The sequence below is a fragment of the Zingiber officinale genome, chromosome 4A (assembly GCF_018446385.1).
Source record: "Zingiber officinale cultivar Zhangliang chromosome 4A, Zo_v1.1, whole genome shotgun sequence".
Taxonomy (NCBI): domain Eukaryota; kingdom Viridiplantae; phylum Streptophyta; class Magnoliopsida; order Zingiberales; family Zingiberaceae; genus Zingiber; species Zingiber officinale.
Window position 1 is genome coordinate 95596212 of NC_055992.1, and position 71648 is coordinate 95667859.

At 37.8% G+C, this 71648-nt stretch overlaps 5 protein-coding genes and 2 pseudogenes across 16 annotated transcripts in view; 5 read left to right on the top strand and 2 right to left on the bottom strand.

Annotated features, from left to right (window-relative positions):
- LOC121970250 (pentatricopeptide repeat-containing protein At3g22670, mitochondrial-like) overlaps nt 1-2135 on the top strand; it is a 5611-nt gene extending 3476 nt beyond the window's left edge. For 2 of the 9 annotated variants that reach the window (XR_006108878.1, XM_042520830.1), the window contains 2 exons: nt 890-961; nt 1741-2135. The gene's annotated coding sequence lies outside the window, so the exon portion shown is untranslated. Of the gene's footprint in view, nt 1-53; nt 412-889; nt 1047-1124 lie in introns of those variants that run through there. The other 7 variants (XR_006108876.1, XM_042520837.1, XM_042520832.1 and 4 more) reach the window with 6 other exon arrangements.
- A 9276-nt stretch (nt 2136-11411) lies between these two features.
- Nucleotides 11412-12548, top strand: LOC121972517 (annotated as a pseudogene).
- A 4614-nt stretch (nt 12549-17162) lies between these two features.
- On the top strand, nt 17163-18869 carry LOC121972519 (annotated as a pseudogene).
- A 4764-nt stretch (nt 18870-23633) lies between these two features.
- On the top strand, nt 23634-25551 carry LOC121972520 (pentatricopeptide repeat-containing protein At3g22670, mitochondrial-like). Its single transcript, XM_042524177.1, has 2 exons — nt 23634-24390; nt 25469-25551. Exons 1-2 carry the CDS (start codon nt 23634-23636, stop codon nt 25549-25551), a joined length of 840 nt encoding a protein of 279 aa, XP_042380111.1.
- Nucleotides 25552-30498: 4947 nt separating this feature from the next.
- Nucleotides 30499-38089, top strand: LOC121970251. Of its 2 annotated transcripts, XM_042520839.1 has the most exons (5): nt 30499-30629; nt 30707-30878; nt 32251-32508; nt 36373-36617; nt 37521-38089. In XM_042520839.1, the coding sequence occupies exons 3-5, from the start codon at nt 32259-32261 to the stop codon at nt 37875-37877; spliced, it is 852 nt and encodes a 283-aa protein (XP_042376773.1). In that variant the 5' UTR covers nt 30499-30629; nt 30707-30878; nt 32251-32258; the 3' UTR covers nt 37878-38089. The 2 variants fall into 2 exon arrangements, with proteins under 2 accessions (XP_042376773.1, XP_042376772.1); XM_042520838.1 differs by having other exon boundaries at nt 30499-30878.
- A 1480-nt stretch (nt 38090-39569) lies between these two features.
- LOC121970252 (myosin-binding protein 3-like) lies at nt 39570-44036 on the bottom strand. Of its 3 annotated transcripts, none has more exons than XM_042520841.1 (4): nt 42545-44036; nt 42258-42404; nt 40840-42133; nt 39570-39763 (listed from the first exon to the last, which is right to left on the bottom strand). In XM_042520841.1, exons 1-3 carry the CDS (start codon nt 43788-43790, stop codon nt 40857-40859), a joined length of 2670 nt encoding a protein of 889 aa, XP_042376775.1. In that variant the 5' UTR covers nt 43791-44036; the 3' UTR covers nt 39570-39763; nt 40840-40856. The 3 variants fall into 3 exon arrangements, with proteins under 3 accessions (XP_042376775.1, XP_042376777.1, XP_042376774.1); XM_042520843.1 differs by lacking the exon at nt 39570-39763 and adding an exon at nt 40325-40538 and having other exon boundaries at nt 40840-42127; XM_042520840.1 differs by lacking the exon at nt 39570-39763 and adding an exon at nt 40325-40538.
- A 2922-nt stretch (nt 44037-46958) lies between these two features.
- LOC121973458 (receptor-like serine/threonine-protein kinase At1g78530) lies at nt 46959-48689 on the bottom strand. Its single transcript, XM_042524882.1, has 5 exons — nt 48404-48689; nt 47989-48327; nt 47657-47911; nt 47446-47579; nt 46959-47372 (listed from the first exon to the last, which is right to left on the bottom strand). The coding sequence occupies exons 1-5, from the start codon at nt 48537-48539 to the stop codon at nt 47169-47171; spliced, it is 1068 nt and encodes a 355-aa protein (XP_042380816.1). The 5' UTR covers nt 48540-48689; the 3' UTR covers nt 46959-47168.
- Between the last annotated feature and the right edge of the window lie 22959 nt (nt 48690-71648).

Below are 71648 nucleotides of genomic sequence, written 5' to 3' on the forward strand. Positions count from 1 at the left end.
TCATTTGTGGTTTACGAGGTAATTGTTGTGATTTAAGCTTGTTCTTTTTCTAGTCTGGATTTATTGCTTTCTTCAGGGTGTTTTATTGATTTCTATTAGTCCCCACCGACTGTCTATGCCATTGGGAGGGAGTAAATCAGGTATTGAGCAGACCTCATGTGGGAGGACATTTTTCACCGGCTTTGCTGGGATTCAACCCTTGCTCCATACTACAAATCTGTCATATTGTTACCGGCTCAGCTACGCCTTGTGGGCATTTCAGTTCTAATTTAGTTATGAGGCGAATCTGTTAAGCAATTATGCAATGCTTGCGGAGACTCTTTAAGAGGACTAATACGTTGATGAGTTACAACTGTGTGTGAACATTAATTGTCATATCTACATATCCAAGGTGCAGAGTGTTTTTGATTCTATGTATTGATGATCTAGATGTCAATCTCTCTTTCCTACATAATAACAGTCTGTTTGAACTTGCATCATTGGAATGAACTGAAGGAGCTACATCTTGTGTTTGATGGAATCAGTGATTCTTTGGCTATTAGTTGGAATAAATATTACAATAAGCACATGAAATGATTTATCGGGTTAAACCAATTTAGAAGCATGAGTAAAAATACTAACAAAAAATTATCCATTAGTACAATAAGCAAGTAAAGTATGAGCTAATCTAATAGATTGAATCCCAATAAGAATATCTCTGATCTAGAGTCCCGCAATAGTTCTCGGTCGTGAAAGTGGAATGAAATATCAAACCACAATAGTCCTCCCATGGATGATTGTGTTTCTTCTGTAACATGAGCCACTAGTGTTGTTTATGGACTTGATCTCTATCATTTCTGACAAAATTGTTGTCTCTTTTAACATCTATTTAATTTTTTTTTTTTTTTAGTTTTTGTTTTTGCAGACACTAGCTATTGTCAAGGAAGAAAACAATTGAGATCCCAATTCCACATCAATTCATGTATGTTCTATGTGGAACACCCTGATTGTTAACTCTGTTTCATGTTGTTGATGATAAGAAATTTCCTGTTCAATTTGGACGTGAGGTAATTTGTACAATGTCACATTTACCTTGTATTGGTTTTCCCCCTTGTCTTTGTTTAACAATAACATAACACATGTAGGGTCATAGGACTTTTTTGTTTGATAATCCACGAGTCAGGGCCTTGGACTCAACTAATCCTGGAGGTGGGTGTCCTTCCTCTTGGTTCGCCCACCGGGTAAATCCGGAAGCACAAGCGGTTCTACGCTCAACATCCAACTTACTAGATTTTTCACCCCATTGCAGGAAAATGCCCTACAGTGTGCCGTAGTTAGGATTCGAACCATGGGTGTTTGAGAGTATGTTGAATGCTTTTACCGTTACACCATAGGGAATATTTGATTTGGTGCTTTAGATGCTCAAAATGTTTTGATTACTTAGTTTGTCATCATAGTCGATCGTGCACCATATTTGTCTTAATTATTTGAGATTGAACACAAACTTTTACCTCCATCGAGAATTCATGATTATTGATTTATACAATATTGGCTGACAATGGTCGTCTATGCTTAACTCAATTCATAGCCTTTTTTTCATTCGGACTTGGAACTATCATTGACTGTCGTTTTCATGGCTCAGTTATTTTGCCAAATTATTATATTATGTATATTTTTTCTATCAATTCTTCATAATTTACCTAGAAACTGCGAGACTATAGTTTGTTATTGATGACGATAAGAGCTGGTAAAGTGTTGCAGGTGATGGCAGGCATGTTAAATATGGCAGATCGAGCTGATTGGAGAAATTGTAAGCTTAGCAAGCAAGAAGAACAAATGGCAAGAGAATTCAAGGAGGGATTTGATGCTTTTGATCCTGTAGATTGATTTACTAGAACCCTTCTTCTGGTAATTACTCGTTTAACCAAGATCTCCAACAAGGATTTCTGATACCTAGACATCTTCAAAGTTCTTGCACAGAATTTTGAGATAAATATGACTTTCCCATTTTATTCACCATCATTTGGTTTTAGATGTCATTGGTTGGTTGTTGACTAAATGTTTGAGCCAAAGTCGATTTATGTATTCCATCATCATTTAACACGGGCCGTGCAGTTTATCATAAAGTTAAATTAGTGGTGCCTATTATTGTTAAATTTTGATATCGAGTAGAGTATTCATTATTCGAATCCTAATGTTCTTAAATTTTAAAACTAATTTTTATTTAACATCTCTCGAGTTTCAATAAATAATATATTTTTTATTGTAAAAAATGTGATATTTTTTTTAACAGATTTTAATAACTAGTGCTGTACTACTGTGTAATCTATCGATTCATTTATACATTTGTCGAATTTCTTTTATGGGATAATAACTCTGAGAATTGTTTGGATGGCTTTCTCAAGCAATTTATTCCGTCGGCCCGATCAACATCCAGATTCGAATATTGAATTATAAAAAAAAATAATTTCAATTTTTTCTATCTCCCTCGCTTGATTTCTCCCCGATCGACTCTCGATTTGTTGTCGCACCCGTCGTTGCCTGTCGCCCATCTCTCCACTCTCTGCGTAATATCATGAGCTTTCTCTCCGAATCTCGGTCCCGCTGCCCACTGCATACTGGCTCAATTGCCGCGTTCGCTGCGCTTCAAGGTACGTTTCTTTGTTTCTTCTCTCTCTATTTTCCATGCGAGTCGTTGCTCCGGTGCCGGTGCCGAAGCGTTTTGGTGCAAGTCGGCGGGCGGAACGATAAGGTCCACCCTCGTTGACCGGCACCTCTCGGGCACCTTAATCCTTCAACCATCGACTTTTCTCTTCAAGATAATATTTGATGCATCTCTACTCACTTGTTCTTCATTTGTCCTCCGACTGAACAGTGCATGGAATGCTTGACGAGATTGTGAAGGTTTAGTTTATCTATGCTCTAAACATTGAGTTGTTTCTTTTATCAGATTCTCATTTTATTGTTGTGAAATCTGATTTATAAACTTGTAACTTGTGAACTTGCTGAATGATTCGAAAAGTGATACAAATGGGTTTATTTCTTATATGTCAGGTCTGGTCAGTGTAAAATATCAGACAAATATCAGTTTTTTTTGTCTGTTTGAGGAGGAAAAGCTGTCTACAATTCGTTGCTCGGTTTGGATTTCAGATGTCTGTGTGATGGCTCGATGTGGTCGGTTTTTCTTGATTTTTTCATTTACTGTGCGACAACGAATTTCATTACCTTGTAGTCTTTATCGGAACTTAACTGATTCACCAGAGCTCCCTGATTGGTTTAGGCATCCACATGACTGTTAGGGTCAATATGTAGCTAGAGGGGGGTGAATAGCTCATCGCGCTCGTCGTTACTTGTTTCTTGGTGATGATACGCAGCGGCAAGAACAAGAAACACAAATACTACGCTAACACTAGGATTTACTTGGTATCCACCTCAAGAAGAGATGACTAATCCAAGGATCCACACACGACACACACTCTACTAGTAAAAACACACCTTTACGGTAACTATCGAAGACGGAGAAGCTTTGTACAAACTCACACAACAACAAGAAGAAAAGATGAAGTAAATACAAGTAAATCTTACAAGATTTTATACAATGAACCCTAGCTAGCTTCTCCTTTTTGTTTGGAACGCCTCTTGACCTTGGAAGTGCAAAAACACTTTGCTCCAAGAAGTTTCAAGAACTGGCGGTGAGCTCTGGAAATGTCGCAGTGAAGTGTCGAGAAGGATCGGGTGAAGTAGTGCTGAAGAAAACGCTCGCAACAGCTATATTCAGCGCCAACGGTCGGATGCTAATCGATTGAATTGCTCTCAATCGATTGGGGAAACTTTGGATCGATCGGTTGATCGATCCAGAGCACCTCTGTGCTCTTGGAAATTGCTTGAATCGATTGCCCAATTGATTCAACATGTCTCGAGTGATTTCCAAGGCTATCGTGCGATTTTCCAGCCTCCCAATCGATTGCCCGATCGATTGGAGGTTTCAATCGATCAACTGATCGATACAGAAGCTCACTGTTCGCTCAGAAACTCTCCCAATCGATTGGGGAAGTGTTGATCGATTACCCAATCGATCCAGACCTTTTCTGTACAAAATCACGACAACCAATCGATTGAACCCCCAATCGATTTGCATGCAGAAAACTATGTAGAGCTCGAAATTAGCTTCGTTTCGCATCCGAAATCACCTCATTCCGATATCCGAGTCAAAAGTTATGGCCTTCGGAAGTTTACTACGTCCGAACTTTCTAATTCCATGCCAACTCCCTATTAGACTGGTCGCTAAGAGTTTGGTCAACTTTTGACCCATTTGGACTTTCTCTTTGCCAAATTCTCGTTGGACTTCTGACCACTAAGTGCGGTCCTCCTTGACCCACTTAGATATACCATCTCGTGCCAAGTGTTCGGTCCTCCGTGACTCACTTGGGCTTTCTTCCACCAGATGTCCGATCACCCTTAACCTATCTGGATTTTCTTGTGCCAAGTATCCGGTCAATCCTTTGACCTACTTGGACTTCTCAATACCAGGTGTCCGGTCAACTTTTGACCCATCTGGATTTCCACGTGTCTGGCTTCACTCACCAGGTCTTTCAATCTGCCTGACTTCATTCACCAGGACCTTCACCTAGCTTCACTTACTAGGATTTTCATACTGCCTAGCTTCACCCACTAGGTCTTTCACATGACTTCACTCACCAGGATTTTCATACTACCTGACTTCACTCACCAAGACTTCTCCTCCGCCTAGCTTCACTCAATAAGTCTTTCACTTGGCTTCACTCACTAGGATTTTCCTTCTGCCTGGCTTCACCAGGACTTCTCCTTTGCCTAGCTTTACTCAATGGTCTTCTCCTCTGCCTAGCTTCACTCACAAGGTCTTTCACCTAGATTCACTCACCAGGATCTCTCAACTGTCTGACTTTACTCACCAGGACTTCCCATCTGCCTGGGTTCACTCACCAGGACTTTCCAGTCGAGTATCCGTTCAACCTTGACCTATTTGACTATTCTTCACACCTAACTGGTCAACCTTGACCAGAGGAGAATTGTACCAACAATCTCCCCAAATGAACGATTGCACCTGCAATCTTCATGTATTGTGAAACATCGAAACCCAAACATCAAGACTCAAGATTGAGCCATCTCAAGCGTAGTCAACCAGGTCAACCTTGACCTAGGGAATATTGCACCAACAATCTCCCCTTTTTTGATGTTTGACAATACTTTTAAGTTATACTAATCCCATAGCCTCAACTTCCTTTCCTACCAAAGTATGAATGAGGGTTTCCTTCATTCTCCCACATTCCTAGAGGGCAAACTTCCTCTTTAGGTAATGAAGGCCTAACTTAACCCTACATTCTTCCCCTATTGACACACATAAAAAAGAACTCTCCCCCTGAAGAGTTACTCACCGTTGTTCACAACTTCACTCGTTGTTCATAACACCATAATGAATGTCTCATACCCTTCATTATCTTCAACGCTCACCCTTGAGCGTCAACCAATCCAACAATAAAGGTCCCATATCCTTCAGTACTGTATTAAATGATCACCTTGGAGCATTATTCCACATTATGATGCTCATCCTAGAGCATCCACAACCCCTCAATGAAGATATTCACTCTCTATCATTTTTCAACGCTCAACCTTAAGCATTATTTTTCTAAACGAAGGTTTAACCACCTTCAATGGTTTTAGAAAATAAGTTTCATGTCCTTAAAAAGTAACTCCCCCTAAAGACATGCTTCAAACTTCTGTTATTATATCAACAATAATTTGGAATCTCCAAATATTTAGGAAACTTAAATTTAGAAGTTTTGAGGTTCAAAAATTCAATAATAAAACTAAACCTCAAACTAAACTTTTACTTAGTCTTCTTTAACCAATCCCTCCTTGTTGTCATCATGAAAACTCCCCTTAAATATATACAAATAAGTTTTGAGGGGTTAGGAATGATTACCTAGGCTAAAAATGGTCTAAAATGCCGAAATTTAACTTTCCTAGCCGAAATCAGCACTTCAATCGATTAAGGTGGGGTCTCAATCGATTGAACCGGATTCAATCGATCACTGGATTGATTCAGTCTGTGTGGATCGATCGGAGGATCGATCCAGCGAGCTTCTGCTCGCGACAACATGCCTTCTCAATCAATCACCCGATAGATTAAGGCACTCCAATCGATCGGGTGATCGATTGGAGCACTGAAAATCTGAAATTCAATTCAGTGAATTTCAGAAACTCTCCAAAAATTTTACAAAATTCTAAAAATTATGAAAATTCGTGTAGACATTACTTAGGGTATACACTATAAAGGAAAAATAGTTTTCTATGAAAATACTTCCTATTTTCAAAGATTGACATAAACTTGAAAACTTGTAAAAACTTGAGTATTTTCTTCAAGTTTGTACCTAACTTTTCAATGATGATTACTACCAAAAGATAGTCTTCATCAAGATTTTCCAAAAGCATTTTAAAATGATTTTCAAAACCAATATCCAACCATGTTCTTTGAGTTCAATGCACATGACTTGTACATTAGCTTTCTCAATGATTGGAAAACACATAACTATGTGTTTTGATGAACCTAAAACTCAAAATAATGCACAAAATCAACATCTTGAGTTTTGTTCATCATCCTAACATCTCACTTGTATATAATGTGCACTAAAATACATACAAGTCACCTTATAGGTCTTTGTGAGATGTAAAGTTTGGTTTTGCCCTAAACAAGAGATCATACAAATCTATCTAGACATTTTAGATTATGAACATCCACCTAGGATGTTACTTGTTAGTAAATGTCATTATCCTTAATTGCAAGGAATTAAAAATAATGCATGATGAGTTATGACATACATCAAAATAAATAATTTTCAAAATAAAATTTTGCTATAACTACATGATGTATGTATGACATGACATGATATTTTTGTATTTTTTATAATAAGGCATGAATGCAAAAATGATGTCATGACATGTGATGAGCAAACAAAGCATGACAATTAACTTAAATAAAATACTTAGATTTTCTATCTAAGTATCCTTAAATCCTTAGCTAAACCTAAGAATAATTTTAGATTGCTCATATCTTCTTAAGAAAATGCCCAAGCCCAACTTTGGCATTTCCTTTACTCTTAATTTATTATGCCAATTAAAATTACACATAATTCCTCAAGGTTTGGCACACTTTACTCTTTCAAAGAGTAATCAATTTTTTAAATTAAGGTCTAGCTTGCCCTTAACATTCTAAGAAAACACCAAAACCCAACTTGGTATTTCTTACACTTCTCCCAATTTTGCCAATTTAAATTGGATTTCAATTTCTCAAGTTTTGGCACTTTTTACTCTTCCAAAGAGTAAACAAATTTATAAAAAGGCTTAAATTTGCCCTTAATTCCTTAAGTTAATGCCAAAAATCTCAACTTGGCATTTCTTGTGCTCTTTTTATTTGTGTCAATCAAAATTAAATTAAATTCCTCAAAGCTTGGCACATTTCACTCTTCCAAAGAGTAAACAAGTAATCTATTTCATTTTCAAAGGTTAATAAAAACCTTGAAAATACTCCTCGAGTGTCAACTTCATCAAGGTTGGATTAACTATCTTTCCAATTAGAGTTGACACTCTCTAACCCATCTAAGGGGTAGAGAAAATGTTCCTAGGGACCCAAAATCTATTGGTGCTCCTTGGATGCTCTAGGTACTCACTAGGGATAACTTCCCTAGTTACCTTCCTAATGACCTTGTTAGGCTTCTTAGAAGCCTTGATCACCTTCTCTAGCTCCACTCTAGGGATTACTTCCCTTGTGACCTTCTTAGTGACTTTGTTAGACTTCTTAGAAGTCTTAGTCACTTTTGTCATAGAAAAGATACTCCTAGGGATAACTTTCCTTATATCCTTGACTTGACTGCTAGACCTATGGTTGGTTCCATAGCTATATGGAACCCTATGATAAGAAGACACATTCTTCTTGGTTTTAGGTTTGTATCCCAAACCTCTATGACCATTGGATGACCCATGTTGTTTTCCTAGACCTAGGTTTTGATTCTTGGGCCCTTGTGTTTCATTTGTGATTCTTCTAAGGGTCCTCTCCAAGTTATCAAGTCTTGACCTCAAGACTTGATTTTCTCTCCATAACACCTTAACCTTAAATTTTTCACTAACACCTTGATTTTTTTTTTCTTAGGCAAATACCTAGAATTCTTAGAGTTATTGCCTAAATTATTTTCTACCCTACTAACCTTAGGTTGAGTGATTTTAGCATCTTAGGCTACATAATTTTCCTTAATTCTATCATGCTTCCTATCTTTATGGTAAATGACATTAAAATGAAATAAATTAGAGCTAACATGCTTTTTACCATTATTTAAAGAGGTAGGTTCAATAAATGATACCTTGGGTTTTACCTTAGAAGCTCCCCCTTGACTTGTGCTTCCTCTTTTTGGCTTGACCGACTTCTTCCCCTTTGAACATTAGCTCTAGTAATGTCCTTTTTGGTTGCAAGAAAAGCACACAATGTGCTCCTTGCTTTTCTTTATTGTGGTGGCGGTCTCCTTGGGCTTCTTCTTGCCCTTAAGAGTCACTTGGCCTTTATTCTTAGCCAATTTTGGGCACTTACTATTGTAGTGCTCTTTTTCCCTACACTAATAGTATATAATCTGATTTTTATTATTAATTGAAATAATTATACCTTCACGTGTAGGAATGACACTTGACCCTCCATTTGACTTTTCTTGATTTGTGGAGGTGGCACCATCTTTTTCTTCTTCGCTTGGCCCGAAAGTAGAAGCTTCTCCTTCTTCTTGCTCTGGTGTCATCGAATGTTGCCCCCCCCCCCCCCCCTCAATCCTAGAGGTGGATGCTTCATCATCTTCATCCTCTTGCACATGAAACAAAGAGTATGCTCCCTCTTTGTTCTTTTGATTGCACTTCTTTAAGGGTGAAGCGTCTTGGACTTTTTCTTCGGAAGTTGAGCTTCTTTCAACTTCGATTTCCTCTTCCTCTGGGTCCTGCTCCTATGAGTTACCCTCTTTGGATTCTTCTTGATTTGGTATAGTGGAGGGTTCTTCATGAAGCTCGGCCAATTTGTTCCACAATTCTTTTTGCATCTCCAAATTCTCTAATTTTGCATAAAATTAGACTTGGCAATAAACTAACCAATAATTTGGTTACCTTGTCATTTGCCTCGTACTTTTGGATTTGCTCTTGACTCCATTTGCTCTTTTTGAGAATCTTGCCTTTTGAATTCTTTGGAGCTTCGAAGCCTTCCATTAGAGCAAACCATTGCTCTATCTCCATCATAAAAAAAATTTCGATCTTTGAATTCCAAAAATCGAAGCTCGTCATTGTAAATGATGGAGGCACCCTTGTGCCAAATCCGAGTCCATCTCGGAATTCCATCTTGAAGTTGAGCTCTAGATAAATTCTTTGACTTGATGAATTTTGCTCGAACTTCTTCACCCTCTAGCTTTGTTGCCCCTTCCGGCGATGATTCCAGTGAAGAGCGACCTCGCTCTGATACCACTTGTTAGGGTCGATATGTAGCTAGAGGGGGTGAATAGCTCGTCGCACTCGTCGTTGCTTGTTTCTTGGTGATGATACGCATCGGAAAGAACAAGAAACACAAATACAATGCTAACACTAGGATTTACATGGTATCCACCTCAAGAAGAGGTGACTAATTCAAGGATACACACGCGACACACACTCCACTAGTAAAAACACTCTTTTACGGTAACTACCGAAGGCGGAGAAGCCTTGTACAAACTCACACAACAACAACAAGAAAATAAGAAGCAAATACAAGTAAACCTTACAAGATTTTATATAATGAACCCTAGCTAGCTTCTCCTTCTTGTTTGGAACGCCTCTTGACCTTGGAAGTGCAAAAACACCTTGCTCCAAGAAGTTTCAAGAACTGGCGGTGAACTCTGGAAATGTCGCAGTGAAGTGTCGAGAAGGATCGGGCGAAGTAGTGCTGAAGAAAACGCTCGCAACGGCTTTATTTAGCGTCAACGGTTGGATGCCAATCGATTGAATTGTTCTCAATCGATTGGGGAGGCTTTGGATCGATCGGTTGATCGATCCAGAGCACCTCTGTGCTCTTGGAAATTGCATGAATTGATTGTCCAATTGATTCAACATGTCTCGCGTGATTTCTAGGGCTATCGTGCGATTTTCCAACCTCCCAATCGATTGCCCGATCGATTGGAGGTTTCAATCGATCAACTGATCGATACAGAAGCTCACTGTTCGCTCAGAATCTCTCCCAATCGATTGGGGAAGTGTTGATCGATTACCCAATCGATCTAGACCTTTTCTGCACAAAATCGTGACAACCAATCGATTGAACCCCCCAATTGATTGTCCAATCAATTGGCAAGAAGAAAACTGTGTAGAGCTTGAAATTAGCTTCGTTTCGCATCCGAGATCACCTCATTCCGATATCCGAGTCAAAAGTTAACACCTTTGGAAGTTTACTACGTCCGAACTTCCTAGTTCCATGCCAACTCCCTATTAGACTTACGACCGCTAACAGTTTGGTCAACTTTTGACCCATCTGGACTTTCTCTTTGCCAACTTCTCATTGGACTTCTGATCACTAAGTGCGGTCCTCCTTGACCCACTTAGATATATCATCTCGTACCAAGTGTTCGGTCCTCCGTGACCCACTTGGACTTCCTTCCACCAGATGTCCGATCACCCTTGACTCATCTGGATTTCCTTGTGCCAAGTATCCGGTCAATCCTTTGACCTACTTGGACTTCTCAATACCAAGTGTTCGATCAACCTTTGACCCATCTGGATTTCCACGTGCCTGACTTTACTCACCATGTCTTTCAATCTGCCTGGCTTCACTCACTAGGATTTTCATATTACCTAGCTGCACTCACTAGGTCTTTCACCTGGCTTCACTCACCAGGATTTTCATACTGTCTGGCTTCATTCACCAGGACTTCTCCTCTACCTAGCTTCACTCACTAGGTCTTTATTTTTGCTTCACTTACCAGGATTTTCCTTCTGTCTAGCTTCACCGGGACTTGTCCTTTGCCTAGCTTCACTCAATGGTCTTCTCCTCTGCCTAGCTTCACTCACAAGGTCTTTCACCTAGATTCACTCACCAGGATCTCTCAACTGTCTGACTTTACTCACCAGGACTTCCCATCTGCCTGGGTTCACTCACCAGGACTTTCCAGTCGAGTATCCGTTCAACCTTGACCTATTTGACTATTCTTCACACCTAACTGGTCAACCTTGACCAGAGGAGAATTGTACCAACAATCTCCCCAAATGAACGATTGCACCTGCAATCTTCATGTATTGTGAAACATCGAAACCCAAACATCAAGACTCAAGATTGAGCCATCTCAAGCGTAGTCAACCAGGTCAACCTTGACCTAAGGAATATTGCACCAACTCGATGTTTGACTTCGATGTTCGGTTTTTTCTTCATTTGTTGTGCGACAACGAAGTTCATTGCCTTGCACCTTTATTGGACCTTAACTGATTCACCAGAGCTCCCTGATTGGTTTAGGCATCCACATGACCAGCATAATTATGTGGACGCCGATGACTTTGTGCTCCAAACTAAGTTGGAACTTTTGGAAGCTAGTGATTCCAAAAGGAAAACCACCGACTCTAGGTTTGATTATGGAAAGGAGCCTTGCAATATAGACAATAATGATGTTGATAAGATATGTAAAGTTTTAAGGTGAACTTCACGTCTTTGAAGATCTCTTCCAAGCTTTTGTTGGTTGCAATGTAGACATTTCGAGGTTTTAATCAATACGGTGTTGAAGAGATTTAGTAATGATCGTTTCAGCCTTTGGCTTCTTTAGGTGGGCTGGTGCTCTAGCAAGTTTCAAACACTCTCCTATTTCTTATGATATGTTGGTTGATATTTTAGGGAAATCGAAACAATTTGATGTGATGTGGAGTTTGATCAATGAGATGGTTTGTCTTGGAGGCTTAGTGTCACTAACTACCATGACCAAGGTGATGAGAAGGCTTGCTTGAGCCGGTAGGTGGGGTGATTCCATAAAGACTTTCAAAAGCATTGAGAGCTTTGGTGTTAGGAAAGATACCATTGCTATTAATGCACTATTAGATACCTTGTGTAAGGAGAAGAGTGTTAAGCATGCAAGAGATGCATTTTTGGAATTGAGGGATGAAGTACAACCTAATGCTAGTAGTTTTAATATTTTGATTCATGGATGGAGCAAAGCACGGAAAATAGAAGAGGTTATAAGAACGATTGAGGAAATGAGAGAATTTGGTTATACCCCTTGTGTGATTACATTCACTTCTCTGATTGAAGGTTATTGCTTGGAAAATAACTTAGAATGGTCAGTGCAATTCTTAATGAGATGTGTGGGCATGGGTGTCAACCCAATGTTGTCAAATATACTATAATAATACATTCTTTGGCTAAGGCCAAAGAAATTCAAGAAGCCTTGTTGGTATTTGAGATGATGAAGGATGATGGTTGTGCTCCGGATACCTCATTCTGTAATTCTTTGATTTTTAAGATGCAACCATGTATGAAGTTGATATGGAGTCTCCATGCCTAGGAGGCAAACATGTAGACATTACTTAGGGTATACACTATAAAGGAAAATAGTTTTCTATGAAAATACTTCCTATTTTCAAAGATTGACATAAACTTGAAAACTTGTAAAACTTGAGTATTTTCTTCAAGTTTGTACCTAACTTTTCAATGATGATTTACCAAAGATAGTCTTCATCAAGATTTTCCAAAACATTTAAAATGATTTTCAAAACCAATATCAACCATGTTCTTTGAGTTCAATTGTACATTAGCTTTCTCAATGATTGGAAAACACATAACTATGTGTTTTGATGAACCTAAAAAACAAAATAATGCACAAAATCAACATCTTGAGTTTTGTTCATCCTAACATCTCACTTGTATATAATGTGCACTAAAATACATAAGTCACCTTATAGGTCTTTGTGAGATGTAAATTTGCCCTAAGTAGAGATCATACAAATCTTTTAGATTATGAACATGACCACCTAGGATGTTACTTGTTAGTAAATGTCATTATCCTTAATTGCATTAAAATAATGCATGATGAGTTATGACATTCAAAATAAATAATTTTCAAAATAAAATTTTGCTATAACTACATGATGTATGTATGACATGATATTTTTGTATTTATAATAAGGCATGAATGCAAAAATGATGTCATGACATGTGATGAGCAAACAAAGCATGACAATTAACTTAAATAAAATACTTAGATTTTCTATCTAAGTATCCTTAAATTAGCTAAACCTAAGAATAATTTTAGATTGCTCATATCTTTAAGAAAATGCCCAAGCCCAACTTTGGCATTTCCTTTACTCTTAATTTATTATGCCAATTAAAATTACACATAATTCCTCAAGGTTTGGCACACTTTACTTTCAAAGAGTAATCAATTTTTAAATTAAGGTCTAACATAACATAAGAAAACACCAAAACCCAACTTATTCCAATTTTGCATGGATTTCAATTTCTCAAGTTTTGGCACTTTTTACTCTTCCAAAGAGTAACAAATTTATAAAAGCTTAATTTGCCCTTAATTCCTTAAGTTAATGAAATCTCAACTTGGCATTTCTTGTGCTTTTTTTATTTGTGTCAATCAAATCCTCAAAGCTTGGCACATTTCACTCTTCCAAAGAGTAAACAAGTAATTTCATTTTCAAAGGTTAATAAGAAAATACTCTCGAGTGTCAACTTCATCAAGGTTGGATTAACTATCTTTCCAATTAGAGTTGACACTCTAACCCATCTAAGGGTAGAGAAAATGTTCCTAGGATCTATTGGTGCTCCTTGGATGCTCTAGGTACTCACTAGGGATAACTTCCTAGTTACCTTCCTAATGACCTTGTTAGGCTTCTTAGAGCCTTGATCACCTCTCTAGCTCCACTCTGGGATTACTCTCTTAGTGACTGACTTCTTAGAAGTCTTAGTCACTTTGAAAAGATACTCCTAGGGATAACTTTCCTTATATCCTTGACTTGACCCTATGATAAGAAGACACATTCTTCTTGGTTTTAGGTTTGTATCCCAAACCTCTATGACCATTGGATGACCCATGTGTTTTCCTAGACCTAGGTTTTGATTCTTGGGCCCTTGTGTTTCATTTGTGATTCTTCTAAGGGTCCTTCTCAAGTCTTGACCTCAAGACTTGATTTTCTCTCCATAACACCTTAACCTTAAATTTTCACTAACACCTTGATTTTTTTTTTAGGCAAATACCTAGAATTCTTAGAGTTATTGCCTAAATTATTTTCTACCCTACTAACCTTAGGTTGAGTGATTTTAGCATCTTAGGCTACATAATTTTCCTTAATTCTATCATGCTTCCTATCTTTATGGTAAATGACATTAAAATGAAATAAATTAGAGCTAACATGCTTTTTACCATTATTTAAAGAGGTAGGTTCAATAAATGTTTTGGCTTGACCGACTTCTTCCCCTTTGAACATTAGCTCTAGTAATGTCCTTTTTGGTTGCAAGAAAAGCACACAATGTGCTCCTTGCTTTTCTTTATTGTGGTGGCGGTCTCCTTGGGCTTCTTCTTGCCCTTAAGAGTCACTTGGCCTTTATTCTTAGCCAATTTTGGGCACTTACTATTGTAGTGCTCTTTTTCCCTACACTAATAGTATATAATCTGATTTTTATTATTAATTGAAATAATTATACCTTCACGTGTAGGAATGACACTTGACCCTCCATTTGACTTTTCTTGATTTGTGGAGGTGGCACCATCTTTTTCTTCTTCGCTTGGCCCGAAAGTAGAAGCTTCTCCTTCTTCTTGCTCTGGTGTCATCGAATGTTGCCCCCTCAATCCTAGAGGTGGATGCTTCATCATCTTCATCCTCTTGCACATGAAACAAAGAGTATGCTCCCTCTTTGTTCTTTTGATTGCACTTCTTTAAGGGTGAAGCGTCTTGGACTTTTTCTTCGGAAGTTGAGCTTCTTTCAACTTCGATTTCCTCTTCCTCTGGGTCCTGCTCCTATGAGTTACCCTCTTTGGATTCTTCTTGATTTGGTATAGTGGAGGGTTCTTCATGAAGCTCGGCCAATTTGTTCCACAATTCTTTTTGCATCTCCAAATTCTCTAATTTTGCATAAAATTAGACTTGGCAATAAACTAACCAATAATTTGGTTACCTTGTCATTTGCCTCGTACTTTTGGATTTGCTCTTGACTCCATTTGCTCTTTTTGAGAATCTTGCCTTTTGAATTCTTTGGAGCTTCGAAGCCTTCCATTAGAGCAAACCATTGCTCTATCTCCATCATAAGAAAAATTTCGATCTTTGAATTCCAAAAATCGAAGCTCGTCATTGTAAATGATGGAGGCACCCTTGTGCCAAATCCGAGTCCATCTCGGAATTCCATCTTGAAGTTGAGCTCTAGATAAATTCTTTGACTTGATGAATTTTGCTCGAACTTCTTCACCCTCTAGCTTTGTTGCCCCTTCCGGCGATGATTCCAGTGAAGAGCGACCTCGCTCTGATACCACTTGTTAGGGTCGATATGTAGCTAGAGGGGGTGAATAGCTCGTCGCACTCGTCGTTGCTTGTTTCTTGGTGATGATACGCATCGGAAAGAACAAGAAACACAAATACAATGCTAACACTAGGATTTACATGGTATCCACCTCAAGAAGAGGTGACTAATTCAAGGATACACACGCGACACACACTCCACTAGTAAAAACACTCTTTTACGGTAACTACCGAAGGCGGAGAAGCCTTGTACAAACTCACACAACAACAACAAGAAAATAAGAAGCAAATACAAGTAAACCTTACAAGATTTTATATAATGAACCCTAGCTAGCTTCTCCTTCTTGTTTGGAACGCCTCTTGACCTTGGAAGTGCAAAAACACCTTGCTCCAAGAAGTTTCAAGAACTGGCGGTGAACTCTGGAAATGTCGCAGTGAAGTGTCGAGAAGGATCGGGCGAAGTAGTGCTGAAGAAAACGCTCGCAACGGCTTTATTCAACGTCAACGGTTGCGTGATTTCTAGGGCTATCGTGCGATTTTCCAACCTCCCAATCGATTGCCGATCGATTGGAGGTTTCAATCGATCAACCGATCGATACAGGCTCACTGTTCGCTCGAATCTCTCCCAATCGATGATTGGGGAAGTGTTGATCGATTACCCAATCGATCTAGACCTTTTCGCACAAAATCGTGACAACCAATCGATTGAACCCCCAATTGATTGTCCAATCAATTGGCAAGAAGAAAACTGTGTAGAGCTTGAAATTAGCTTCGTTTCGCATCCGAGATCACCTCATTCCGATATCCGAGTCAAAGTTAACACCTTTGGAAGTTTACTACGTCCGAACTTCCTAGTTCCATGCCAACCCCTATTAGACTTACGACCGCTATGAGTTTGGTCAACTTTTGACCCATCTGGACTTTCTCTTTGCCAACTTCTCATTGGACTTCTGATCACTAAGTGCGGTCCTCCTTGACCCACTTAGATATATCGTCTCGTGCCCCTTGACCCACTTGGACTTCCTCACCAGATGTCCGATCACCCTTGACTCATCTGGATTCTCCTTGTGCCAAGTATCCGGTCAACCTTGACCTACTTGGACTTCTCAATACCAAGTGTTCGATCAACCTTGACCCATCTGGATTTCCCGTGCCTCGCTTTACTCACCAGGTCTTTAACTTCTGCCTGGCTTCACTCACTAGGATTTCCCATCTGTCTGGCTTCACTCACCAGGACTTTCATCTAGCTTCACTCACTAGGATTTTCATACTGCCTAGCTTCACTCACTAGGTCTTCTCCTCTGCCTAGCTTCACTCACTAGGTCTTTCACCTGGTTTCACTCACCAGGATCTCCCAACTGCCTGACTTTACTCACCAGAACTTCCTATCTGCCTGGGTTCACTCACCAGGACTTCCCAGTCGAGTATCCGTTCAACCTTGACTTACTTGACTCTTATTCATACATAACTGGTCAACCTTGACCAAAGGAGAATTATACCAACAATCTCTCCAAATGAACGATTACACCTACAATCTCCATGTATTGTCAAACATTGAAATCCAAATTTCAAGACTCAAGCTTGAGCTATCTCAAGCGTAGTCAACCAGGTCAACCTTGACCAAGGGAATATTGCATAGATGTCTGTGTGACGGCTCGATGTGGTCGGTTTTTCTTGATTTCTTCATTTGTTGTGCGACAACGAAGTTCATTGCCTTGCAGCCTTTATTGGACCTTAACTGATTCACCTGAGCTCCCTGATTGGTTTAGGCATCCACATGACCAGCATAATTATGTGGACGCCGATGACTTTGTGCTCCAAACTAAGTTGGAACTTTTGGAAGCTAGTGATTCCAAAAGGAAAACCACCGACTCTAGGTTTGATTATGGAAAGGAGCCTTGCAATATAGACAATAATGATGTTGATAAGATATGTAAAGTTTTAAGGTTGAACTTCACGTCTTTTGAAGATCTCTTCCAAGCTTTTGTCGGTTGCAATGTAGACATTTCTGAGGTTTTAATCAATACGGTGTTGAAGAGATTTAGTAATGACTGGTTTCCAGCCTTTGGCTTCTTTAGGTGGGCTGGTGCTCTAGCAAGTTTCAAACACTCTCCTATTTCTTATGATATGTTGGTTGATATTTTAGGGAAATCGAAACAATTTGATGTGATGTGGAGTTTGATCAATGAGATGGTTTGTCTTGGAGGCTTAGTGTCACTAACTACCATGACCAAGGTGATGAGAAGGCTTGCTTGAGCCGGTAGGTGGGGTGATTCCATAAAGACTTTCAAAAGCATTGAGAGCTTTGGTGTTAGGAAAGATACCATTGCTATTAATGCACTATTAGATACCTTGTGTAAGGAGCAGCGTGTTAAGCATGAAAGAGATGCATTTTTGGAATTGAGGGATGAAGTACAACCTAATGCTAGTAGTTTTAATATTTTGATTCATGGATGGAGCAAAGCACGGAAAATAGAAGAGGTTATAAGAACGATTGAGGAAATGAGAGAATTTGGTTATACCCCTTGTGTGATTACATTCACTTCTCTGATTGAAGGTTATTGCTTGGAAAATAACTTTAGAATGGTCAGTGCAATTCTTAATGAGATGTGTGGGCATGGGTGTCAACCCAATGTTGTCAAATATACTATAATAATACATTCTTTGGCTAAGGCCAAAGAAATTCAAGAAGCCTTGTTGGTATTTGAGATGATGAAGGATGATGGTTGTGCTCCAGATACCTCATTCTGTAATTCTTTGATTGTTTTGATGGGGAAGTCAGGGAAATTGCGAGATGCACATCACATATTTGAGCAAATGTTTAAAAACGACATCTTACCAGATGTGACCACATTCAATACCTTAATTTCAGCTTCTTGTGATTACTCTGAGGCAGAGAATGCTCTAAAGCTAGTCTTCTCAATGCAAGAATTTGATTGCAAGCCTGACATCAAAACTTACACACCCTTATTGAAACTTTGTTGTAAATGGAAATGGGTGAGAGTCCTTTTGTATTTACTTGGACACATGTTTAAGAAAGATATTAGCCTTGACTCTAGTGCACATAATCTGTTGGTGCTTAGACTTTGCCGAAATGGAAAAATAGAACAATCTTGTTTATTTTTTGAGAAAATGTTCATAACGGGGTTCACACCTAAACAAAACACATACTGTATTCTAATCAAGGAACTGGAAAAAAAGAATATGGATAGAGTAAAGTTAAAGATACAACAATGCATGTTGCAGGCTGGGACAATGAAACTAGGTGGTTTTCAGCAATTGTATAAGCATCATAATGAATGAAGGCCAAGTGGTTGCTGATGGAAGTCATCTTTGAGTAATCTCATTTGTGGTTTACGAGGTAATTGTTGTGATTTAAACTTGTTCTTTTTCCAGTCTGGATTTATTGTTTTATTCAGGGTGTTTTATTGATTTCTATTAGTCCCCACCGACTGTCCACGCCATTGGGAGGGAGTAAATTAGGTATTGAGCAGACCTCATGTGGGGGCATTTTTCACCGGCTTTGCCGGGATTCAACCCTTGCTCCATACTGCAAACCTGCCATATTGTTACCGGCTCAGCCACACCTTGTGGGCATTTCAGTTCTAATTTAGTTATGAGGCGAATCTGTTAAGCAATTGTGCAATGCTTGCGGAAACTCTTTAAGAGGACTAATACGTTGATGAGTTACAACTGTGTGTGAACTTTAATCGTCATATCTACATATCCAAGGTTCAGAGTGTTTTTGATTCTACGTATTGATGATCTAGATGTCAATCTCTCCTTCCTACATAATAACAGTCTGTTTGAACTTGCATCATTGGAATGAACTGAAGGAGCTACATCTTGTGTTTGATGGAATCAGTGATACTTTGGCTATTAGTTGGAATAAATATTACAATAAGCACATGAAATGATTTATCGGGTTAAATCAATTTAGAAGCATGAGTAAAAATACTAACAAAAAATTATCCATTAGTACAATAAGCAAGTAAAGTATGAGCTAGTCTAATAGATTGAATCCCAATAAGAATATCTCTGATCTAGAGTCCCACAATAGTCCTCGGTCATGAAAGTGGAATGAAATATCAAACCACAATAGTCCTCCCTTGGATGATTGTGTTTCTTCTGTAACATGAGCCACTAGTGTTGTTTGTGGACCTGATCTCTATCATTTCTGACAAAATTGTTGTCTCTTTTAACATCTATTTCAATTTTTTTTTGTTTTTTTATTTTTGCAGACACTAGATATTGTGAAGGTAGAAAACAGTTGAGATCTCAATTCCACAGCAATTCATGTATGTTCTATGTGGAACTCCCTGATTGTTCAACTCTGTTTCATGTTGTTGATGACAAGAAGTTTCCTGTTCAATTTGGACATGAGGTAATTTGTACAATGTCACATTTACCTTGTATTGGTTTTTCCCCTTGTCTTTGTTTAACAATAACATAACACATGTAGGGTCATAGGACTTTTTTTTTTATAATCCACGAGTCAGTGCCTTGGACTCAACTAATCCTGGAGGTGGGTGTCCTTCCTCTTGGTTCGCCCACCGGGTAAATCCGGAAGCACAAGCGGGACTTCTTCCCCTTTGAACATTAGCTCCGGTAATGTCCTTTTTGGTTGCAAGAAAAGCATGCAATGTGCTCCTTGCTTTTCTTTGTTGTGGGAGCGGTCTCCTTGGGCTTCTTCTTGCCCTTAAGTGCCACTTGTCATTTATTCTTGGCCAATTTTGGACAGTTACTTTTGTAGTGCCCTTTTCCCCTACACTCAAAGCATATAATATGATTTTTATTATTAATTGAAATAATTATATCTTCACGTGTAGAAATGACACTTGACCCTCCACTTGACTTTTCTTGATTTGTGGAGGTGGCACCATCTTTTTCTTCTTCGCTTGACCTCGAAGTAGAAGCTTCTCCTTCTTCTTGGTCCGGTGTCATCGAATGTCGCTCCCCCTCAATCCTAGAGGTGGAGGCTTCATCATCTTCATCCTCTTGCACATGAAACAAAGAGTATGCTCTCTTTTTATTCTTTTGATTGCACTCCTTTGAGGATGAAGCGTCTTGGACTTCTTCTTCGGAAGTTGAGCATCTTTCAACTTCGATGTCCTCTTCCTCTTGGTCTTGATCCAAGGAGTTGTCCTCTTTGGATTCTTCTTGATTTGGTACAGTGGAGGGTTCTTCATGAAGCTTGACCAATTTGTTTCACAATTCTTTTTGCATCTCCAAATTCTCTAATTTTGCATAGAAATGGACTTGGAAATAAACTAATCAATAATTTGGTTACCTTATCATTTGCCTCGCACTTTTGGATTTGCTCTTGACTCCATTTGCTATTCTTGAGGATCTTGCCTTTTGAATTCTTTGGAGTTTCAAAGCCTTCCATTAGAGTAAACCATTGCTCTATCTCCATCATAAGAAAATTTTTGATCCTTGATTTCCAAGAATCGAAGCTCATCATTGTAAATGATGGAGGTACCCTTATATCGAATCCGAGTCCATCTCAGAATTCCATCTTGAAGTTGAGCTCTTGATGAATTATTTGACTTGATGAATTTTGTTCCAACTTCTTCACCCTCTAGCTTTGTTGCCCTTTCCGGCGATGATTCCGGTGAAAAGCGACATCGCTCTGATACCACTTGTTAAGGTCGATAAGTAGCTAGAGGGGGTGAATAGCTCGTCGCGCTCGTCGTTGCTTGTTTCTTGGTGATGATACGCAATGGAAAGAACAAGAAACACAAATACAACGCTAACACTAGGATTTACTTGGTATCCACCTCAAGAAGAGGTGACTAATCCAAGGATCCACACGCGACACACACTCCACTAGTAAAAACACTCCTTTACGGTAACTACCAAAGGTGGAGAAACCTTGTACAAACTCACACAACAACAAGAAGAAAAGAAGAAGCAAATACTAGTAAATCTTATAAGATTTTATACAATGAACCCTAGCTAGCTTCTCTTTCTTATTTGGAACGTCTCTTGACCTTGGAAGTGTAAAAACACCTTGCTCCAAGAAGCTTCAAGAACTGGCGGTGAGCTCTGGAAATGTCGCAGTGAAGTGTCGAGAAGGATCGGGCGAAGTAGTGCTGAAAAAAACACTCGCAACGGCTTTATTCAAAGCCAACGGTCAGATGTCAATCGATTAAATTGCTCTCAATCGATTGGGGAGGCTTTGGTTCGATCGGTTGATCGATCCAGAGCGCCTCTGTGCTCTTTGAAATTGCTTGAATCGATTGCCCAATCAATTCAACATGTCTCGTGTGATTTCCAGGGTTATCATGCGATTTTCCAGCCTCCCAATCGATTGCCCGATCAATTGGAGGTTTCAATCGATCAACTGATCAATTTAGAAGCTCACTGTTTGCTCAGGAACTCTCCCAATCGATTGATCAATCGATTGAGGAAGTTTTGATCGATTACTCAATCGATTCAGACCTTTTCTGCACAAAATCACGTCAACTAATCAATTTATCAATCGATTGAACCCCCCAATCGATTGGAAAGCAGAAAACTGTGTGGAGCTTGAAATTAGCTTCGTTTCCCATCCGAGATCACCTCATTCCGATATCCAAGTCAAAAGTTATGACTTTCGGAAGTTTACTACGTCCGAACTTCCTAGTTCCATGCCAACTTCCTATTAGACTTACGACCACTAAGAGTTTGGTCAACTTGACCCATCTGGACTTTCTCTTTATCAACTTCTCGCTGGACTTCTGAACACTAAGTGTGGTTCTCCTTAACCCACTTAGATATACCGTCTCGTGCCAAGTGTCCGGTCCTCCGTGACCCACTTGGACTTCCTTCCACCAGATGTCCGATCACCCTTGAGCCATCTGGTTTCCTTGTGCCAAGTATCAGGTCAATCCTTTGACCAACTTGAACTTTTCAATACCAGGTGTCCGGTCAACCTTTGACCCATCTGGATTTCCACATGTCTGGCTTCACTCACCAGGTCTTTCAATCTGTTTGGCTTCACTCACCAGGACCTTCACTTAGCTTCACTCACTAGGTTTTTCACCTGGCTTCACTCACCAGGATTTTTATACTGCCTGGCTTCACTCACCAAGACTTCTCCTCCGCCTAGCTTCACTCACTAAGTCTTTCACCTGGTTTCACTCACTAGGATTTTCCTTCTGCCTGACTTCACTCACCAGGACTTCTCCTTTGCCTAGCTTTACTCAATAGGTCTTCTCCTCTGCCTAGCTTCACTCACAAGGTCTTTCACCTGGCTTCACTCACCAGGATCTCCCAACTGTTTGACTTTACTCACCAGGACTTCCCATCTGCCTGGGTTAACTCACCAGGACTTCCCAGTCGAGTATCCGTTCAACCTTGACCTACTTGACTCTTCTTCACACCTAACTGGTCAACGTTGACCAAAGGAGAATTGTACCAACAATCTCTCCAAATGAACGATTACAGCTGTAATTTTCATGTATTATCAAACATCGAAACCCAAACATTAAGACTCAAGCTTGAGCAATCTCAAGCGTAGTTAACCAGGTCAACCTTGACTTAGGAAATATTGCACAAATGTCTGTGTGATGGCTCGATGTGGTCAATTTTTCTTGATTTCTTCATTTGCTGTGCGACAATGAATTTCATTGCCTTGCAGTTTTTATCGGAACTTAACTGATTCACCAGAGCTCCCTGATTGGTTTAGGGATCTACATGACTAGCATAATTATGTGGACGTCGATGATTTTGTGCTCCAGACTAAGTTGGAATTTTTGGAAGCTAGTGATTCCAAAAGGAAAACCACCGACTCTAGGTTAGATTATGGAAAGGAGCCTTGCAATATAGACGATAATGATGTTGATAAGATATGTAAAGTTTTAAGGTTGAACTTCACGTCTTTTGAAGATCTCTTCCAAGCTTTTGTTGGTTGTAATGTAGAAATTTCTAGGGCTTTGATCAATATGATAATGAAGAGATTTAGCAATGACTAGTTTCCAGCCTTTGGCTTCTTTAGGTGGGCTATTGCTCGAGCAAGTTTCAAACACTCTTCTATTTCTTATGATATGATGGTTGACATTCTAGGGAAATCGAAACAATTTGATGTGATATGGAGTTTGATCAATGAGATGGTTTGTCTTGGAGGCTTAGTGTCACTAACTACCATGACCAAGGTGATGAGAAGGCTTGCTGGATTTGGTAGGTGGGGTGATGCCATAAAGATTTTCAAAAGCATTGAGAGCTTTGGTGTTAGGAAAGATACCATTGCTATGAATGCACTATTAGATACCTTGTGTAAGGAGAAGAGTGTTAAGCATGCAAGAGATGCATTTTTGGAATTGAGGGATGAAGTACAACCTAATGCTAGTAGTTTTAATATTTTGATTCATGGATGGAGCAAAGCACGAAAAATAGAAGAGACTATAAGAATGATTGAGGAAATGAGAGAATTTGGTTATACCCCTTGTGTGATTACATTCACTTCTCTGATTGAAGGCTATTGCTTGGAAAAGAATTTTAGAATGGCTAGTGCAATTCTTAATGAGATGCGTGGGCATGGGTGTCAACCCAATGTTGTCACATATACTATAATAATGCATTCTTTAGCTAAGGCCAAAGAAATTCAAGAAGCCTTGCTGGTATTTGAGATGATGAAGGATGATGGTTGTGCTCCAGATACCTCATTCTATAATTCTTTGATTTTTTTGATGGGGAAGTCAGGGAAATTGCGAGATGCACATCACATATTTGAGCAAATGTGCAAAAACGACATCTTACCAGATGTGACCACATTCAATACCTTAATTTCAACTTCTTGTGATTACTCTAAGGCAGAGAATGCTCTAAAGCTAGTCTTCTCAATGCAAGAATTTGATTGCAAGCCTGACATCAAAACTTATACACCCTTATTGAAACTTTGTTGTAAATGGAAATGAGTGAGAGTCCTTTTGTATTTACTTGGGCACATGTTTAAGAAAGATATTAGCCTTGACTCTAGTGCATATAATCTGTTGGTGCTTGGACTTTGTTGAAATGGCAAAATAGGATAATCTTGTTTATTTTTTGAGAAAATGGTCATGACGGGGTTCATATCTAAACAAAACACATACTGTAATCTAATTAAGGAACTAGAAAGAAAGAATATGGATAGAGTAAAGATAAAGATACATCAATGCATGTTGCAGGCTGGGACAAAGAAACTAGGTGGTTTTCTGTAATTGTATATGCATCATAATTGTGGAAAAAAGGCGAATACGCTCAATCTCAGCGCCCCCGCCAACCCGTCCGAAGGCCAACACGGAGGAGGTAAATCACTGGCGACTACTAGCCTTTGGAATAGTGACTAGCACATAAGGGAGGTATTTTCCTCGTCTTTACCGAGATTCGAACCCCAGACCTCATTGTGGCAACACCTCATGCGCTAGCCACTAGACTCATCCGAGGGGATGTATATGCATCATAATGAATGAAGGCCAAGTGGTTGCTGATGGAAGTCATCTTTGAGTAATCTTATTTGTGGGTTACGAGGTAATTATTGTGATTTAAGTTTGTTTTTTTCCAGTCTAGATTTATTGCTTTCTTCAGGGTGTTTTATTGATTTCTATTAGTCCCCATCGACTGTCCACGTCATTGGGAGGGAATAAATCAGATATTGAGCAAACCCCATGTGGGAGGACATTTTTCACCGCCTTCGCCGGGATTCGACCCTTGCTCCATATTGCAAATCTGCTATATTGTTACTTACTCAGCTACGCCTCGTCGGCATTTCTGTTTTGCATTTGAATCATAGGTTTTTCTTCTTTTTCTTTGCAGATCTCTTATGATTTGGCTTTTGATCTTGGTTTTAGATGCTTGCTTGTTCTGTTGAACACCTGACCTGACCTTGCTCTGATATTGGATATTTGATGTGTCAACTCATATATTTTTATGATTATTTTTTTTCTTTTATGCTCTGCATATTCCCATTTTTAGTTGTTGAAGTTACTTATTTTTGTTGTAGGTTTCATTGTGAAAGTTCTATTTGTTGGAACTGGATCACCAATCTTTGTCCTTGTTAATGTTCTGGCAATCTGTAATATCTAATTTGTTTCTGTTTGGATAATCATCAAGATCAGAGGACAAAACCACTCTAGGGTATGTTGATCTGTTTTACTTTGTTGTTTTTTCTTTTAAGTTATTGTATTAGAATTTTCATTTTGCATGGATTGGTCTTGTTAGATCACATTCTGATTTCATTTTTGATAAGTGGTCTTTTGTTAAGCCACTTAAGTCATGAGTGAAGAGTTTGGTACTTAAGATGTGAAAATATATTTTAAAACAGTTTTGTGTATATATATTATGAAAAAATGTCATAAAAGGTTCCATTTAGGAAGAATTTGGCAAATGATTTGCTTTTTAACCGTGATGTATCTTGTTATCTTCTATTATATGTTACTATATTTTCTAGCTTAAACTTGAAAGGACTTGCTTCACACTGTTGATCAATTTAAGTTCTCCACTTCCATGCTTTCACCAGATCGGCATAACATATTAACATAGCTAGTGACATATAAATCCTATATATGCATGTCAAATGAAATTGAATTCAAACTAAAATAAAAACATACAAAAAAAAAATCACATCAGCATGTTGTCGACCACTTTCATTGAAAATTCTACCATATGTAAAATACACCATTCCGTTTTAAGTCAGATAACGTAATTCATCAACCAATAATTCAGAAACAAGAATTGAGCTTGTTTTAAAAGCACACCAGCAGAATTTTCAAGTCACTGGATTTTCAATTAAGCCCATGAGCCATCTCTTTCTGCCTCAATGTTACTTGCATAAATAGTGTAGAGTACACATCTGATAGGTTAGATTCAGATTGAGAATATCGGTGGTAGACAAAGAAATCAATTGTGAATAAAGGGTCTTGAGTGATTGAAACAAGAACCATCCAGAACAAATGTACTTCACAATACTATTTGCTTTCTTAAAATCCATGTCTTTCAAATTAAACATAGTCAAGTTGATGATGTTCAAATCTTTCTTAGGCCTGCCTAGGTGCAGTGAATTTATCAGTTATGACTTAGCTTAAACATGAATGAATATAGAGGAACCATCAAAACACTTTTACACCAAAGAATCCACCAAAAGCTGGTGCATTCAGTCCTTGGTACTCTAAAAAAGGTAGATCCGCTACCTTAATGACCCCCTAGAGCCGGTCCACGGATATGGAGGGAGGTTCATGCAGGTATATAGGCGTTGAACGTATGGTGGGATCGACCATGTCAGCCATCACCCCGGAGGATCGACCCATGACCATTACGCCAGAGTTGTCATGCGTCCACCGTTTGTGCTACGCCCTGGGGGTCAGTCCTTGGTACTCTAACTTAGCTTAAGCACAAAAGAAAATAGAGGAACCATCAAAACACTTAAACACCAAGGAATCCACCAAAAGCTTTTCTTACTAGCATTTTACATGTCATAAAAGGATTATAAACATTATAGCTACTGAATTGTATTGACATTTTCTGTTTCATATCACTTTGTAATTATTCTCTAACAAATTTGATATCACCTTCATACAATCCAGTAATGGTTGCTACTCCTTTAATTGACACTTGATAATAAATTACTCAGGTGCAACACCCCCTCATTTATCTTGTAGGTTTTCTGCTTTTGTCATAAAAGACCATCATGTCATAATCTATTCCACAGTACTAGAAAAGATTAGTGCATATGATTAGAAAATATTTTTACAACAAACTGTAAAACAGAGTGGTCATCCATGTCTTGGGTACATGTTTAAGAAAGGATTTGCCTTGACTCTAGCACCTTTAGTCTTTTGGTGCATGGTCTTTTTTCCAAAATGGCAAAATAGAATACCTTATTATCTACTTTTTGACAAAATGATAATGCCGGGCTTCACACGTAAACAACATGTATAATATTCTAACCAAGGAATTGGAGAGAAAAAAATATGCACGGAGCAAGGTTAAGGATTCAACAATTATACTACAGTTCGGGCAGTGAAACTATCTAGGTAGAATAACATCATACTGTATGAAGCCCAAGTGGTGGTCCTGGATGTATGCATTTAGTTTATATCTAATATGAAGAAACGGTCACTCTTTTCTCCCTTTCTTTTACAGTGTTTTATGTTTTCTAATTAAATTACACATGGCCAGATAATTTATCTGGATTTAATTTAACGTCGATTGATATGTTGAGCCCATGATCAATAACTACCACCCACCGCATCCTCTATTTTTGTATTATATTAAACTTCATTAAGGGAAGATTGAAGTCAGTGATGTATGCCCAACACTGGATCCTCAATTGTTCACTTATTTGGTTTATGCTTAATAAGACTGTAAGCCCGGGCCAGAGCTTGTGTCCACTGCCCCATCCGCCGCATTACTTTTGTCGACTGTATCTCATTATCAATGTACCAGTAGTACCTTACACCTATTGCACCGAAAATCATCAGTGCAAATTACAAGAATCACACTGGTCTATGATTGCTTATTTCAAACCTCTTGCCTGTTTTTCCGACTGCACGCCACACCCAACACATTGCTAGCTTCTCATTGTCGATTCATATTCTCAAGCTTGTTTGCATTGGCTGCGCTACTTCAGTGGCGTGATGCATCTCATTGTCAGCTTTACCAGCATCATGATCACTGTTAATATCCACATATTATTTTGTTGCCAAAATCTGAATTGTGGTCGAGTCCATTGAAAGTAGTTACCATTGACGGTAGAAAACCCGGTGTTGCCAACGAATAGATGACAAAAGGCAGTGGGATTGATCTACACTTTCCACTACTGGAAGTGATTTCATCTATCTCCCCCCTTTTTTCAGATTGAGGAATTTTGTTGCCTATATTGCTTTTTGTACATGCATGTGGTCAAATTTGATTTTTTTTCTTTGTCGTAGGATTCTTCTTCATTCGAAGTATTCTTTCATTTTGCATGATGTTAATTGATTATGAATGAGTCTTGTGCAAATTACTTCTATGAAATTTTTTTTCTTATCTTTGAGAGTCATATTGTAAGAACGGACTCAATATAGATTACTGTTCATAGATTCAATCATTTCAAGAGATCATTTATGAAGATTAAGAAAACTCACCTTAAGATTGAATTAAAGGGACAACCTCAATGTAAGTGTGTATAAAGTCCATTATATGTTTGAATGATTCAGATTATTGTTAGAAGGTTATCAATCTCATCCAAATACATGTTTTTCTAATGTATGCTAGGGGGTTCTTTATCAACTAGTGGAAGTATTTTTGAAGCATAGGTACATTTACATGAATAAATTATGTGTTTAACAATTATTTCTAGATCTTAATTCATGTCATTTCCTTTAGACGATGGGAGATTCATATTCATACACTGACCAAGCAAAAATAGGTGGAATGACTGAAATCTGCGTGCTTGAAATTAATATTTGATCTGGATCTTGAGACTTGGTAGATGACCATTGCCTTCGACCACTTTGGTGAAGGACTAATTCAACGAATGCCTAGGTAAATTCCGATCGTCACTTTTTCTTTGTCGATAAATTGACATTTGGTATTGTTGTTTTCCAATGTGACAACCTAAAAGGTTCAGGTACAATTATTTTGAAGTAGTGAATAATGACTACACTCATTGGGAGATGTGATTTGAGGAAGTGCAAATCCAACTACAAACACTAAGGAAACTGATAATTAGCACCCACAAATCTCGCCGCCAAGGAGGAAAAACATAAGTTGTTTCATCAAAATATCCATGGCAAGTTAGATATTGCAAAGAACTAAAAAAATGTGATGGTTTCATTTCCAGATTACCAAGAGAGAGTTTCAAGTAAAAGCATCGTTGGATTATACACGTGATTGTCAGATTTTTTTTCCCTTTCCTCTTCACATTCATGGACATGCAATTTGTATTTCCAGATTACCAAGAGAGAGTTTCAAGTAAAAGCAATTTGAAGTATACATGATTTAGAAAGATCTTGCTTATCTACAGCTGGGTTCGTTCTTGGGTAGATTCATCTGCTTGGATGGGCTGTGTAGACCGATTGAACTAGAAGGATTCGACAAGTCGAATGTGTTGAACGATTTAATGGTTTGTCTAGTTGAAATGGACAAACAAGCTTAGTTGAGCAGTTAGATAAATTAGTTTAACTAATCGAACTAATCAAACAAAATGAATTGAAATCAAACATGTCGAACAAACTTATAAGAAGGTAGAAACATGTCATACAAGTCACTTGAGCTGGTGCAACCAAATGGGATGGTTGAGCTGATCGGCTTGGGGGGTCAACTGGGTTCAGGCTTGATAGTTTTGGTCTCATTTTTGAAATTAAAAAGACCTCTCAAATTGTATAAATCATAAAAGGTACATTTTGTTCTTATAAAAAAGCTAAAAGATGTTTCCCTAATGATTTTATAACAAAAATATCCATTATTTTAGCATTGTAGTAGAAGTTATTTAACAATTATTACAATGTATTTATGATGAAAGTATAGTTCAGTCTGATTTAAGTGTGAAATAGACAATTTTTTACATTATACTTAAATTCTAAATTCTAAAATTTTAAACTTTCAATTTTAAATTTTTGATAATCTTATATCAAAACACACTTGATTAACAATATTTAAGGTTTTTAAAATTATTTTAAATTAATCAAATCACTATAAAACTATTGTAGAAGCAACTAAGTAACTACTATAATACTATAACAATATTGTATTAGGTGTTACGAATTGTAACAATTAAATAATAACTTTTATATATTCTATTACTATAATAATATTGGAAATAAAAAATAATATTGTAGATAAACATTGTACAAATTGTATACGTTAAGATAAAAATACTTTAGGGATAAATCCTTTTGATTTTTGACTAATTTTGAATTAACTAATTTGATTGAGCTTAGTTGGAGTAGATTAACACTGATTTTTTATTCTGTTTTATTTTTTATTTCTTGTATTTTTTTAAAAAGGAGTTAAATTTTGGGTTGGGGTATTTTTAGACCATAAACCATATCATATCATGCGTCTCCCACGTGCGAGGTATCGCTCCCGAACCCCGCCCTCCTCCGCCTCCGTCACGCGTTTGATCTCGTCGGAGGTGCTCTAATATCACCGGAGATGCGATCGATGGCTGGAAAGCGCTTGTGGTGGCTAGCTCGTCCCTAGCCCTCTCTTCCTCTTTCTCTCATAGTGGCATTCCCTCTTACACCATCTTCTTCTCTAGCCCTAGACGCCGGAACCTTGGTGTTCGTCTTGTACCCGCCGCCGACTATCTCTTTTCTCAACCTGGTCATCGCCTTCCGGAAGGGGAGGCACGAGGGTTTCCTTCGAGGTTGATTTTGACAGCAACATCTTCAAGGAGTGACATAACTACAGCAAGGCTTATTTTGACCTAGGTAAATTCCTTTTTTTTTCCCGGTATTTATTTTTATGGGATTATTGATCCAAAGGGAAATTGCACTCCAACATGAAGTTTATAGAGTTTTGAAGGTTGTTTATAGTGTTTTTATGTGCTTATTTCAGCACATTTGGATTTGAGGTTGAGTCATCCTATTGTGTTTAATTGGTGAAGAAGTTCTTGAGACAGTACTGATCTAGGGGGGTACTGTTTGCTCTTGGTCAATACTATATAGTGTCTCTTGATCAACAGTAATTGAAAAAAGAGATGGATGAGGTGCTTGGCCTACTTAGTGGTAAATCAGAATGCTATTAATCACATGCAATAGCATGGTTGTGCTACTGATGCCACAATAAATCTTAGGCAATGAGGAGGTAGAGTTGGCTCGAGTAATTGAGTTTGTCAAAATAAATTTTTTTGACCAAATGTTAACCTATTAAATCCATTTTTTAATGATTCAATGAACTTTCAATCAATTTAATTTATTTTCTTGGTGTTAATTTGCTTATTTCTAGGTAATTTCTCGGAGCCTCTACTTTTTCTATACTTCTCCATCAATCTAAATGAGATAGCTGACTTCTCAGAAAATATTGGATTGGCTTTTGCTTATACCGACCTAACTTGGGTGATCCATATTGATATGAACTGATTTTGATAACTGTGGCTTAGCTAATATGAATACTGTAATATGGAGCTGATGCCTTTATTTTTGTAATGAACAATTTCCATATTGCTATACCCTTATATGTGTATAACATTCTTTAAATCTTTTTGTCAAGATTTTTATTTAGACTTCCAAGCGTATCCTGAGTCATAACTATTTTTTCTGTAATAGTTTTCTTCAGGAGCTTTCTAGAAAGTAAGAATTACTTACTAAAAAATTCAATTAAAGTATCTACTAATTGTATTATGCAAGGATTGCACACCTTATGGCTTTGCTAAAGTAAAACTGGAATAGTTAATAAATTGGTGATGTTATACTAACCTGAAAGCATTACTGAACATATGTCCATGTTCTTCGGCGCCATAATGTTGTCTAGTGTATAGTGTATACATTTTCAATTTAGTACATGCAGAATCAGCTAATTATCAGTCTGATGATGCATGTATTGCATGCAAGACAAGCTCTGCTCTTTCAGAATATAGTGCTGTATATACAGCTAAGTTTCATTTCTTTGCAGAAAAAGCTCCCCTTTTTTCTGTTTTTTACTTATATTTCATTATGGGAAGCACAGGTTCTGTTTATATATATCTTCTCTTGGCTGCATGATTCTACCCATGTATTATAGGATGTGGTTCCAATTATTTTGTATATCATTTTTGTCTTTATTATATTCTTTGTATCAGCAACTAATTTGTGGGTTTTCCAGTAAAAAAAATGAGGCGGCAAGCACAATATACTGATTCAGGCATCAATCCTATGATAACTGCTCAGATGCAGCAGCGGTTGTCAGAACAGAGATTACTGCACAACTCTGGTGCAAGAAATTATCCAGGTGGGTCTAGTAGTTTCCAGCCAGGTGAAGAGCGTCAACATATGTATTCTAAAGCAGAAGGACAATGGCAGTGGGATAGGGATGGGATAAAGTCAGGTTTAAATCAGCTTCCATCTCAAATGTATAAAGAAGGTAGGCACTTCTTTGATTTGACATAGAATTTCTTTCACTACTGTTCATGGTTTATTTTCCTTCATAGTCCAGTAAACTTTGTTCTAGTTTTCTTCTCTTCTTTAAGTACTTCAGCTCATAGTGAATTTGCTCTCAACCTGGCAATTGCCTTTCATCTTCTGGATGGATGACATTACTAGAAGATAAAATAAATAAATTTTACTATTCAAAAGCAATTATATATAGCTCTGCTTTGATATATGATAAAGATGATCTTGAAATACTAAAAGATGGCCAATTGATTTTATACTCATTATGGGTAAAATCACAATAGATAGATAAATTGCTAAAATTCTGGAGCCCAATGTAGATTTTGATTCCAAGGGATTAACTAAAGGAGGATTGGGGTGATTAGAGTTCAATTGAGGTGGTAAAGTTGAATTTGGTTTGCTCGAAGTGGAATAAATTGGGTAAAGGTGATGTTTGGGTTAAGGTGGAGGTTCATATTCATTTGGATTCCTAGGTTGGTTTCTTAGCTTTTTTGAGGTGAGGTCAATGCTCTTTATTGTTATTGTAATTGATCAACCTTTCCGACGTAGGGGAAGAAGCTCCGGGTGCGACGTTCGAATTAAATGTTTGCAAAGAAAGACATAGGAAGATAATTCGTAATCAAAGAGAAGTCGCCTTTAGATTTAAACGAAAATAAACTTTATTCAAATCAAAGCCAAAATCAATATCAACCCCCTTCTTTCAAGAGCCCTAACCCTTGTTTAAATAATATAAGAACTAAGAAAAAGTTGCAATAGAAAAAAGAAAAAATAAAAGAAAATTCATCCTTAAAAAAAGAGAGAAAATCTAAACTAGTTTTTAGAAAAGAAAACTAATCCTTAAAAAAAAAAGAAAAAGACTCCTAATTAATTCTAAAATCCCTAAACAGACTTAAAATACAAAAAATATAAAAAAAAACAAAAATTACCAATAATACCCAAATTACCTAAAATACCAAAAACCCTATAATAATAATAATAATAATAATAATAATAATAACAACTAGTATCATCAGGTGGTAACCCCGGAGGAAGTTCTCCTGGCACCAAATTGACAAAATCTACTAGTAGCTTCTGAACTTTGGGAACCGTGATCCAAATGTAACTTTTTCCAAACTTGTGAAGTTGAAAATTAATTTCGAACACATCAATTCCATCAGTTGATATCTGAATGGTAGAGAGTATCCTTCATGTAGTGGAATATGTATTTGAAGAGACCATACACGAAATTTTGACCAAGTTTGTTTCCCCATCTTGTGAATTTCCTTCCATAACAAATCCCTTTGTTCAATGTTCTCGTAAAGACAGCCCTCAACAACAAACACATCTAAAGAGTAGCTAGCATTTGTTGAGAATACATGTGCTTCTTGAATATTAAAGCCAAGCAATGAAGTCAGTAAACTCAAAAGCTGTGGTACGTCATTAGTTGAAAGGTGATCTCGTGCATTGACGTAGATAAGGGTGCAGAGTTTGCATTACTATCATCATCTTTGATGGTGATTCTAGCAGCTACCGGTGGCTTCATTGAAGAGTAATGTTCACACAAGTCATATGCATAACAGGATGGTATGTCAATTTCAAGAAAAGGGTCTGGTCGGCAAATCGAACAAATGGAATCTTCCAGCATGTAATTCATTACTACCACGTGTTTGAAAAATAAGCAAGTCTTTTGTGCTTCTTGGATTAAAATTGTTTTTTTGCGATATAAAAGGATCATTGTTGTGGCTTGCTGCATTTTGCATCTTCAAAGTGATTTCTATTTCTTCATAAGCTTGAGATATCTTCATTTGAAGCCAGTAAGCATCAATGTCCTGGACATTAATAGTTAAACCCTCATTAATTTCATCCATGATGTCGTCATCAATCTTGTTTCAGCAGCAAATCATCTGTTTAACTCCAAGAGTGCAAGCAAGTAGAGCATTCTCATGGATCCAACCGTTCTTGGAGATATCGCCTTCGATGCCATCCGTGGTGGAATCGATGATGAGAATAGCGCAATCAGCCTCATCATCTATTGGCTCACTAGTTGACTTGATCTCGTCATCGTCTTAAATTGGATCAACAGCTATTTCAATTTTGTCGTCCATATCTTTCTCAAGAAATATTTTATTCAAATTAAAATAAAATAATTTACGACCTTTAAGATCTTGGGTACTATGATCACTATGTGAGATTTCCTCAGCCAGGCACACTCCCTTAGCCAGAACCTGCCTGTCACAACCTCGACCATGTACCTCACAATCTTCTAAATCTTGTGTCGCTAGACGCTGGGATAACTCCGTAACTTATTTATGTAGATCTTCGATGAGCTCATAGGATATGCTTCCATTCTGGTGCAAGACTTCCTCAGCCGGAACTTGTCTTTCACGACCACGACCTTGACCTTGACCTTGATTACGGTGATCATCCATGGATCTAAGGCTCTGATACCAACTAACACAGGGAAGAAAATTCGGATGAGACGTTCGAATTAGAGGTTTGCAGAGAAAGATATAGGAAGATAATTCGTAAACAAAGAGAAGTCGTCTCTAGGTTTAAATGAAAATAAACTTTATTCAAATCAAAACCAAAATCAATAACAACCCTTTCTTATAAGAGCCCTAACTCTTGTTTAAATAACCTAAGAAATAAGAAAAAGTCGCAACAGGAAAAAGAAAAAGTGAAAAACAAACTCATCCTAAAAAAGAGATAAAATCTACAATAATTTTTAGAAAAAAAACTAATCCTTAAAAAAAGGAAAAAGACTCCTAATTAATTCTAAAATCTCTAAACAGAGTTAAAATACAAAAAAAAATATAAAAGGACAGAAATTGCCAATAATACTCAAATTACCAAAATTACCCAAAATACCAAAAACCATATAATAATAATAATAATAATAATAATAATAATAATAATAATAATAATAATAATAATAATAATAATAATAATCCGTGGATCCTCTTTCTTGATCGTCCTATCTATGTATTATTGGGCTTTTATTGGCCTTTTGAGTGAATGTCTGGATGCCACTTGCCACAGAATTCTGAGTGTAAACAGCTTGTTCCTCATGATGATCTTTCTAGGTTGACGAGACATAATGTCAAGCTCCCTTTGACTAAAATTGTTACACATAGATTAGGCCCTATTTTTCTGTTTACTTATACCTATGGACAGCGATCTATGCTATTAGATGGCAATATTTATTCGCTGAGAATTTGATGTGCTATGTTTCTTAAACATTTTGCATTAATAACAGCATTAAGTTTTAACCTTCCATATCACTGCCTTACTTTGAACCGACACCTCCATGTATCACCTTTTATCATAATTTAACTTAATTCAAGTAATTAATCTTTATATCTATTTGTGCAATGCATGGCTGCAACTTGTAAAAAAATAAAGTTAGGATCCATCCTCACAGGTTGATTTATACATTATTATGGTCGCTATCAAGATCTATTGCAACCCTCTACCTTTTATGTACCAAGGGAGAATGCAAGCCAAGTTTTCTTTATAGTTTATTGTAGGGACAGAAATGTCATTAAGGCAGAAAGATTTGTATTTTGCTGTTGACTTAGGCATTACCACACATTCTGTATCTCTTCCAGAAATAAAGATTTTCAGGACTTCACTAAATGAAAGACCAAAAGATTCTAAATTTTCTAATTCTTCTCTCCCGAGTTGACGCACTATATCAAATCAAGTTACAAACAAGGTGTTTTCATTTTTTTGTAGCCTCATGTTTTTTATTATCTGCATAAGCATTATGTTTGTGCTCAAAATAGCTAAGTTTTCTTTCATTGAAATAGTTACTTAACTCTATCTTTGAACTAAATAAATGTTAATTTTTGCGCAGGTCAAGTAACTGATATTTCTCACACTTTGTTTGAGGAACAAGTATCTGATTCAAAATTAGGTATGGAGATGCTGGCCAGTAAGGATCCTAGAGCACAAGCTCGCCAAGATGAGTTGGAGACGAGATTTGATAGTAATTTTCCTCAAACATTTGAAGGACTTGAACAGAAATTTTTTAATGATATCATAAGCTTGAGTAAAGAGCAACAACAAGCAGAGGACAGAGAAAATGCTAGGCACAGAGAGGTAACACAAAAGATGCTATTTCTTTTCATTTTTGGTTGATAAAGAAGCTATTTCTTTTCGTCTTCTTTCTATTTTGGGAGGGGGGAGGGCTTGGTAAAAGAAACTATTTTCTTTTGTTTGGTCAATAATAAAGATGTTATTTCTAAATCATTGGGTTGTTGATGTCTTTTCGTGCATGTATTCTCTTAGTTGCCCCTTATTTACTACCATAGTGAGCTTCTATCACGCTTAGTCCTCTTACGCTTTGAGCCATATGCATGGAGCTATTTATGTAAATGACAATTATGTTACTGCTACTGCTACTACTAAGCCATTTCTGTGTTAATATTTCTTTGGATTGCATGACCATACCATAAAAGCTTAATCGACATTTTTCTATATGGGTGATGACAAGGCCATCCCCTTTGGAGAAATGTGTGAATGGCAATGGTAATCACAGAATAAGATTGCCTTTTCTAAAAAATGGTTGCTAACCTGGGGCATATTGACATTCCTATCCAATGGAAGCATTTGATGATCTGTTTATAAAGAAAAATTCATTTTTTTAAAAAATATTAGTATTTTTTATGTCATAAAATAATTATTTAGTGCCTTTAGTTAATTTCACATTTTATAAAATTAAGATTTTTAAGAATATATAATGATTTTTTTATGTTATCTCATACACTTTGTATTAATTCAAATGACAATCCATTCATAACAAGATTAATGAGATGACACAAGTTGGCACCCCTTAGAAAGTCCACTAAAGAGTGTTCAAGACTAGCTGAATAATATAATTGCTGGGCTACCGCCTTTTACCATCTATTTCCTTCTCATTTTTTGTATTTCTACTCTTTTGTGCAATTTCCAGTATGCAAGCATTTCAAATGACACTATCAAATTTTTTTTGTATTATCTTAGAGGTTAGATGAAATCAGTGCCAAATATCAAGAAAAACTGCTGGCTGTACGAGTTCGTCAAGCTACTCACAGGGAAGAGTTCCTACAAAAAGAGTCACAGGTGCGCCATCAGCAATATCAACAAGCTAATGTTAACAGCTACCAGAGTAATACTTATCAGAGTAATGCTGGAGCTAGAGAAGCTCGTGGCTTTGGCTCGCCGGCCAATGCCATCAGTGCATTTGGTGATGCGCATGGATATGTTTCAGGTCACTACGACTCTTTCGGGGAGCGAGCTGAATTTTCTGGAGGCAGGGGTCGCGGTTACGGTGGTCGGGGTCATTATCCTGGTGGTCGAGCTTATAATTCTAGAGGTTGACCTTTTTGAACACATCAAATGAATGTGAAATGGAGTCTGTTTCTCGTGTTTTTTATTGTATTTGTAGATTTGATTTTATTTGGAATCCAGTTGCACACTTGTTTTAACCAGCTGTTGCAGAGGACTTTATGGAATGTTCATTATGCAAGAATATGATCATGTAGCAGCTTCCTATCTTCCTAGAAGTTATTCCAGCATGGCATTGTTTCTTATGTTATAAGTTTGAGCTTATTAAGTTTGACAGTTCAGTTTAAAATTTTGAATTTATTTGATTAATTATTAAGTTAGATGATATACGCTGGTTTATTTTAAAAGTTTATTTATTCATCATATTAATGTTAATATTAATAATCAAAGTTTTATTAATAAATATGATTACTTTTATACTTTTACGTTTATTTTATTAATTGACATTAAGTGTTTAGTTTACTTCGACTAATCATGGGGTGATTGATTTGATTTTACAAAAAAAATTATTTCATCCTCCTAGAATAAATCAGGAAGCGTTTACGCATATTAAGAAAAATTTATTTATTAATTTATATTAAGAAAAATTTATCTATTAATTTATCAATCCTTAAATATTTGAGAAATTAAGAAGGTGTCATATGCACTTTGTTCATTGAAGCAAAAGGTAAAATTATTACCTTAGTGACTCCTCCATAACAGTCAATCATGAGAGACATTTGTCTTAACGTAACGACCCTTTGTATGTAAAAGTTAGACACCCAACGAGATATTTTGCATCTATTAAAAATTGATCCAGAATTATTGGAGCAACCATCCATGCAAGAACCAATTGTGTCAACTCACGGAGACTTGCACACTTTGTCCATTGGAGTAAAAGGTAATATCACTCATCCCAAATGACTCAGTATTGTTGGCCCCATGACAAGATATAGGTAGGTAAATTATAGAGAGCATTTTACCTTAGCGTAACGACTCTTTGTATGGGGAGGTCAGACACTCAATGAGACATTTTACATCCATTAGAAATTGATCTCAAGATCTATTGAAATAAACACTAGATATCAACTGTGCCAACTCATGGGGGCTTGCGCACTTTGTTCATTGTAGCAAAAAGGTTATTATGTTCACCCCAGTTGTCCCTCACAGCATGTCCTCATGTTATGTGAAGGGAGATAAATAACGGGATTAGCTTATAGCTGACCTCCAAGTGGTTAGGGGATTTGCACACTTTGTTCATTGTAGTAAAAAATGATTAAACTTTATCCCAGACGCTCCTCATAGCCCGTCCCAGATTATGTGAAGGGAGGTAAATTACAGGGTCAGCTTATAGTCAACCACCAAGTGACTAAGGGGTTTTTCCGAGGACATGTGCCCATCCGAAATTGATCCGAGCCTCTTTTTGCACACTTTGTTCATTTTAACAAAAGATGATTACATTCACTAGACATCTTTCACAATTTATCTTATGAAATCAAATTATAACGGTTCATAACTTATAACGTGCCATGAACTTTTGACTAAAAAGTAGGAGGAATTATTTTTTAGACATACAAGTATCTCGAGAATAGATTCCTTACCCATTTGCACACTCTATTCATTAACATTGAAGCTGATTAATTTAATTAACTTTCTATGTACTGAAGGAACTTAAATTAAATTTTAATAAATCAAAAACCAAATTTGTTCATAAATATTTAATTCATTTCCCATTTTATTCTTAAAGTGGAAGTAAAAATGTGAACAAGATTTAAAATTTTCTCTCCACAAAACAAAAAGAATAATTACTTATCCTCCCCTTAGGCGATTAAATCCTTGAAAGTGAGTTCCATGTGCAGGCCTTGAAAGCTTTCATTATAAACACTTCGCGATGTCCCCCACGCCTTAAGATTAGGTGTAATTACCCAGCTGGCTCTGTCCTGATACAAACAAGCAACCAGCCAACAGTGTAAAGTATCAGTAAAATCAATTTACATTTAGGACGAGTTTCCGGTTGCTCTTTGAACGGATAATTACGAGCACTTTTCAATTTACTCTGTGGATATAATACGAGACTAAACCATTTATCCTAAGATTAGTTGGACTGTAAGATCTTATACATGAATATGAATATAAATATAGAGAGAGAGGGTGGAGAAAACTTAATAAACAAATTCAAATCATACTTTTGATCATCATTCAACTACCACTTCCTTTGTACATGGAAAAGAAGTGGAAGAAAATTAAGGGCCTCCACTCACCCTGCTTTCTCTTTTCAATCTAAACAACTGTGTAATTTGTGTCTGGACTTGGCACTGGAATATATGACATAATACACAGCTTGCAAAGTTGCAAGCCATGACTCTTCTACCACAACCAGACTGAGAAGTGGCTAAGCAGCCACCCTCCCTCCTTGACTCACCCCTCTTGCCCCTCAGGAGAAGTGATGGACCATCAACAATAACAAATTTAAGGAAATAAATTAAAAAAAAAAAAAAAAAAAAAAAAAAAAAAAAAAAAAAAAAATAAAATGAAGACCCCACAAAAAAACTTGGGCCCAGGAAGCCATTAGTAGACTGCTTCTACACCCTTTAAGCAACCACCGAAATACTGAACCAGGAACCCATTTTCGCCTGGTATGAGTATTGACCTACTCATTGCTTATGACCGTCATAAGCAAATTTGAAAAATTCAACTCCAGCATATAGCCTCCATCTGTTCAAATGCATAACTGAATTAGTAATGAGATGGATCTCGAAGTTTCTGCAGTTGTTTAGTTTGACCAAATCAGAAAGTGTATGTGTACATGCAGATGTTTGACACAGTTTGTACATTCCTCTTGAGATGAATAGAGTGAATAGAATGAATATGGTGGTCATTGTATGTAGAGGACAGAAAATATAGGACAAACATACAGGAAGTTTAAATCCTAGAAAATGAGGCACATGACAGCAAAGGGGGTTCTTCCTATTCCCAACAACATGCAATTAAAAGATATAAGCATTATTGGCATTACCTTCGATTTTATGCACATTAAGTTGACAACGAAGCGAGAGCAACAGATGAGTTCCTCGTTCGAAGTTCCACATTCCGCAGATCATGAAGACTTTCTAAAATTTCTTGAAGAAGATGAATTCCTTTGTCTCCTTTCTTCAAGGAATTGATGCAGAGCTTGACAAACTCTCTGTCGCCCTCAAGAGCATCTAGCCTCTCATAAAGGTTGTCGACATCTTCCATGATTGCAAGCTTCTGTGGATCTTCTACAATATTAGGAGGTGTTTCTGGAGCAGCATCAACTGCACCATCTGCGTGTTCATCACCTGCTGCATCAAAGAGAGGAAGAAGCCTCTTTCCTTTAATACCCAGACTCCTCGGTTCACCATTCAGCTTCCTGTCTTCTGGATTGTCTGAAAAACCATTCTCATAATCATGTAGGACACCATCCGTATCATGCCCTATGGATTTTGAATCTTGAGGATCTTCCTCATCTTCCATTGTAATAAGCTTTGCTTCCAACACCTTAAGTTGCTCAAGAATGGACAGCCTCTCTTCCTCGAAATCAGCCAATGATTCCTTAAGGGCGTTTAGGTGCTTTTCAGTTCCTTGGTCTGTCCCTGGACTTGGAACATCACCGGCAGGAAATCTTTGATGGTTTCCTTCAGGGTTATCAGCACACTCATTCTTCTCATGGGATTCAATCGAGAAGTCAACAATTATGTCTTCAGCACTTGAAGATGCAGAAGGTGTTTGACACCTGCCATTCACCTTATTGGACTCCATTTGTCTCCTCTTCTTGGCTTCAATACGCAGCAGTTTCTTTCTATACATTTCAAGATCCTTCTCTAACTCTTGGTTTTCCTTCTCCTTCTTGATCATGAGCTCATTGAGAAGCTGTAAAGCTTCCTGGTCATATTCTGATTGTTCCTCCATCATTCGCTGATATTGCAATGCTTCCATCTGCATAGCAGCTTTCTCTTCTTGAAGCCTGGTTATCATAGCCATAGTTTGGTTAGCAGCGATGGCAGCGGCACTTCTCTCTTCCTCAAGTTCAGCATACAATGCACTCAGGGCCTTTCGTTCTGCTTGTAGAGCAGCTTTAAGCTCATCCATATTCAATGTATCACAGCCTTCAAACTCACTGGCAACACTCCCATCAAGGGACTCTGTCACGGATTCTCTTCTGCCAATCAGGAACCTCTTACTCATACCTTGAATACCATCAGTATAATTTGGTGTCTCAGGTGCTCTATCCTCTTCAATCTCATGGTTCTCAGAAAATTCAGATATATGGTTCTCAGAAAATGCTGTTTCTTAAATAAACAAATGTGAATCTAGTTAGGCCATATGTTAGGCGCAGACAGTTGAAGATATATAGTTTTTAAAAAAAGTGAATATCTAGAACATCAAGCCAAAAGAATGATCATGAATTGTTACCTTGGTCCACGGTAGCCTTTTCATTATTCTCCACTGAGCCTTGATCTTGTGTGCTTTCTGAAACTAAAGTTGGCTTGTGAGTATCAGAACCTTCGATGTGTTCCTTGTCACATATCTCACTCCCTATTGATATATCAGAATTACTATCTGCACCGATAATAATATCCCTTCTCAGATTAATTAGAAAAATCCATGTGAGGAAGCAATATTTATTGAAGTTGATAAACGTGAATAAGGAACTTAACAAAATTGATAAAAGTTGCTTTCTTAAGAATGAACCATGCTACCTTTTGATTCAGGAAGATCTTTCTCACTCGGCCCTTCAAGTGTGATACCTGTTGTAGCCCGAGGAGCAATGACTTGTTGATCAGAAATGGGCTCTGAATAATGAGCAACCACAGAATTCTCGAGATGTATATCATCTGTTTCAGTCCTCATGCCTTGAGTCATAGAACATTCATGATCTTCAATACCTTCATCCATTTTTCCGGAAGATATTATTGTTTTCTCCTCCTCTGAAATGCTTTGTATATCTAGGGTCATAGTAGATTGTTGAGCTCTTTGTACCGCAGAAGAATACAATTCCTTCTCAATATTGCTCTTAGCATCATTAGGCCCTGCAGTTTGCTTCACTTCATTGAGTTCAGGAACCAACACAATCGGGATCTCGGTCATAGAGTCAATCAGCTCAATTGGGACCAATCGATCCTCCTCGGTGGCGCATATGTAACTTGGAGTGGAAGTGAGGACTTCAATGGATGCATCCTGCACCAAATGGCAAGCATCAGAGATAAGGGAAGATTCTTCTTCTTCCTCCAAAATAGCAGCGGTAGCGTGCTGCCCTTCGTTCTCATCCTCTTCATTCTTCTGCTCCTCTTCTTCTCCTGGAAATATCTCAGCTCTGTGGGAATCAACCACTTCCTCTTCTTCCAACTTTTCCTTGCCCATGGTGGCGGATTTTTCAAGTACTTCTTGATCGTCGACTTCCACTTGATCGACCAAGTTCTCTGTCTGCACGTACTCCGCTAGGCCCCAAGACTGCTTGGCTAGGAAGTAGGACGAGTAGAACCCACTCTCCAGAACGACACCACAGCACGAGCATCGCAGATCCTTCTCCCCCTCCTCGCTCCTCTTCATCCACGACAGCAAGGCCGGCGCGCCAGCCGGCCTCGACGTCGTCGGGCAGCAATCCTCGCACATCTCCCCGACCTCCGCCAGCCTCCGGTGGCGGTCGCAATACCCCAACCCGGAAACCTCAGCGGCGTGGTCCGCGCACACGAGGTCGCGGCAGGCGCTGCCCAGTCTCCGGCGGCGGCCGCCGCCGTCGCTCTCGAAGATATGATCCACCCGCGAGCAGAAGACGCAGGGCGGCTGGAGGCCGAAGTAGGCGGCGAATCGGGCGATGAGGTAGGCGAATAACCCATTGAGGAGCAGAAGCGCGATCAGCGTCCATTCCAGAACGGCGTACACCAGTATGACCGCCAGCTTGTGGGTGTTCCGGTGCAAGTAAGTCGCGAACTTGTTGGCCGCCATGGACGTATAGATAATAGATCTATCTCCCGGCCCCTCCCTCTCTCACACTGCCTGATGCTACGGTCTGGCTGTGCTCATCAAAAGCTTGCTTCGACAGAGCCCCCGATCGAACACCAAGAAGAAGGCAAACAACAAAAAGGACGAGGAAGAGATCGAAAGGAGAAGAAGAAGCAAACCTTCGTGAATTCTTCAATTCGGCGAGAGGAGGAAGAGGAGGAGCCGAAGCGGACGAAAAGGGAAAGGAACTCAATGAGAAGGGATCAAATAAGCGGAACGGTCGAATAAGTTATGCTATTTACATATTGCCCCTTGTATTGTAATATAATTACATATTTACATAAATATTTGTTGTGCTGATTATAATTTATTTATTTTTTAATAATTCAGATTTTCCATTGTTACTGTCTGGCTATTCCTATGATTAGTTGGTTACCGATCCAATCCCACGTAAGCTTTCAACTGATATCCGAAGGCACTATAGCATTACATAGAGAGCTTATCTTTGTAGTAGCCGCCGCCCTTGTAAAATTGTTCAAATGCTGTTGAGTACTCGTAAAGACAAAATTTATGAAATTTTTTAAATTTTTTTTACACATGGGTAACTCGAGTTTTCCATCAAATTCGATTCAATCCGAGATACTCTTAAGTATTCCCGCTAGTCTTACCATTTATCATACTAGGGTGTAATTTATTTATTTATTTATTTATTTTTACCGATTAAGGATAAGAATGTGATTTTTTTTATTTTTATTAGTGCAAAACAAAATCATTTTGAAGCAATAAAATAAGTAAAAAAATATTATTTTTTCCAATAAAGCAATGAAAATTTAGCACCTTGGCTTCACATAACAAAATTGAACCATCTTTTGACTGGAAATATTAATTCATAATTCACATTGTAACTGGAAAATATTACAACTATTTTTTAAAATATTGCTTTTAAAAAAGGAAACCGTCAGATTTACTTTATTGCTATTAAATCAGCTTTGAATTGCGGCACACGTCAGGATCCCGTGCCTGCGCATTAGAAAACTAGATTTTACAATTTCGATCTGACGATGCTGGAGACCTCATCGTGGCTAATAATTCGGTCTTCGTGTGATGGCTCACGGATTTTAAGCTATTTGGCAGAGCAGACTCTGCAGAGGATCCCAGTCCTGTTTATTATTATTATTATTTTTAAAAAAATTGTCTAAAAGCTGCGGACAACAAGTAATATAATTTTACCTTTGAAAAAGTCTTTTTATGTTTATTAAATATAATTTTAATTGAATTAATTAATTTGTCGCATTGAAATTATCTCCAAATAAGACCCCACGGGTACTCTGTATCTTATAATTGTCAATGTTTTTATAAATAATAATTATAGTGCATCTCTTTTAATTTCTTAAACATTTATCTCTTATTTTTTTATATTATTTTAATAAAAAAATAAGATAAAAAAGGTAACAAAAATTGATATTATCCGATCTTATAAAATTTAACTATATCCTCTTTGCCATTTTTTAAAAATAAGACTAAAAAAATAATTTTACAATAAACTTCATATAACTTTCTTCCAATTGAAGATAAAAAGATATCGAGTAAATATTTTTTTTAGAAAAAAAAAGGAATGTTAACGTTATAGGTTAATCATTTCTTGTGGATTGATTCCGAAAATATTATCAATTAATTACATGGATTACTTAAAGGACGGTGTTGGGATTAAAATATAGAGAGACATGGATTCCACTCACACCTAGAAAGACGAGCAAAGAATGAAACTGGAATATTCTATTCTACCAACAAAAGCGTGCTCCTCTTCATCATCGTCATGCTCTTCTTATTCCACATCATTTAAAATAAATTAAAACATAGTTAAGATTGACACTCGGACTCGTGAGAGCTGTTTATAAATAGAATGGGTAGGATATATATATATAATTCTGTTCGGAATTTGAGTCGGATGAAGGTCGGGTGAATTATTATTGTCGTTGACAGAGGGACAGCTGAGATACCTTACTTATATGCACTTTCAAAAATAGACTCCCACGTGGCGTTGACAGACGGCAATAACTGAGCTGACGGTACCTGAGCTCTGCGCACACTCAGGTGAGCACACAAGCGTCAGAGGCTAAAAATCAGGAAAAAAGTCCTCGGAGTAGGCCCTCCGACGCTCAAGTCAGGTACTTTTTTCCCAGAAAAACAGCGTATGAAAGAAAAAGGAAGTAGAAGATAAGTGCAGATGTGCGAGAGAATGTACCTACGAAAGGAAGAGGATCTCCCTTTTTATATGACAGTGTGTACTTTCTAGAGTTCGACTGGTGTCAGAGAATATCGAGAGTCAGGATTTGTCGGGTGCTGGAAGACACGTGGCCTCCTCCTGTAGCTTGAAGGAAGGTTTCATTCGCAGATGATTGCAGACCGTTGGAATATTCTCTGACACAAAATAATTATTCTTTGACAGACGGTTACGATTCCCTGACCTTGTTGTCCTATAGTGTCTCCTGTCCTGACCGAGTATGAATAGAGCAGCTCGGGATGATCAATTGGGTATAATACTTGGCCTAAACCTTGGGGCCCCGAGAGTTGTAGAGAGATTGTCTAAGAGTCGACCGGTACTTGACTGACCGAGCGTTATCTTTACTGAGAGAACTCAGCTTAGATATAACCAGGCCATGAGCCTCGACTAGCCTGATCCAAATCAAGTATCACCCCAACCGTCTGCCCGGTCGTAGATCAGGGTATCTCAGATCTGGAGTTTTGGTTCGTGAGAACCCGTCCGGGAATCATGTTGCTGACATCATCATCCGGTCCTACTTCCTCTCTCCAGACCTATTGACTTCCATATCCCCTCGACTTCTGACTTTCACGTCCCATTGACTTCTAACTGTCACGTCCTCTTGATTTCTGATTATCACGTCTCCTTAACTTCTGACTACCATGTTATCAGACCACACCTTTATGCACCGTATCAATATATATTTATACTTGTTTATTTAACATTAAACATAAATAAACTCTTTCAATATTTGATTCATTACATAGTCTTACTTTTCTCTCAATAAAGAAGTCTGCAGTCTGCTGCACAAGTTTTGATTGCGAAAAGAATGACTTGGTAAAGTAATTAATAGCGTCATTGTTAGATAAGTATAGTCAAAATATTTTTTTAATCAAGATTAAGATGCGATTAAGATTGAACTGGTGGACAAGTATCGCTTGCAGGCATGCTATGTAACAATACAAAACATGCATCAAAAAGTTTCAGGTCTACAGAAAACAATGAAGAAGCTTGTGACAGAGTAACTCGCAAGCAAAAATTCATCGTCGGAGACTAACAGATAGATCATCGGATCTAGAACAAGGTAACATGTAGATTGTGTTCAGAGGTGCACCTAATTAGGAACAGTCAGGGTGTCTGTCTGATGTGCTAACTTGCTCCAGCATTTTGTGTACCTCAGCCATTGTTGGTCTTTCTGATGGATCTGATTCTAGACACTTCTCTGCTATATCGAATACTCGCTTTACTTCTTCGATCGGATACCATTCCAAAGCTCGATCGATCGCGTGTTGTTCTTTGTTCACTTCGATTATTCCTTTTACCTACACAAAGCATGCATCACAAGGGAAGAACATGCCTATAAGAAACAACTCAATTCACATCAATTTTACCCACCCAGGTCACTAGTTTTGTTCCTTCTTCGATAAATGATTCATCTGATGGCCTTTTCCCAGTTAAAAGCTCGAGCAAAACCACACCAAAGCTGTAAACATCTCCTTTAGTAGTTGCTCGGCCAGTGTCAAAGTATTCTGAAATAAACACAAGACAATGAACCCAATCTCTTGTTATGAATCTGAAGCATAAAGCTGGTCTATGATCATCTCACCAGGAGCAAGGTAACCAAAGGTTCCTGCAACAATTGTGGAAACATGGCTCTGGTTTGGCTCGAGCAGCGCGGCTAAACCGAAATCCGAAACCCTTGCTTCCATGTTATGATCCAGCAAGATGTTGCTAGATTTGATATCTCTGTGGATTATGTGAGGAATACAGTCATGGTGGAGGTATGATAGGCCCCTTGCTGCCCCAACAGCTACTCTGTGTCTCGTAGGCCAATCGAGCGGTTTCGCTTTGCCCCAACTCCCTGCATCAGAATTGCACGCATGAAACTGCAAATTGATGGAATTCATTCCGAGCTGTTAGAGAGATCAGTTTCGATACCATGAAGCAATGCATCTAAGCTTCCATTTGGCATCAACTCGTACACAAGGAAGTTGAAGGCAGGTGAAGCATAATAGCCATGAAGCATAACAATGTTTCTGTGCTTTATATCGCCCATGGCATCGAGCTCTCTTTCGAATCCACGGTTGGCATCAGAATTCCCTTTGTTCAGTCTCTTCACAGCGAAGGCAGTGGTATCGTTGATTGTCAGTTTGTAGACAGTTCCATGGCCACCGGAACCGATGATGTCCTTGTTCGACAACTTCATGGTCTTCTGAATGAACAACCTCGAGCTCAAAGAGTGCGTCGATGCAGACCGAAAGAGGACGAATTTTCCACCTGTCACCATGCAAGTCAGCAATGAACCTATTGCGCCATGGATGGCTAAAGCTTGTGCTGTTAGGAGGTAGGTAACCTGACAAAGTGTCTTGGATGCTGCTACGCTTGCGCGTCCATCGTCGGTAGAGGAGACAAGAAACGATGATCTTCGATGCGACAAAGGCGAGACAAGAGATAGCAATGTAAAGTGCTAGTGCAGTAGATTCAGCCATGTCTTGTTCATCCAGCCTAAGACTTAAGTTGGTGTCAAACTCTCAATCTGTAGCAAAGAGAGGAAGATCTGGATTTGATGGTGGAAATTAAGAGAGAATCCTTGATAACTGGTTAGGTAGCGAGAGGATTAGAGTCAATAAATACAGATTGGTGCAGCATGTGAAAGCATGACAAGATGCATGTCCTTTAGTGTTGGCTGACACAAATCATCAGCAGCAGCCAAAATGATTGGTAAAAGTTGACAAATGTTGATCCTGATTATGAACATTACAGAATGAAGGTTGTCAAAGAAAGCTTTAATTTCTAAAGTGCCAAAACTGCAACTATTTTCTATAGAACCATCTTCTTCTTTGATCTGTACCTTCAAATGACTTGGGAGTTCATTGAATTTGTTCATGTGATTCACTTGCGTAAGTGTATTCTTCTTCCATCTTAGAATTAAATAAATGGCATATTAAAGATACACGAATTTTGTTTCATTGTTGTTAGTTAGAAAAATAGATACAAATAATGGTCCTGTATTCAATTTTTTAGAAACCTCATGATGTAAAATATCTTTAAATCGATTTTAGATTGGGAAATGAGCTATTTGAGTTTCGTCCACTTTTGAAAAAGTGTGCAAATTTTCTTTAAAATAGTATTTACTTTTTAATAACTACCAAATAATTCTAAAAATTAATTTTATATATATATATATATATATATAAAAGAAACTATCAGATATTAAAGTTCAGCAATTGCAGTAACACAGTTTTCAATTGGATTGAAAAAAAGAACATTTTCCTGGACCTACAATGGACTCTCACAATGCAGCTTCCCTTGGTCTGCCAGACACCAGCAAAATTCTTTCAGCCTAAAAACAGGAGAGAAATTAGCTCATATATATCATCATGTTTTTAGATTCATATGTTGACAAGAGATAGCCACAAATCCCTGCATGAACACACAGAAATCAATAACTGGTAATATTAAGTCATGAATTTGAGCAGGAAAAAAGATTTATTTAGCTACATTCTGAACAACTATAGGCACTCAGAATATGCATGAAGTTGAATATTTTAGTTTATGCTAAATGATTACGAAATCATTGTAAACATATTAGGAAGCTAAGTCATCTTATCTCATTAAAATAATAACTATATCTCTGTGAGGGCACAAACAGATTGGATAATAATAGTGTTTTGGTACCATTAACTGAAATAAATATATCTTTAAAATGCCTTGGTCTGTTTAGAGCATAGTTCTTGAACTTGTTTCATGGTCTAATTCCATTTTACAAGATTGAGTTCAGTTAAGGGGAATATCCTTCACACATTCCTGACCAACAACTATTATAACAAAACAACTATTTTGGGTTGGCTTTATGGACTTTGTTCCTCCATTTCTATAGCAAAGCAGTACCGGAAGTAATATTCAAATCAATTGAATTGTGTTCGTTACATTAACATTGGCTAAAAGTTCTCTTTTGTCAACATATATATCTTATTCAACTTTTCTAGTTATAGTCCACACAACCTTCCACTGTTCTATCTTGAAAGTCACGAGGTCCAAATCCATAGTAGATTCCGGCGATTTTTCGACGATCCGAGGCCGATTTCATCATCCCGTCCATCATCCAAGCAAGGATATCTTCCTAAAAACTCCGATTCCCCTTGCTAAGCTCTCTTCTCTCTTCATCTAGATTTGGGTTGTACCTTGCTTTCTTTGATGTCTTTCGGTTCTATTTCCCTTAGTATGAAGTAAATCTTTGAATTCTAGGATGTAGGGAGTAATTGTGATATGATGTTGATGTAAACATTATGGATTTGTCAATTTCCTATTGTGATGACATATTTATGCCTTGTTCTTGTTTAATTGAATGTGTGTGTGTGAAGGATGGTTGATAAATTGAGTGTTTGATTGAATGGGATGTAAAGGATTGGTCAACACGTAGGGGAGATGCTTTAAATCGTATGACCGGGGACCCTTAGTGATAAATGATATCCCTTTAACCGGACCTTATAGTATATTTCCTTGAAATGAAGGTCAAGTCTCTACTAGGGATTATCTACTTAAAGCTTAATGAATTTTTACCAATTTCATATCAGGAAGTAATTTGTGTAATTTAGATTGTATGAACGAGAGTCCTCATGTAATAGGGGATATCCTTTTAACCGGAATTTCTACGTTACATTTTCTACTTAATAGCATTGAAATCCAAAGGGGTAAACACTCTAGTGCAACCGTTGCGGGGTCGGACCGGTATTTAGTTAGACTCTTTACAAGAGCATAAACATAAAGGATCGAAAATAAACAATTCATAGTACATCAATTACCATTACGATAAAATCGAAATCCTAGAATTGTTTTCTAAACCAATTTCCCCTACTCACTTGTATCTTGTCTGGACCTCATGCTTTCCTACTCTCTCTAGCTCGTTCTAGTTCTCAGACATCTGAATTTTGATAGTCTAGATAACTTGCTTCACAGACTCAGCTAGTGTTTAATCCGCATCCTTGTGGGATCGATATTTTATTACTTGGCGATATAACCATGCACTTGCGGTCACACAACAAGTTTTTCCCGTCTTTGGTCTAGAGAGAAGCTGATACAACATGATTAGGAGATACTGCATGATACAACAACTTCGTGCATAACATGTTTCTTTAAACATGTCATGTCTCTCCCCTTTGGTCTAGAGAGAGAAGTGTTGGCGTAGCGGGGCCGGCAAGAGGGGGGTGAATTACCTGAAATAGAAAAATAAAACCCCTTCTCAATCCTTGGACTTAGACTAGAAACACAATTAAAAACAGAATTAACAACTTAAAGAAATAAGTAAAAAGCTACTATTTACTTGGTTACAATCTAGTTGGTTGTTAATCCAAGATGATTGAAAAACTCACTAAGAATCTCCTTCTCTAAAGGCGGAGAAGCCTTTTACACACACTGAAAGCTCAGAAATAACTAGGAAAGTGATTACAGAAGTTGTTATTCTATTTCCTAGCTCCAGGGGTCTTTTTATAGCTCCTGAAAATCCTATCCGTAACTTGAGGGCACCTCCAGCAAGCCGCCAAGGGATAGAGTTTTATCCCTTGGCAACGGTCAGTTTTCATGGTCGAAGGTGCCTTCCATGCTTACGGAGGGTGCCTTCTATGCTCATGGGAGGCGCCTTCCGCCTGAAGGTGGCAGAGGCGCGCGGGCACCTTGGAGGCGTCTTCAACTCCTGTTGAGGGCGCCTTTAGCAGTTTTCATCAACTTCTTTCGCTCTTCTGCTACTTTGATCGTCTGGGTGATTGCGACTAACCAAAATAGGGCTCACTCGAACCCAATTTTCGGCCTTCTCCTCGAACAAGCTTTTGCTCCGGCTTCTCATCCCTTTAATGTCACGTACGTTCTTCTCATTCATCGGTGTATTCTTTAGCAGCACCTCGTCCCTCGGATGCACCGAGCCCGTCGGCTCCCTTCCCATGTCATCCTTCTCACTAGCTGCGTCTTCCGCTCGACTTCCTGTACTCCTAAGCTCCTGCACACTTAGACACAAGGATCAAACCAAAACAGGACCTAACTTAACTTGGTTAATCACACCAAAATAACCACGAGATCCAACAATCTCTCTCTTTTTTATGTGCATCAACCCAAGTTCAAGTTAGGATAATAACGAATAAGATGCAATCAAAAAATTTGTAAAACAAACATTTTAAGCATAAAGTTACAAATAAAAGAAATTGCAACATCTAATAAAATATAGTTAGTTGAATTCAAAAAATTCTAACTCCCCCTAAACTTAAAAATTCTAACTCCCCTAAACTTGTACCTATTCCTCCCCCTTTGATCACATCAAAAAAGGGTACAATAAGAAAATAACTAAAATTTAAAACAATTTCTAAGTTGAAGTTTTTAAATAATTGACAAAGATTGAAAACATTTCATTAATTTCACAAGCTTATCAATTTGTCAATTAAATATTCAATTCAGTAATTAGCTTCCAGACTGTGGCGTGGCACTAGGCCTTCTTGGTTATTGGATCATCAACCACTTCTAGACAAAGCCTCCTAAAGAATTTAAACATTTAACTTTTTTGAAAGCCTTAGATTTAAAGAAAAAATGTTAATCTAAGTATGATTTTGGAACTCAATATAGGTTCCTTCCTACTAGGTTAGCTAGGAATCTAGGGGGTACATATCCTTTGGAAATTCTTCTAAGTTGTCCCTGATATTTTCTAATGTATCAATTTGACCTTTCATAAATTCTAAGTTTTGATTTTTGAAACTTATTTGGTTTTAAGCATGCACCTTTTTCCAAACTTTCGATTTACATTTTCAATTTATCATTTCCTAACTTTAAATTGTTAAATAATTCTAAGGGACATGTCTTAACTAAGTTCAATTTTAACTCAACAATTTTCTTTTCTAACTTCACTAAATCTTTAGAAAGAATTTTGATAAAGTTAAAAGACTGCTTGGGAGATAGAGCACATACCTTACTTACCTCAATTTCTGATGCTCCCCCTTTATTACTGTTTTCTTCTGATGGCCTTCTCCCTTCATCGATGCTCATCTCTGAGTTGGTTTCATCTTCTACTTCATGGTTGGCCATTAGGGCTAGTCCTAAGAAAGCCTCAACTTCGAATTCAGAGGATGATCATGTTGGTGCGGTTAGCACTAACGATTTAACGTAGGTTTTGATGAATGACAAATCAGGTTAAGTTAGTTTATTGTTGTCTGACACTTTGATCAAGTGTGCAGGAGAAGCCCAGACAGGTCGACGGGCTGACCGGATGTCTGGCACGAAGCCCAGCTAGGTCGACGGGCTGACCGGATAGCTGGCACAAAGTCCAAGCGGGTCGACGGGCTGACCGGACGCTTAGGCACGAAGTCCAGCTAGGTCGACGGGTTGACCGGATAGCTGGCACGAAGTCCAGACGGGTCGACGGGCTGACCGGACGTCTGGCAGGTAAGTGAGGTAAGTCACTGGAGGGGAGTGACTGCGAGGACGCGTTCCCGGGAAGGGAACATTAGGCGTCGATCCGGCTTAGATCCATTTCGGATATCTAAGTCGAGATCGTGACTAGATTCCAGTCTCGGAAAGACGGAATCTAAGTCATACTCTTTGCTATTACTTTGTTGAATTTTAATTGTGCTAACAATTTGTTTTACAGGATATATATTTGTCTCGGACTAACTCTATTTTGCAGGAGAAGGAGTTCCTGAAAATAGGAGGTCCGGGCGCCCGGAAGGGATCCGGGCGCCCGGAAGGGATCTGGGCGCCCGGAGGTAAGTTTTATCCAAACTCGCGCGTCGCCACGTGGAGCTTGCTGGTTGGACCTGCCACGTCCCACCAGGGCGCCCGGAAGGGATCCGGGGCGCCCCGAGCCTCATATAAAAGGAGGGTCAGAGGGGAGCTTTAGAACAACAACGAAAAGAAAGTCTTCCATTGCTTGCTCTACTGCTCTGCGCTCCTGTGACGCTAACAAAGATCCGACAATACGCTCCTTTCCTTTTCTTTAATTCTTGTCGGTATTTGCTTTATTTTCATTAGCATTCCTGTACTTTAAATTTAATAATTTTCGAACTGCTAGTGATTGCCTAACAAAAATACTCACGGAGTACGGGCCTTCGAGTAGGAGTCGTCACAGGCTCCGAACGAAGTAAAAAACACCGTGTTCATTTGTCTAAGTTTTTTTTTATTCCGCTACGCTTAACTCTTTTTAACGTTGTCTTTTCGAATCGATATTCACCCCCCCTCTATCGACGTTTCACGATCCAACAAGTGGTATCAGAGTAGGTACCGCTCTGATTTGGTGCAACCACCAATCAGACAGGGGGTGAAAATATTTTTTTTCTTTTTGCTTTACGCTTAATTCTAATATGATATTATTATTATTAATTTGGGAATTTTTCTTCGTTGCAATTAAATCTATATTGGTGCAACACTAATTTAGATACTCCTATTATTTTTCCCGCACTGCTAATCCAAGACCAAGTCTTGGGATATTCTTTTTCGTTGTTTATTTGTGTGCAGGATGTCTCAACTAGAAGGCTTTAGCACAGTACGTCCTCCCCTATTCAACGGGGATGACTTCTCGTACTGGAAGAAAAGAATGGAGGTATACCTAAAGACAGACTACGATCAATGGTTCAGCATCATAAAGGCGTACCGAACTCCAGTCGACAACTCCGGAAATCCACTAGACCCGGAACAGTGGACTCCGGACATGAGGAAAAAGGCATCAACAGAAAACAAGGCAATCAACACGCTACACTGCGGCCTAACACGAGAAGAGCTGAATCGGGTCGGACCACATCAGAACGCTAAAGAAATGTGGGACAAACTGATCGAGCTCCACGAAGGAACGAGCGATGCAAAGGTAACAAAAAGAGACCTACTTTTAAATAAAATATTTAATATAAAAATGCAGGAAGGGGAAACGGCAAGTCAACTGCATGCGAGAATCAAGGACGTCCTCAACGGACTCCACGCGATAGGCCACCAGATGGAAAACAGAGATTTAATAAGGTACGCACTAAATGCCTTTCCTCGTAATAGCTTGTGGGCATCGATCGTAGATGCCTACAAAATTTCAAAAAATCTATCTAAGTTAAAATTAGACGAGCTTTTTTGTGAGTTAGAATTACATGAACAAACTAATGCGGGAGCCGAGAAAGGTATTGCTTTATTTGCAGGCTCATCCAAAGAAAAGAAGAGCAAGTCTGAATCTGAAGAGGATTCCGGTCAAGATTCAGAAGACGAAGAATACCTGGTGAACTTGGTAAGAAAAATGTTCACCAGGAGAAAAAGGAGCTTCAACAAAAAGGACCTTCAAAAGATCAGTCCTCTCGCGGAACAAAAGAATGTGACTTGCTTCGGATGCAACAAAAAGGGGCAATACAAGAATGAATGCCCAAGACTGAAATTCGACAAACCGAAGTCAACCAAAAAGAAGGCCCTCAAAGCAACGTGGGACGACTCCTCCTCGGACGAATCGGAGGTAGAAGAGCAGAAGCACCAGAGCCACCTCGCGCTGATGGCCCGCGAAGCTGAAACGAAAGACGAGTCGGGAGATGAAGACGGGTCCGAACCCGAATCAAGCCACGAGTCCGTACTCGTTTCCAAAGGCCCGGATGAGGTATATTTTAATTTAAACAATTTTTTTTTAAAAATTATTTCCTGCTTAAATAGTAAGTTAATTAAAATAGAAAATGAAAACAAATCACTCCTTGAGGAAAATCAAGACCTCAAGGAACAAATAAAAAATTCAAATCCAACTCAAGATCTAATACTTGAAGAGAATTCATCATTAAAATCAGAAATTAATAACTTAAAAGAAATACTAGAAAAATTCACTACAAGATCAAAAAATCTAGACTTAATCCTGAACAATCAAAAAACATGTTATAATAAAACCGTACTTGGATACAAGTCGAACTCAAATAAAACCTTTAAATCATTAATAACCCAATACAAATCAACTAATCAAGCTTGGGTTCCGAAAGCGTGTTTGACCACGCAAGTAGGAATTAATCAATATTACATACCTAAAAAAAATATATTATATAAACTCGAATAAACCAAATCAAAAACCAAAATACAAATCAAAGAAATCAAAATTTAAACAAAATATAAATTATCACCAAGTTAATTATAACTATAAAAGAAATCGACACAAACCTAAAACAAAAATTTAAATTAAAGGCCAATAATTCAGGGGGAGGCTCCAGAATAGTTGGCACATCCAAAACTAACTTACCCGACAGGGTAACCTAAACAAACTAACCCGACAGGGTAATTAGGATTAGTTAAAAAGAGACCAAGTTTAACTTGAATCATGGTACTGGTGAAGTTTTTGGATGATAGTACGTTAGGGAAACTTGTGCATCGCATGTCTAGAAAGATATGATTTCGATCTGGTGCATTTGGCCAAGTGGAACTGACCGAAGCTACCCTTAAATGGATCCTAACTAGTTAGACCAAGATTTAGTACTAAGCTCCGTGGATAGGACTATTCGGAAAACCTCGAAAGGTTGGTTACTTCTAATGACGTCCAAGTGACTCACCAAGCTTAGAAGTTTATCCGAAGAATGCCTATTTGTTGAGACCAAAGCTAAACCTGAATCTAACACAAGTTAAACCAAACTCCATAATTAAAATCCAACTCATCTCACAAAATTATAGGATTCCCTGATTGAAAACTTAGATCAGGTGAGATGACTAAGGATCAAAATTAAATTTCGAATTAAATTAATTTAATTAAATTTTGAATTAAATTAATTAAGTTAAATTTCGAATTAAATTAATTAAATTAAACTTCGAATTAAATAACTAAAATGAACTACGATTAATTAAAATTTAAATTAAATTAACCTTAAAAATTAACTTTAAAAACTATTTTAAATTAACTTTAAAAATTATCTTAACTTTAAAAATTACTTTAAAATTGAATTAACGTTAAAAATTATTTTAAATTAACTTTAAAAATTATTTTAAAAATAAAGACTAACCTTAATTCCTACTCATTGTAGGAAACCAAGTGGATTTTGGACAGTGGTTGCTCCAAACACATGACTGGAGATCACACCAAGTTCACTCAACTCACCTACAAAAGCTTAGGAACAGTTGCCTTTGGAAACAACGACAAACTCAAGGTAATCGGAATAGGTAATATTGAATTAAAAATAGATTTCATAATTACAAATGTTCTACTTGTCGAGAATTTTAAATACAATCTCTTGAGTATAAGTCAATTGTGTGATACTAGGTATAAGGTTAAATTTCTATCCACAGAGTGTTTAATCAAACATCTAGATAATCCTACTATAAGCCTAAAAGGTTTTAGAAAAGATAACATCTATGCTATCAACTTAACCACCTCTTCAATTAAGTGTTATTTAACACAAAAAGAAGAAACTTGGTTATGGCATAGGAGAATGTCTCACACCAACTTTAGAAATATAAGCAAATTAAATGGACTAGTGAGAGGCTTACCGAAATTACCTAACCTAGATTCAACCATATGTAATGCTTGTCAACAAGGTAAACAAACAAAATCCACTCACAAACCAACCAATCAGCCACAAACCAACTCGATATTAGAACTTCTACATTTAGACCTTTTTGACTCTCATGGAGTCAAATCCATAAATGGAAACTTATACTGCTTAGTAATAATAGATGACTATTCTAGGTTTACTTGGGTTAAATTCTTAAAACATAAAGACGAAACTTTTGAAATCTTTACAAACTTTTGCAAACAAATTGAAAACGAAAAAGATATTAAAATTAAAAGAATTAGGAGTGATAACGGGGGAGAATTTAAAAATCATAATTTTAACAAGTTCTGTCTTGAGAATGGCTACCATCACGAATTTTCGTGTCCTAAAACCCCCCAACAAAATGAAATTGTAGAAAGAAAAAATAGAACTTTACTAGAAGCCTCTAGAACTATGTTAAATGAATATAACTTACCTAAATATTTTTGGGTAGAAGCTGTTAGTACAGCCTGCTATGTGCAAAATAGAACAACATTAAATAAAAGACATAATAAAACTTTCTTTGAAATATTTTATAACAAACAACCCAACATAAAATATTTTAAAGTATTTGGGTGTCCAGCCTACATCTTAAATACTAGAGAACACTTAGGAAAATTTACCTCTAAAGTAGAAAATGGAATTTTTGTAGGATATTCTCTAAACAGTAGGGGTTACAGAATATATAATAAAATTACGTTAAAAATCGAGGAAAGCACAAATGTAAAATTTGAAAAAACCCAAGGACAAACTCAACTTCAACCTATTGAAAATAATAATTCTGAAGAAACCAATCAATCCCTAGATCATGAAGAAGATGAACACACTCAAGCAAATCAACCCCCTAGAACTATAAGAATCAACCATAACCATCCAACTGATCAAATAATTGGTGACCCAGACCTAAGGGTTCAAACCAGATCATCCTTTAGGAACCTAAGTCAAATTTCCCTGATTTCAAAAATTGAACCCAAAACTGTAGCTGAATCCCTACTTGATCCAGATTGGATCATCGCTATGCAAGAGGAACTAGCTCAATTTGAGCGTAATGAAGTTTGGGATCTAGTACCACCACCTAAAAATAAGAAAATAATAGAAATAAAATGGGTATTTAGAAACAAATTAAGTGAAACTGGGAAAATTACTAGGAATAAGGCTAGGCTAGTTGTCAAAGGGTTCAGTCAAGTTGAAGGACTTGACTACGATGAAACCTATGCCCCAGTAGCCAGATTAGAATCCATTAGAATGTTACTAAGTTATGCAGCCCATAAGGGATTCAAACTATATCAAATGGATGTTAAGTCAGCTTTTCTTAATGGACTGATAAAAGAAGAAATTTATGTAGGTCAGCCTCCTGGATTTGAAAATTTAGAACATCCTGATTATGTCTTTAAGTTAAAGAAAGCATTATATACACTTAAACAAGAACCCAGGGCATGGTATGAAAGGCTAACATCTTACTTAACATCCAAAGGATTCAACCAAGGTTAAATTGACCCAACCTTGTTTGTTAAATTACTAAATAACGACATATTTATAGCACAAATATATGTAGATGATATAATATTTGGTTCAACTAACTCAGACTTTTTAGAAGAATTTATCAACCTAATGGAACAAGAGTTTGAAATGAGTTTAGTAGGAAAATTGACATATTTTCTAGGATTACAAATTAAACAAACAAATGAAGGAAATTACATTTATCAACATAAATACACCAAAGAATTACTTAAAAAATTCGGAATGGAAAATACAAAAGAAATAAAAACACCCATAGTAGTAAACACAATCTTAGACAATGACCCAAATGGAAAACCAGTGGATCTAAAGTATTATAGAAGTGCAATAGGTAGTCTACTTTAGTTAACTGCAAGCCGACCTGATATCTTATTTGCAGTTAGTATGTGTGCTAGATACCAAACATGTGCTAAAGAATCCCATTTGACTCAAGTCAAAAGGATTTTTAGATATCTTAAGGAAACAACAAACGTAGGAATTTGGTATCCTAGGACCAGTGACTTTGAATTAATAGGATATTCTGATTCAGATTATGCTGAATGTAAATTAGACCGCAAAAGCACAAGTGGTGGATGGCAACTACTAGGCCCATCACTTGTTAGCTGGTTTAGTAGAAAGCAACATTGTGTTGCACTATCTACAACTGAGTCAGAATACATAGTGATAGGAGAATGTGTAGCCCAATTATTATGGATGATGCACACCTTAAAAGATTTCAACTTAAAAATCACAAATGTAAAAGTTTTAATTGACAATATTAGCTCAATAAATTTAACAAAAAATCCAGTGCGTCATTCAAGAACCAAACACATTGAAATCAGGCACCACTTTATCAGGGATCATGTTACTAAGGGTGACATTGAGCTCAAATACGTTGAGTCCAAGTCAAACTTAGCTGACATATTCACTAAACCACTCCCTGAAAGTGAATTTAGCAATTTGCGTAGAAAACTAGGAATGTGCCTAATAGACTAGGAGTTTCAAATTTCAAAAATATTTTCAAAAATGGTTATTCTCAAATTATAGGTTAAAACATATTTCATTTTCAAAACTTTCCTATTTTTAGATTTTTTTTAGCCTTAGACTAGTTCAAAATCCTTAGAAAACATGTACCCATAGGACTAGTTTTGAGCATCTCACCAAAACGCTAGGCTTACCTTGCTTGTGTTTGACGAACATAGAAAGGGGTGAGATGTATAGGCCACTTGCCTAAGACTTAAGATGCTTATTTCAGTGCATCGATATAAGTCTGGGCGTTAAATATAAAATATACATTAATCAAGTTAAGGTTGAACTTAACTTAACTAACCAAGTGAAAGCTACTATCTTCCGATAAGTCAGTCAGTAACAAACTGGTTAGACATTTGATTTAATGTCAGGTTCAGGGGGAGAAATAAAATTACTTCAGTTTTTCAAATTGAATTTTAAACTTATTTTTGAAAATCAAAGTTTAAACTCAACTTGGTTAAAAATGTGCAAATTTTTTGAATTTTGAAAATTTGATTCTGAAAAAGAATTTTACAAAATTATTTTGAAAACTCCTTTATTTTAATAATTATTCTACTTTGAATATTTTTAGCAAATACTTTCAACATTTTATGTTCAGGGGAAGGTATTAATTTTTTCCCTTTATATTTTAAAATTTGTGGTTGAAAAATGTTTTCTTAAAAAATTTCTTAAACCTATTTTTGAAAACTAACTCTTATAAAACTAAGTTGTTTTGGGTTTTACTTTTTGTTAAAAATTGATTTTGAAAATTATATCTAACTTAGTTTTGAAAATTGAATTTTTTAATTTGATTTCACTTAATTTTGACAATTTGATTTAAAAGTTAAATTTTATAAAAATTAGTTTTAAAAATTGTTTTGTTACTGAAAATTGTGGAAATTAGATTTTTTTTAAGTTTACAAACCAAGCTTCTAAAAATCATTTTTCTTAATTTTAAACTATACTTGAAAAATTAGCTATTTTTCAAAGTTACTAAGTTATAAATCAGCTATTTTTCAAGACTTAGTTTTTTTTAAGTAAAGGTAAAATTATCTTTTAAACTCCCCTAGGTTAACTTGATATTTTTTTTTACCTTGTCTGTATCTATGATTACTTAACATTAGTTCTTTTGATGAATGACAAAGGGGGAGGGTTAGGTGGTTAAGTTAGCTAAACCAAACTGAAAATACAAACTAAAAAACCACATAAATGCATGTTGTTTCTTGCATAGGCTTTCACTAACTTAATCAGGTTATCATTCCATCAAAAAGGGGGAGATTGTTGGTGCGGTTAGCACTAACGATTTAACCTAGGTTTTGATGAATGACAAATCAGGTTAAGTTAGTTTGTTGTTGTCTGACACTTTGATCAAGTGTGCAAGAGAAGCCCAGACAGGTCGACGGGCTGACCAGATGTCTGGCACGAAGCCTAGCTAGGTCGACGAGCTGACCGGATAGCTGGTACGAAGTCCAAGCGGGTCGACGGGCTGACCGAACGCTTAGGCACGAAGTCCAGCTAGGTCGACGGGCTGACCGGATAGCTGGCACGAAGTCCAGACGGGTCGACGGGCTGACCGGACGTCTGGTAGGTAAGTGAGGTAAGTCACTGGAGGGGAGTGACTGCGAGGACGCATTCCCGGGAAGGGAACATTAAGCGTCGATCCGGCTTAGATCCATTTCGGATATCTAAGTCGAGATCGTGACTAGATTTCGGTCTCGGAAAGACGGAATCTAAGTCATACTCTTTGCTATTACTTTGTTGAACTTTAATTGTGTTAACAATATGTTTTACAGGATATATATTTGCCTCGGACTAACTATATTTTGCAGGAGGAGTTCCTGGAAATAGGAGGTCCGGGCGCCCGGAGGTCCAGGCGCCCGGAAGGGATCCGGGCGCTCGGAGGTCCAGGCGCCCGGAAGGGATCCGGGCGCCCGGAGGTAAGTTTTATCCAAACTCGCGCGTCGCCACGTGGAGCTTGCTGGTTGGACCTGCCACGTCCCACCAGGGCGCCCGGAAGGGATCCGAGGCGCCCCGAGCCTCATATAAAAGGAGGGTCAGAGGGGAGCTTTAGAACAACAACGAAAAGAAAGTCTTCCACTGCTTGCTCTACTGCTCTGCGCTCCTGCGACGCTAACAAAGATCCGACAATACGCTCCTTTCCTTTTCTTTAATTCTTGTCGGTATTTGCTTTATTTTCATTAGCATTCCTGTACTTTAAATTGTAATAATTTTTGAAATGCTAGTGATTGCCCAACGAAAGTACTCACGGAGTACGGGCCTTCGAGTAGGAGTCGTCACAAGATCCGAACGAAGTAAAAAACATCGTGTTCATTTGTCTAAGTTTTTTTTTATTCCGCTGCGCTTAACTCTTTTTAACGCTGTCTTTTCGAATCGATATTCACCCCCCCTTCTATCGACGTTTCACGATCCAACAGATCATTTATCCCATGTGGCCTTCAAGTTCTTATGTTTGGAGGTTGTTGGTCTTTTGTACTTTTCTTTTTCCTTCTTCTTTAGTTTAGGGCATTCATCCTTAATGTGCCCTTTTTCATTACAGTTGTAACAGTAGACCTTCCTTTTGCTTCGATAATCCTTATTCGTCTGCAATTTAAATTTATTAGATTGAATAAACTTATTGAACTTTCTTACCATTAGGGCAACTTCGTCTACATCAATTAATTTTTTGAAGTCAGAATCGTTCGTTCTTGCCTTTAGGGCAATGTTCTGGCTTGATCTCTTTTGTCTTGCACACTAAGATTCGTGTAATTCAAAAAACAGAAAAGAGATTGTCTAGTGTACTTACCTCGAGATCCTTTGAGATATAGTAGGAGTGTACTATAGATGTCCATTCCGGTGTTCTTGGGAACACATTTAATGAATACCTTTGTGTGTCCCGATTCGTTACCGTTTTTCTGAGGTTTGATAATCTGGTGATTAGCTCCTTGAGTCTTCCGTGTAGTTGTGCTACTGACTCTCTTTCTTTGATCCGAAGGTTCGTTAGTTGATTTCGGAGCATGTCCCATCTCACAAGCTTTGTTTTGGAAGTTCCTTTGTGCAGTTCCAGGAACTTCTCCCAAAGTTCCTTTCCTGAGTTGTAATCTCCGATTCGATTTACTTCTTGGGGTGGAAGTATGCTGAGTAGGTGGAACTCGGCTCGTCAATTTGCTACGAAGTCTACTTGCTCCTTCTTGATCCACTGATATTCTTCTTTTTCTTCTCCTTTGGGGGGGGGGGGGGGGTTTGGGGCTACAAAATTGTATTTAATTATTAGTAATATTTTAAAATCGATTTTGAAGAATACCTCCATTCATTTCTTCCATGACGTAAATTCTTCCTCAAATTTTGGTGGATAGATTGTCGGTCTGACTATCATCTTTGATCTTTGATGCTTTAGTCGGCGGTTAGTCCTTCTGAAACGGTTGAACTTTGATACCACTTGTTGGCGCAGCGGGGCTGACAAGAGGAGGGTAAATTGCCTGAAATAGAAAAATAAAATCCCTTCCCGATCCATGGACTTAGACTATAAACGTAATTAAAAACAGAATAAACAACTTAAAGAAATAAGTAAACGACCACTATTTACTTGGTTACAACCTACTTGATTGTTAATCCAAGACGGTTGAAAAGCTCACTAAGAATCTTCTTCTCTGAAGGCGGAGAAGACTTTTACACACACTGAAAGCTTAGAAATAACTAGGAAAGTGATTACAGAAGTTGTTATTCTATTTTCTAGCTCTAGAGGCCTTTTTATAGCTCTTATAAATTCTATCCGTAGCTTGAGGGTGTCTCCAAAGGACATAGAGGGTGCCTCCAGTGAGGCGCCAAGGGATAGAGTTTTATCCCTTGGCAACGGTCAGTTTTCCTAGTCAAAGATGCCTTCCATGCTTACGGAGGGCGCCTTCCATGCTCATGGGAGGTGCCTTCCGCCTGAAGGTAGCAGAGGCGCGCGGGTGCCTTGGAGGTGCCTTCAAGTCCTGTTGAGGGTGCCTCCAATAGTTTTCATCAGCTTCTTTCGCTCTTCTATTGCTCCAATAGCCTGGGTGATTGCGGCCAATCGAAATAGGGCTCATCCAAACCCAATTCTGGCTTTCTCCTTGAACAGGCTTCCGCTCTGACTTCTCGTCCCTCGAATATCGCATTTATATTCATACCCTCAAATGTCAATTTGACTATATATATTGAGAGCAATAATTTTGTGAACACCAAAATATTTGAAAATTTTAATTTGTGTTTAAAAATTTAGACTGATGGACCCAACGACCTTGGATTAACATGAAACTAAATCCTATATGTTCAGCTAGTTCTCTTGATTATATTCTTGCTCTCAAATATCAATTTGACCAATATATTGTGAGCAATGATTTTTTAAACATGAATTCAAATTTTTAAATATATTCATATTCAAAAAATTATTGCTCTTAATATATTGAGTCAAAGTAACGTTTGAGGGCATGAATATAATCAAGAGAGGTAGATGAACACATAGGAGTTAGTTTCATATCAATTCAAGGTTGTTTGATCCATTAGCTGATTTTGCCCAAAATCGACTGATGGACCAAATGACCTCAGATTGATATAAAACTAGTTCCTATGTATTCTTCTATATCTCTTGATTATATCTATGCCCTCAAGTATTAATTTGGCTTAATATATTGAGAGCAATGATTTTTTGAACATGAAAATATTTGAAAATTTTAATTCGTGTTCAAAAAATTCAGCTGATGGACCAAATGACCTCATATTGACATGAAACTAGTTCCTAGGTGTCACTGTAGTTATCTTAATTTTATCTATACTTTCAAGCATCAATTTGACTCAATATATTGGAAGCCATAATTTTTTTAACATGAATTGACTTTTTTAAACATATTAGTGTTCAAAAAATCGTTGCTCTTAATATATTGAGTTAAATTGACATTTGAGGGCATGAATATAATCAGAGAGATAGATGAACATATAGAAACTAGTTTCATGTCAATCTGAGGTCGTTTAATCTATCAGCCGGTTTTGGGTGTTAGGGTTGATTTGTAGCTAGGGGATGAATAGCTCGTCGTGTTCATTATCTTGATGCTTCGTGATGATGTGCAGTGGAAAAGAACTCGAAGCAAACACTCACAACGCTAACAAGAGGATTTACTTGGTATCCACCTCAAGAAAAGGTGACTAATCTAAGGATCCACACACGACACTCACTCCACTAATAAAACTATTCTTCTCGGTAACTATCGGAGGTGGAGAAACCTCATACAACACTCACACATACAACAACTCAACACAAGAAGAAAAATACAATGAATACAAATGAAAAACTCTCTTCTTGTTCACTTGTTGCTTGTAGTTGCCTCTTGAACCTTGGAAGTGCACCAACACTTGTTCCCAAGAGCTTCCAAGAACTGGTGAGAAGTGTCGGAGAAGATCGTGTGAAGATTCGGAAGAAGGATTGCTGCGTTTGAACGCTTTGTCGCCTTTATATCTGCGCTTCTAAGGTTTCCAATCGATTGGGGCTCCTCCCAATTGATTGCCACGTCAGATCCCAGTGATCTCGACCGTTCAAAACCTATATCCTACGTAACGGTCGTATCCCAATCGATTGGAGAGGCTTGAATCGATCGGCTGATCGATTTAGAGCGCCTCTGTGTTCTTTGTTGGAAAAGCCTGAATCGATCAACCTAACGATTCAGCTTTCTCGCATCACACATGATTTCCAGCCCCCAATCGATCGGCTGATCGGTTGGGGAGACTTTTTTTTGTGCGATAAACACCCCCAATCAATCGACCGATCGATTGGGCTGCTGTTTATCGCAACATTCTCCCAATCGATCGACTGATCGATTGAGCTTTAGTCCAATCGATCGGCTGATCAATTAACCACCCTTTACTTGCTTAACTCAAGCTCAAGGGCCTCCAAATCTAACATTCGGTCAACCGAGACCTGTTGGAACTCCTCGTGCCTAGCATCCGGTCAACCTTGACATGCTAGGACTTCTTCACCAAGTGTCCGGTCAATCTTGACCCACCTGGACTTACCGTTTCGTGCCAAGTGTCTAGTCCTCCATGACCCACTTGGACTTCCACTAGATATCCAATCACCCTTGACCCATCTAGATTTCCTCATACCAAGTATCCGGCCAATCCTTTAACCTACTTGGACTTCCCAACACCAGGTGTCCAGTCAACCTTTACCCACCTAGATCTCCACGTGTCTGGCTCCACTCACCAGGTCTTTCCATCTGCTTAGCTTTGCTCACTATAACTTTTTATCTACCTGGCTTCACTCACCAGGACTTTCCATCTGCTTGGCTTCACTCACCAGGGCTTCCACCTAGTTTCACTCACTATGATTTTCCCACTACCCGGCTTCACTCACCGGGACTTTCACCTGCCTAGCTTCACTCACTAGGTCTTTCACCTGACTTCACTCACTAAGATTTCTAACTGGCTAACCTCCAGTTAGGACTTTCCCAGTCAAGTATCCGGTCAACCTTTTGACCTACTTGACTCTGCTTCACATCAGACTAGTCAAACTTTGACCAGAGGGGAATTGCTCCAATAATCTCCTCAATCGAACGATTGCTCCTGCAATCTCCATATATTGTCAAAAATCGAAATCCAAACATCAAGACTTAAGCTTGAGCCAACTCAAGCTTAGTTAACCTGGTCAACCTTGACCCAAGGATATTGCACTAATAATCTCCCCCTTTTTGATATTTGATAATACTTTTAAGTTTGATAATACTTTTAAGTTAGGCTAATCTCATAGTCTCAACTGTTTCTTCATGCTAATGCATGAATGAGGGTTTCCTTCATTCTCTCCCTTTCTGAGAGAGCATTCTCCCCCAAACTTTCCTAGAGGGGCAATGAAGGTCTAACTTAAACCCTACATTCTCTTCCTATTGGCATACATCAAAAACTCTCCCCTGAAGAGTTACTCAACGTTGTTCACAACCTCACATGTTGTTCATAACACTACAATAAAGGTTTCATACCCTTCACTGTATCCAATACTCACCCTTGAGTATTAAACCACGTCACACTACTCATCCATGAGCATTCATCATTCCAACAATGAAGGTCTCATATCCTTCATTGTAGCCAATGTTCACCCTTGAGCATTAATCCACTTCATAATGTTCATCCTTGAGCATTCACAACTTAACAACGAAGATATCCACTCTCCATTATTTTTCAATGCTCAACCTTGAGCATTTACTCTAAAGAAGGTTAACCACCTTCCAAGGTGTTTGAAAAATAATTTTCATGTCCTTAAAGAGTAACTCCCCCTAAAGACATGTTCTAAAATTCTATCATTGCACCAAAAATGACTTGGAATCCCTAAACCTTTAGGAGATCCAAAAACTTGAAGTTTTGAGGTTTAAGTATCAATATTTGAATGTAAACCTCAACCTAACTTCAATCTAGTGGTCCTTAACCATTTCTCCTTATTTTCATCATGAAAACTACCCTTAAATGTATATAAATATATTACAAGAGGTTAGGAGTGGTTAAAGGGACTAAAAATGACTTAAAGTGCTAAAATCAGGCTTTCTTAGCTAAAATTAGTCTTTTTAATCGATTGGGTTGAGACTCAATCGATTGACACTTGCTTATCGATCCACTAATCGATTCAGTGAGGTTCTATTCGCAGAAAAACTACGTGAATCGATCCACTGATCGATCCAGACTTGAGTGAATTGATCGGCTGATCGATTCAGCGAGCTTCTGCTCGTGAGAATACTCTTCTCAATCAATCGGTTGATCGATTGAGTCTGACCAATCGATTGGGTTTTTGAATTTCTGAAATTGAATTTGAGCCAAAATTTAGAAATACCCTAAAAATTCTACAAAATTCTAAACATCATGAAAATTATTGTAGACATTATTTAGGATATATACTATCAAGAAAAAATAGTTTTCTAAGAAAATACTTCCTATTTTTAAAGATTGACACAAACTTGAAAACTTGCAAAAGCTTCAATGTTTTCTTCTAGTTTGTGTCTAACTTTTCAATAATGATTACTATCAAAAGATAGTGTTCACCAAGATTTTCCAAAGTATATTTAAAATAATTTTCATAACCAATTTCTAACCATGTTCTTTGGGCTCAATGCACATGGCTTGTACATTATCTTTCCCAATGATTGGAGTACACATTAACTATATGTTTTGATGAAATCAAAATTCAAATAGATGCACTAAATCAACATCTTGAGTCTTGTTCATCATCCTAGCATCTCACTTGTATCTAATGTGTACTAAAACACATACAAGTCACATTATATTCTTTATGAGATGTAGATTTTGATTTTCCCCTAAACTAGGGATTATACATATCTATCTAGGCATTTTAGGAATTATGAACATCCACCTAGGATGTCACTTGTTAGTAAATGACATTGTCCTTAATTATAAGAAAACTAAAACAATGCATGATGACTTATGACATACATCAAAATAAGTAAATTTTTAAAAGAAAACATACTATAGCTACATGATATATGTATGACATGACATGGTGTTTTTATTTATTTTTCATAATAAGTATGAATGTAAAATATGATGTCATGGTATATGATGGGCAAACAATCATGACAAATTAGCATAAATAAAATATACCTAGATAATCTATCTATGTATCCTTAATTCCCTAGCTAAATTAAAATCGATCCTAGATTTGTCCTCATTTTCTCAAGAAAATGTTAAAACCCAACTTAACATTTCTTTTGGTTTTCCTCATTGGCGCTACTTAAAATTAAGTCTAATTTGTTAAATTTTGGTACGTTTTACTCTTCCAAAGAGTAACCATTTATCCTCTTCATTTTCAAAGGTTAACAAAAACCTTAAAAATGTCTCAAGTGTCAACTTTATCAAGGTTGGGTTAACTACCCTAACCAATTTAGATTTGACACTCTCTAAACCCATCTAGGGTGTAGAGAATATGCTCCTCGGAACCCAAAATCTATTGGTGCTCCTTGGATGTTCTAGGTATTCACTAGGGATAACTTTCCTAGATACCTTCCTAATGACCTTTCTAGGCTTCTTAGGAGCCTTGGTCACTTTTTCTATGTCAACTCTAGGGATAGCTTCCCTTGTGACCTTCTTAGTTACTTTCTTTGACTTCTTAGAAGTGCTAATCACATTTATTGTTGCAAAGATACTCCTAGGGATAACTTCCCTTATATCCTTGACTTGACTCCTAGACCTAGGATTGGCTCCATAGGTATATGGAATCCTATGATATGAAGCTACATCCTTCTTAGCCTTAGGTTTGTATTCCAAACCTCTATGGTCATTGGATGACTTTTGGTTTCCTAAACCTAGATTATGCTCTTTTTCCCCCTTAAGGATATTTTCCATCCTTTTTAGGGTCTTTTCAATTTTGTCAAGTCTTAACCTCAAGACTTGATTTTCTTTCCATAAATCCCTAGATTTTGATTTATCATTAAATCCTTGAGTATTTCTATTTCTAGGTTTATAACTAAGGTCCTTAGTGTTCTTGCCTAGTTTATCTACCTTCCTAACCTTAGGTGAGGTAGTCTTGGCGTGAAGAGCTACATATTTTTCTTTAATCCTATCATGCCTTCTATTTTTATGATAAATAGCATTAAAATAATATAAAGTTGAACTAACATGCTTTTTACCATGACTTAAAGAAATTGGCTCAACAAATGATACCTTGGGTTTGCTCTTACAAGCTCCCCCTTGACTCTTGCTTCCTTCTTCAAGCTTGGTTGATTTCTTCCCCTTTGGACATTGGCTTTGATAATGTCCATTTTGCTTGCACAAGAAACACACAATGTGTTCCTTGCTCTTCCTTATCACGGGGCCAACCTTCTTAGGCTTCTCCTTAGCCTTGGGTGCCACTTCACCCTTATCCTTGGTCAATTTGGGGCACTTACTCTTGTAGTGTCCATGTTCCCTACACTCAAAGCAAATAATATGATTTTTATTATTAATTGAACTACTTATACCTTCACATGTAGGGATGACACTTGATCCTCCATTTAATGTCTCTTGATTTTTAGAGGATGTCCCATCTTCTTCTTCTTCACTTGACCCGAAAGTAGAAGCTTCTCCTTCTTCCTGGTCCAGAATCATCGAATGTCGCTCCCCCTCAATCCTAGAGGCGGAGACTTCTTCATCTTGTACATGGAACAAAAAGTATGCTCCCTCTTTGCCCTTTTCATTGCATTTCATTAAGGATGAAGCCTCTTCTTCTTCCTCCACTGTTTAGCATCTCTCAACTTCTGGCTCCTCTCCTTCTTGATCCAATGAGTTGCCCTCTTTAGATTTTTCTTGAATTGGTACAGTGGAGAATTCCTCATGAACTTTAGCCAATCTGCTCCATAGCTCCTTGGCATCCTTGTATTCTCCAATTTGAGTCAAAATATTGCTTGGCAATAAATTAACCAATAGCTTGGTCACTTTATCATTAGCCTCACATCTTTGAATTTGCTCTTGGCTCCACTTGCTTTTCTTGAGAATTTTGCCTTTGCTATTTGTTGGAGCTTGGAAATCTTTCATTAGAGCAAACCATTGCTCTATGTCCATCATAAGAAAATTTTTGATCCTTGATTTCCAAGAATCGAAGCTCATTGATGTGAATGGTGGAGGCACCCTTGTGTCGAAACCAAGTCCATCTCAGAATTTCATCTTAAAGTTGAGCATTTTGAAGTCTTTGACTTTGATGAACTTGCTTCAACTTTTTCTCCCTCTAGTTTGTTGCCCTTTCCGATGATGATTCCGGTGAAGAGCGACCTAGCTCTGATACCACTTGTTAGGGTCGATTTGTAGCTAGAGGGGGGAGGGGGGGATAGCTCATCGCGTTCGTTGTCTTGATGTTTCGTGATGATGTGCAGCGGGAAATAACTCGAAGCAAACACCCATAATGCTAACAAGAGGATTTACTTGGTATCCACCTCAAGAAGAGGTGACTAATCCGAGGATCCACACACGACACTCACTCCACTAACAAAACTCTCCTTCTTGGTAACTACCGGAGGTGGAGAAACCTCATACAACACTCACACATACAACAACTCAACACAAGAAGAAAAATACAATGAATACAAATGAAAAATTCTCTTCTTGCTCACTTGTTGCTTGTAGTTGCCTCTTGAACCTTGGAAGTGCACCAGCACTTGTCCCTAAGAGCTTCCAAGAACTTGCGAGAAGTGTCAGAGAAGATTGCGTGAAGATCGAGAAGAAGGATTGTCATGCTTGAATGCTTCGTTGCCTGTATATCTGTGCTTCTAGGGCTTTCAATCAATTGAGGCTCCTCCCAATCGATTGCCATGTCAAATCCCAACGATCTCGACCATCCAAAATCTACATCCTGTGCAACGGTCGTATCACAATCGATTGAGGAGGCTTGAATCAATCGGCTGATCAATTCAGAGCGCCTCTGTGCTCTTTGCTAGAAAAGACTTAATCGATCGACCGATCGATTTAACTTTCTCGCGTCACACGCGATTTCCAGCCCCCAATTGATCAGCGGTGCCCAATTGATCGGATGATCAATTGGGGAGGCTTCTGTTTGCGCGATAAACACCCCCAATCGATCGACCATTGATTGGGTTGCTGTTTATCGCAACATTCTCC

Excerpts from the sequence above, each read along its gene's own strand:
- LOC121973458 (XM_042524882.1), bottom strand. The coding sequence starts at position 48,539 with ATGGCTGAATCTACTGCACTAGCACTTTACATTGCTATCTCTTGTCTC. Across the intron at positions 48,328-48,403 it reads CATCCAAGACACTTTGTCAG|GTGGAAAATTCGTCCTCTTT; the intron begins GTTACCTACCTC and ends GCATGGTGACAG. Across the intron at positions 47,912-47,988 it reads CTTAGATGCATTGCTTCATG|GGAGTTGGGGCAAAGCGAAA; the intron begins GTATCGAAACTG and ends ATTCTGATGCAG.
- LOC121972520 (XM_042524177.1), top strand. The coding sequence starts at position 23,634 with ATGACCAAGGTGATGAGAAGGCTTGCTGGATTTGGTAGGTGGGGTGAT. Across the intron at positions 24,391-25,468 it reads ACCCTTATTGAAACTTTGTT|GTTTCATTGTGAAAGTTCTA; the intron begins GTAAATGGAAAT and ends TTTTTGTTGTAG.
- LOC121970251 (XM_042520838.1), top strand. The coding sequence starts at position 32,259 with ATGAGGCGGCAAGCACAATATACTGATTCAGGCATCAATCCTATGATA. Across the intron at positions 32,509-36,372 it reads ATCTCAAATGTATAAAGAAG|GTCAAGTAACTGATATTTCT; the intron begins GTAGGCACTTCT and ends ATTTTTGCGCAG. Across the intron at positions 36,618-37,520 it reads AAAATGCTAGGCACAGAGAG|AGGTTAGATGAAATCAGTGC; the intron begins GTAACACAAAAG and ends GTATTATCTTAG.
- LOC121970252 (XM_042520841.1), bottom strand. The coding sequence starts at position 43,790 with ATGGCGGCCAACAAGTTCGCGACTTACTTGCACCGGAACACCCACAAG. Across the intron at positions 42,405-42,544 it reads AGATCTTCCTGAATCAAAAG|ATAGTAATTCTGATATATCA; the intron begins GTAGCATGGTTC and ends TTATCGGTGCAG. Across the intron at positions 42,134-42,257 it reads AAAGGCTACCGTGGACCAAG|AAACAGCATTTTCTGAGAAC; the intron begins GTAACAATTCAT and ends TGTTTATTTAAG.